This window comes from Artemia franciscana, chromosome 6, assembly GCF_032884065.1.
Source record: "Artemia franciscana chromosome 6, ASM3288406v1, whole genome shotgun sequence".
Lineage (NCBI taxonomy): Eukaryota > Metazoa > Arthropoda > Branchiopoda > Anostraca > Artemiidae > Artemia > Artemia franciscana.
In genome coordinates, this window is record NC_088868.1 from 37198843 (window position 1) to 37270931 (window position 72089).

General features: G+C 33.8%; 1 protein-coding gene across 1 annotated transcript; it reads left to right on the top strand.

Moving 5' to 3' along the window:
- Nucleotides 1-7205: 7205 nt before the first annotated feature.
- On the top strand, nucleotides 7206-55440 carry LOC136028562 (uncharacterized). Its single transcript, XM_065706408.1, has 3 exons — nucleotides 7206-7660; nucleotides 37365-37617; nucleotides 54938-55440. Exons 1-3 carry the CDS (start codon nucleotides 7211-7213, stop codon nucleotides 55438-55440), a joined length of 1206 nt encoding a protein of 401 aa, XP_065562480.1. The 5' UTR covers nucleotides 7206-7210.
- Nucleotides 55441-72089: the final 16649 nt, after the last annotated feature.

Below are 72089 nucleotides of genomic sequence, written 5' to 3' on the forward strand. Positions count from 1 at the left end.
CGAACACCCCAACCAAGTCTTTCTAAGAGATCAACACCCATAGCCCCATGGACTACAGCTGGAATACTGAAGTCAATAAAGAGGAAAAGAACCTTTGGAAAGAGTATAGGAACAGAACCAGTGATGCTAACTTGGAGCCTTTTAAACTATACCGGAAGATGCTTAAAACTCTGATTCAAAAGGCTAAAATTACATATTTTTCCCTAAGGTTTGTGGATTGCGGCAAAAATATTAAGAAAACTTGGAATGTAATTAAGGAAGTTGCGCAACCATCGGCAGGACTTAGAAAGCTCCCTAAATCACTTAACGTTCAGAATCAGCTTTTTTTGGATGAAGACCATGTGCGACATCAGATGACTAAATTTTTTGCTGAGGTAGGGAAAACAACGGCGTTAGGTGTGGTTCCTTCTTCAAGTTCTAGATCTTGGAAGCAGTTCCTCGTTCCTTCCTTTGCAAAGTTAATGGTTCTTGAGACAGTTACGGAGCAGGAGCTGATAATAATAATTTCGTCATTGTAAAATTCTTCATCTGGATTCGACCAAATTCCTGCCAAATTAATTAAACTGATTCTTCCCTCGATTATTACACCACTGTTCCACTTGGTTAACCAGTCATTCAAGCTTGGAATACTCCCTCAGCGTCTCAAGTTGGCACGAGTGATAGCACTATTTAAAGGAGGTGACCGGGAGGACCCGGGGAACTATAGGCCTATAACTCTTCTGTCTGTTTTTTCTAAAATAATTAAAAGGCTATTCTAAAGCGCTTGGTGAGTTTCCTAGACGCGAAGAAGTTTTTTCATTGGTATTAATTTGATTTTCGGGAGAAGTGCTCAGCAGAAAACGCATGTAATAGGCTTCTTCTTTTTGTACGACAGTCTTTAGACTTCAGCCTTATCCCTGCGGCAATATTCCTTGATATGAAGAAAGCTTTTGACGGCCTCACACACGAGATACTTATTGGTAAGTTGTCACATCAAGGCGTTCGTGGAGAAGCTCTTTCCTGGTTTTCTTCATTCATAACTGGCCGATCCATTGCAGTTGAAGCTTCCAATGAGCATTTTCCAGTTGAATATGGAGTGCCACAAGGCTCAGTTCTTGGGCCATCCCTATTCCTCATATATGTCAACGACCACTATCGACTATTTAACAACCCACGATCTCATTTCTTTTGTCATTTGTGCCAGAAAGGAGATGCTGTGGTTGGAGCCTTGGATACGCCTGGTCAACATGAAGAACTCTTTGCCTTCGCCGACGACACCACCCTGGAGGCTGCAGCACCTGATGAATCTTCAAGCTACAATTGATGACAGAAAACATATGTTGTTGGTTTGATGCAAATCTATTAGCTTTGAATTTGAAAAAAATCGTTTCTTCTTATATTCTCCCGCATAGGCAAAAGCTGCCCTACACTGACAGAGCTTAAAACATCTAGGGGATCCATATCCCACCCAGCTGATCAGTTTATTCGATTCCTTGGTATACTTCTGGATGAAAATCTATCTTTCAAACGGCATATTGAATCAATAAGATTAAAGGTTTTTTAAGGCCTTGGAATTATTCGGAAGGTAAAGCGAGTCTTTCCTTTCTCTATCCTTTCTCTATTATACTTTTCTCTTATTTACCCTTATTTATGCTACTGCTTGTCAGTTTGGATGTCAACATATCCATCTGTACTTACACCTTTACATAATCTCCAACTGAAAGCAGCAAAAGTCCTTCAGTCTACCAGCCATATTTCTGTTGAACTTCTGAAGATTAGAGATATTCATACATTACACCTCTCTTTTATTGCATTTCAGTATTTCCTTGGAGACTTTCCATGAAGTTTTTCCGAGCTTCTTGAAATTGTTCGAAATGTCAGTCCTTATGAAACTAGAAACAAGGATGATTTGCTAGTGCCATCCACCCCTGCAGTGCGCTCTGATTTTGGTCGAATAGTTGCTGTCGGAAGTGCCTGGAATTCCTTTTCCTGTTGGGATTCGACAGTCCTGTACCATAGGCTCCTTCAATAAACGGTTGAAGAATTTTTAATTAAAAAAATAAATTAAATTATAATATTGATCAGTTATTTATATTGTTTAGTTATCAAGATTTAATTTATTTAATTAATTATTTGGATTGAATTTAATTAGTTAGATTTAGGTGGTGTGAGTGTCGAATCCTCGATGTATATTTTATTTTATTTTTTTTTTAAAGTAGGTGGTGCAGAGACCGGTTGTACTCGGGTGAGGATTGGTGAGTAGACTCTAATTTTATTTTAAGTGTGAATGTATTTAATAGTTATTTATGTTTTGTTTTGTTGTTTTTTTTTTCCAAATAACGGGCCATTGAGCCCTTTACGATATTTTTGTTTATAAATGTATGGATATTGATAATAAGAGGAACTTGAACTTGAACTTGTATTTTGGTGGCCAATAAGATATCTCAGCAAAATTCTAAGACCGACTGAGGGTATTAAGATGAAAATCTTAGGGCACTGCTATTGTTACTTCCGCTTTTTCAATTTAATAAGATAAAAAAAGGTAATTGTATCAATCTGTTCAAAAAGCAAAAATACAATTTTTGGAAAGTGTATTAAGTTTAAGAAAAAGATAGAATCAGGCTAAAAAATCATAAGTATTATGTTAATAAAATAGAAGAGCTCTAGAGGTCTGAGGAGCAGTGTAATTTGGAAGGAGAATATTAATAATAACTTTATATTCATGTTATTTATGCCTAACATAGAGATTTTTAATTTTTCGTAATTTCATTTCTTAAGTGATTTTAAATTAATATCAGGATGAAGAAAATAACCTCCGGCCTTCAATAAGAATATATCTAACTTTTATTGACACTTTTCAAGATTATTTTCTTACGCTCCATCAAAATATTTCTTTGTGATTTTATAAATTTTCGAGTATTTTTAAATGCTTACCTCAGCTTTTACATTTAGAGAGAAATAAAATGTCATGTTTAAAAGCATTTTTGGTCCAAAAGCACAATTGTAATATATTTTTTAGTGTAAGGGGCTAATTACAATTAGTTTAAAATGTCCGTAACAACGGATACTTAGGATTTAGTTGAGAAAAATATAAAATAATGAAAAGTCTTTGGGAGAAAATTTAAAATAGTTTTGAAATTACGAAAAGAAAAATCATTTGCAGCAGGACTTTTACCCTTTGTTTGAACGGAAGTCATATATCATTAAATAATATAGGGAAAAGGAAATACTCTACCTTCTTGAGAGGACGAGGAGTCATTTACAAGAAAACTGTAATGGTAAAAACTGAAGAATTCGGGTAACTAAAATTTGTTTTTTAGCATCAAAGTATTACGATTAAATAAACAATGATAGTTAACATACCCCAGCCATTTCCGTAATTAAAAAAGCTATAGGAAGTCAGAAAATCTATGCTATTACAAAAAGGATACTGCAGAGAGTGCGCCATTCGTAAGATAATAGAAGTTGACTGTGCATATGAACATAAAAATGAATAATATATGAAAAATTATATTTTATTCTTTGAAGTTGTTGCAATTTATTATTTATGCTTAAAACTATAATACACTTAAGCATTGTTTATGCTTAAAACTATAATAAATTTTGCAGGGGTCACAATGAATAAATTAGAGGTGAGATGAATTTACGACTATTAAAAATAAGTTTTGTGCAATTTCCCCAAGTTTTGTCCCGGGTGTGAGAGTAATTGTTTCATGGAGTCAAATAAAAGCCTTAAGAAATTTGGATAGAATATTAAAAGTATGGATAAAAAAGAAAAAAAAGGGTTTTCATCCATTTTTTGTGAGGATACAATTTGGGATGCATAATTAATTTTTAAATAAAAATGATGTAGATAGTAGTGGAAATAATATTCGTGGGTTTATTGCACATATTGAAGTATTTTCTATTCAAATGGAAATTTTACTTAAAGATTATATAATATAGAGAGGGGAAGAAATTTGGAGAAAGGGGGAAACCATTGCAATAGTATGAATTGAAGACTAGAAAAAGGTTTTCTAGTTTCTCACTAATGGTGGTCTTTGTACAATCCTGCTATAAGATTAAAAAAAAACTTTATTTCTTGTTTTCAGTCTTTCATAAGTCTTTCATTTCGGGAGTTTCATAAAATTTTATTAAGATTTGTTTTTTATTCTAGAAAGCTGTACCAACATGTTGCATTCAGTTTCATAAGAGCCGGGCGATCAAAATCATTTAATCAAACTATGCTGGGATTTGAACACGTTTAGTGGAAGTTTTGTTTATTTACTTTCTCTTAAATTTCAAAAGAAATATAGCTCCATATTTTTCTTTGAGAGCAGATACTATCCTGCATGACTATTTTACTATATTCTCCAATTCCTTCTGTATCCATCTAAAATTACAATAGCAAATTCTTTGCAGATACCTAAAGATAGCCCCATAACATTAGAAGACAATCCTTTCTGATAGATTTCGTGAATTAATTTATTTTTTTTTAATTGTGAGCACTTTATTGGGGGGGGGGAGGGTTGAATTTTGTTGTGACAAGCAAATTTTTGAATGAAGAGGAAGAACAAATATTCAAAATCTTCTTTTTTATGAGTCCTCTTTAAGTTTATTTGGAAAAACTGCCTCTTTTACTTATTAAATCAATACAATTTTATAAATCCAGAAATTTGTCCATTGTCTTGATTCAAATTAATAATAATCTCCGTTTACCGATCAAGGAAGCACACTCGTGCCTCTTTAAAGAGGCGAACCACGACTAAGTTAAGCGATCTTCGGTCCCAGTGGTCGCAGAGGGATGGGGAGGAATTTCGTAGCATTTCGTAGCCGGAGTTCCAACTAAGACACCTGCCAAATTTCATCCCCCTCCGACTTTTCTTTCATGGGGAAAATCTGGCCGAAAGTTTCGACCACCCAACCCCAGCCCCCCTTTAACGTTGTCCGATCGGGCTGAACTTCACAAGTTAAGGTTCCCTAGGACCCAGGAGCTTATCCGCAAAATTTCAGCTTGATCCGATAACACCTTCCCTGTTTTCCTGAAACCACGCATAGCCACTTAATGTTCATATTCTTTTTTTTTCTTGACGCCTACAGGTCACAGCTGACATCGGATCTGGGTGTACGAAGACTCATTCGACGCGGAATTCTCCGAGTAATTGCCCTGGAAAGTTTCGTCGGAATCTTACCCCCCGATTTTCTAGCTTAGAAAAACAAATTTCCCCATTGAAGGTAAAATTGTCTCTTGTAATAACATCACTTGTTTGAAAAATTCTTACACTAACAGCGGCTTGGCGCAGCGGAAGCGTGCTGGGCCCATAACCCAGAGGTCGGTGGATCAAAACCGCTAGCTGCTAACTTTTTAAAATTTGTAAAATTAGGTAATTTTGTCAGTTTGAATTTATTGATACAGAAAGGGAGAAAAAAAACATGGAAACATGTGATCAGGATTACATACTGGAATGTGCACAAGAATTTATACTGAAGCGGGGTAAGGCTTGATGGAAGCAAGTTAAAAGAACCATTTAAATTGATTTCCTAATTGAAGCCGTTGGTGAAATATTCTATCTTAATAACTTGTTTGATAACAAGCATAACAGCAGCTTGGTGCAGCGGAAGCGCGCTTGGCCCATAAACCGGAGGCGGGTGGGTAAAAACCACTAGCTGCTAAATTTTTAATTAAGCTGCTAAACTATTAAAATTATCAAAATTAGATAATTTTGTCGGTTTGAATTTATTTATACAGAAAGCGAGAAAATAAACATGGAAAATTATTATTAAATTACATACACCATGGATTGTAGAAAAACGTACAGAATTAATATGAAAAAAACTTCGTTTTCTTAAGGAGTTAAAGAGGCTGTGTCCCAAAGTCGGACCTTTAAACGTACAGGAATTAGGAGAGGCAGTTGGGGGGCTGCCGCCTTTCGAACCCCCCCTTTTAAAGACTATTTTGTACAGGTTTTTTGTTGTGGGGAGCTGCCGCCCCCTAACCCCCCACTCTTGGCTTCAGAAAGGCCCTCTTTTAATTAACAAAAAATTGAAATGAATGAATAATGGAATAACTTCGAAAAATGCTAAACACAAGAGGACAGGAGAACTATTGCGCCGAAACTAGTAATTAGTAACAATGAAGTTGACCACTCCATTTACATTTTAACATAATTATTGAAACTGTTTCCCAGACACAGAGCACACAAGCTAAGATCTGGGGGCGAGGGTAGGGTAGCAAACTAAAACCTATTTTGTATTCTTTGTTAATTAAAAGAGGGCCTTTCCGAAGCCAATAGCGGGGAATTAGGGGGCGGCAGCCCCCCACAACAAAAAACCTGTACAAAAGAGTCTTTAAAAGCAAGGGGTTTGCCTCTCTTAATAGTATTCTTATAGTCCTAATAGTCTAATAGTCCCATGTTAATTTTTGAAATTCTTAAAAGTTACGAATATCAACATTCAAGTACATCAAAATAATCAACTCGGCACGGCGAGAATGACTGCAAGCATCCAGCTCCATTCCAGAAAGAATTATTAAATTACATCCACCATGGATTGTAGAAAAACGTACAGAAATAAAATGAAAAAAACTTCGTTTTCTTAAAGAGTTAAAGAGGCTGCGTCCCAAAGTCAAACCTTAAAACGCACAGGAATTAGGAGAGGCAGTAGGGGGGCTGCCGCCCCCCAAACCCCCCGCTTTTAAAGACTCTTTTATACAGGTTTTTTGTTGTGGGGGACTTCATTGTTACTAATTACTAGTTTCGGCGCAATGGTTCTTACAAGCGGGGGGTTTGGGGGTGCAGCCCCCCTACTGCCTCTCCTATTTCCTGTACGTTTTTAGGTTCGACTTTGGGACGCAGCCTCTTTAACTCTTTAGGAAAACGAAGTTTTTTTCACTTTATTTCAATTAAACATAACTATCACAATGGTTAAATTTGGTCGTCAGTAGAGGCTATTGTTACTTTATATTTCTTATGCGATGTAAAATTTTCAAACAGGAGAAACGTCTTCTTTTGTAAGCCACTGGAATTATTCACAATTCATTTTATTAGTTTTTGCTATTCTTCTCATATAATCCCAACTGGTTTGAAAATATAATGAATACAAGCTCAGAAAAAAGTAGACAATTTCTTACTCAATGCAAAAATATATTGGAAATATTTCACTTTTTTATCTATTGCGTTCAACTTGTTTCAGAAAAGTTGTCAGTCCAGATGCCTTATTAAGCTAAATTCAAAGGTAGCTCCTTCTAACTTCAATGCTGATGCTCAGTTTTAAGAATAATTTGTTAGTGAAGCCTAAAAACTCTAAAATTACGATGACTCTGGCTGATAATCGTAAATGGCCTAAATGTATTTTGTATTGTAACTATAAGCAAAAGCTTGTGAAAATTGGACAAGTACAGTTTTTTATTATACTTGCTTTCTGCATTTTTTCGCTTTATTTTTTAGGATTTAAGGATTCTAAAATGTGCTCATCTTTTGAACAGATGGTATTGAAAAAAGTGAAAATGGACAGTGAATGTCTAATCAAACATATAAGGTCTTCAAAAGTTCTTGCTCCATCTGCGGAGCCATATAATCTCACCAAGAGGATCAATAGCAACCTTACTAGTTCCGATTCTCCGGACTCAATTCAAAGCTTGAAAAAGGAAATAGATGCTCCCTGGGTTCAAGCTCTTATAGCAGTGGAAACATTTGTACCAAAGGTACTAGGCTTTTATAATCTACAGTTTTTTTTTGTCTATCAACGTCTTTTGAGTATTTATTAAATATGAATAATTCATAAGGAGTTTAAAATCGTCATTATTTACATCAGGAGTTTAAATCTTACCTTCAAAGAAGTATTTATTTTGCAAATATATTTTGATATATTACGCCATTTGAAATCTAGACACTGAAAAAAACGGCAAAAGTTTACTATTAGTTACTATTTTTAAACTTGCTTCTTTTTTTGTCTTCAGATATTATATTAAGGTAAATTTCTAATTTCATTTCAACTAATCTGTAATTAATCAATAATCTGTAAATAATTCAATTGATCAGTTTTGTCTTTATTGAAAAAGCTAAATGGTTTCGTTATCTTACAAAATGGTTTCATTATTTCTTTTGCCTTCTGGAAAGGTATAACAATTATATCATCGAACAAAATGTCAGTTTTTTTGTTTCAGCCTTTCATTTTAAGAGAAAACGTCATATCATACTGTATCAATAATAACTTGAAATGTTATCAATGACAGATGTAGGGTTCATTGGGGACTGAATTTACTTACATGAACTAATCAAGTGAGCATAAATATATTCTGTTAAAGGCTCAATTTACAGAAGAAAAAAAAACTGTAAACTATTTCAAAAAGCATACCAAGAGAAAGACTTTATAAATCTAAATATGCTCTAGAAAGTTTGAGCCTAAAGCTTTTTCAATTTCTTAGGTATTTCTAGATCCTAGTCATACAAAACTAAAAAACACTGAAGATTTGTCAAGAAAGGTGACAACGAAGAAATATATTTTGATCAATATGAAATAAACACTGAACAAACCGAAAAACTTCATCCTGTAGAAAATTATCTTTCTAATGCTTCTTGAAACCTTTTTTTCACCCTCTTATCACTCGTTTTGTGCTCATTATTAAAAAGTTATCTGCAGAATCTGTCACTAAATTCTTTATTTCAGAGAAGTATCAATTTTTTTCTCTCATCAGAAAAATGGTTGAGGTTTTTTCACTAAATTGACTAGATACCATTATTAAATATTTAATTGGCTAGCTTTGAGTTCTGTTCATGATGCATATTCATCAGCAGTTTTTCAAAAAGAACCAAAGGTCATTGATCTGACCATGATAAGAAGAAAAAAATCGGTTGGAGTTAATTGGAGTTAAGAAATCGGTTCGAGTTAATATGCTAAAAGGGGAAGAAAAAAAAACACTTCCAATTGTCGAAAAATGGAACCACTTTTCTTAAATTGGATTTGATGTTAATGTCCAGGACGAAGGGTTATGTCTTCAAGGTTTTCTGTACTTTTATGGATTATAGTGCTACACAATCAAATTCACTGCAGAAACGACTCTCAAAACTCCACAATTCTAGACAAAGAAAGTGGAACTGAGCCACATTTTCAAATAGTCTACTAAGTCAAATGTGGTCAGTCACCCGGGTACCATAGATAATCTGTGGTCAATTTCTTTGAAAAATGTCCAGTGAATCCCTCGCTGTCTTTTGTAGTACCCAAACTTCAAAACCATACCATACCTTGACCAGGCAGCAATTTTTATAATCTGGTATTTTTTTGTCCATACTACTTTTTGAATTTGTGGAACAAAACATAAAGTTAAGATTTGCCTTAATCATCTCTTCTCAAAATGACTAATGATTTTTATCACACAACTAAAGCCAAATATAACGTGGTCCCACTGGAGGCTATATCAGAAGAATTTACTAGTGTTTGAGGTCACGAAAATTTTGACTCTTTAAACAAGACATTTTTTTCTTTTAGTTTTTCTTCAAGGACTAAGGTGGAAGCGAAAAAACTGAAATTACTCTCTTTGCACCAAACTCTGGTGAAAATTATTAGATTAGCGTATTTATAAGACAAAAATAAGTAATTAGAAATAGAAATGACCGTATGCTATTTCTAGTAAATACGTCTTGTCGTAAATAAACAATGAGACAACTCTGGCTAATCATGACAAAATGGAAAATCCTTAGTCAGGAAAATCGAAACAAGGATAATTAAAGCCATTGAAAATATATCGGTCGAGACGTCCACTTTACCATCCTCCATGCACAATTAACCCATAAAATATAAATCAAAATGAAGAAAAATTTCAAAAGATAGTATATAAAGAAAAACATAAGAACATACCGTACGATATATTTTTAATCGTAGTATTTATTTTAAGGTTTGTCTTTTATATTGTCCTGTTGACATATATTTGTATATTTGATTTTTTGTCTACAGGAAGAACGGTTCTCTAGAGGTCTCAAGCCAAAATTTTCAGAGTATTTTATGCTGTTTTTTCATTGGTCGTTACTATCCATGTCTGTAAGAAAATACACAAACACTATAACATTATTAAAAACCGAGAGAAAAACCTGATTTACATAAGCGTAAAAAGACGCAAAGCAAAAGATATAATATTTGCTTTTGGTTATTTTACCTCTGGGTTTGAAGGTCATTCTCTATTCATTTGAAAACTAATGAGGATTGACTCCCTATCTTGACCCTTTGATTTAAACTAGTAAAAATCAACCCTTCGAGCAATGTCTGTTTTAAGTACAGGAGAGAAATAGTCTTAAAGTTGGCTAAACCATCAATGTTTCATGATTGTTGGTGTATCAGCCTTGCGTTGTTTATAGCCATGTACCAAAACTAGTACATGATTCTCATATACCAGTTTTTGTAGTGAATATCAGTCTTGTAAAGGTCAATAAGCAAATTGGCAAGGTATACCACCCATTCAATTTTTTCAGTTAATGAAGATAAAGAATAAAGATAAGGAAGATAAACCAAGAAATATGTAGAAACTACAAATTCAACATATTTCCTGGTTGTACAATCAAATATCAGACTCTTCTCACAGGGGGGGGGGATGACTGCACATTATGACGAGACTATATACGGTGTGTTTTTTATACCAGTTTTGTATTGATAAATCTGAAAGTTTTTCGGGACAGACGTTAAATGGCTCACGTCCTTTTATCTTCATGTTTGAGTCGGTATCTAGATGAAAACTTTTTCTTTATATTGGTGCATATTTTACCATTCAACCCGTCCTTTTTCTTCATGTTTGAGTTGGTATCCAAATGAAAACTTTCTCTTTATATTGGTGCAAGTAAGTCATCCCCAAAGACATAGTTTTTATGGTTTTCGACTATGTTGAACAAAATGGCTATCTCAAAATTTTGATCCGTTGACTTTGGGAAAAAAATGAGCGTGGGAGGGGGCCTAGATGCCCTCCAATTTTTTTGGTCACTTAAAAAGGGCACTAGAACTTTTCATTTCCGTTAGAATGAGCCCTCTTGCAACATTCTAGGACCACTTGGTCGATACGATGACCCCTGGGGAAAAGAAAAAAAAAAAAAACAAAAAAAAAAACAAACAAATAAACACGCACCCGTGATTTGTCTTTTGGCAAAAAATAGAAAATTCCACATTTTTGTAAATAAGAGCTTGAAACTTCTACAGTAGGGTTCTCTGATACGCTGAATCTGATGGTGTCATTTTCGTTAAGATCCTACGACTTTTAGGGGGTGTTTCCCCCTATTTTCCTAAATAAGGCAAATTTTCTCAGGCTCGTAACTTTTGATGGGTAACACTAAACTTGTTAAAACTTATATATTTGAAATCAGCATTAAAATGCGATTCTTTTGATGTAGCTATTGATATCAAAATTCAATTTTTTAGAGTTTTGGTTACTATTGAGCCGGGTCGCTCCTTACTACAGTTCGTTACCACGAACTGTTTGATAAGCTCTATATGACATTAATTAATTCTCTGCCAAAACCATGTTTGAGTACGGCCTTACTTAGCCACGGTTTTGAATTACCTAAGACGGTGCATACATGTTTCAACGGCAGGATCAATACAAGACACAAGTCACCCTGGTTTTTGGCACTTTCCGGGTAATATACTGAAGCGACTTCAATACAAGAAAAGCAACAAGGAAGAGATTTTAGTTTGCAAATAGCCCAGATTACTTTATGAGCTCGATCAAATAATTCATGTAATAATTTACAGGGGATGTCTTTCCGTATGTACAAGGCAACACCTCCACCTAGTCTATGCTAACCTCGATCAGCACGTGTGCTCAGCAAAATTTTGTAGCCTGCCATTTGACCTTATAACCTATCAAGATTCCACGTTTCTGTAACTGCAATAACTGGGATACTATTTTGACAGAAAATAACCTCAAATTCTTCCATTTTGTTACATAATGACAGGCAGTTTATAACGAGAAAATCCGGCATTCTATTTTTGGAATTAAAAGTCACTGACCTTAATAAGGGGGGAAGCTGATCACTACTAGTCGAAAAAATTGGAGCCTGATTGAAAGGAATAAGAGATGGCATATTGGCATTTGTAGAGCAGTCTATCTTGACAAGGATACGTTTATGGGGTGAGGTTTTAATGCAAAACTGGTTGATCTTATTGAAATGATAACTAGGATCATCAGCTGACCTCGTTTGCCGCCACGCTTGCTGAATCGTTTCCGCTTCTTACGGTTAGACAAGAGCTCTTGGGGCAGTGGTCTGTCATTTGGTGTTCTTCCGAGCAAATTTAATGCTACGAGTTTTGCAAAAAAAGATGTCGCCACAGTTAACTCAGGTGAATACAGTCCAAATAAGGCTTCTTTATCGTATTTGAATGGCATGGCACACACAATAAACTAGCTTAATAGTTTCAATAACTATATAATAAACATTATTCTTTCGTCATATTGCCTGAAACAGGCACATTTAAGCTAAACTTAAAATTTGTGCCAAAAAAAGATGGCGCTATAGTTAATTCAGGTGGACATAGTTCGACTAAGGCAACACTATCATATTTCAGTGGCATGGCACATAGACAAACCTCGGAGTGTCAATAACTATATAATAAACATCATCCTTCTGTTAGATTACATGAAACAGGCACAATTAAGCTGAACTTAAAATGGTCTCTGTGACTGCTGCAAAGACTGCCTGTACAAGACCTGTTGAAACAGCAAATAAATTTATTTTGAAGCAGTGACGCATATGCTCTCCAATGTCCATTTCACTACTGAATGGTCTAGCCATTTGAATGGGGGTTAATTTGTTGGCCTTTCAGGTATAAATTCTCAACAAGAAAGATACGATACGTGATCATGATCATATTATTACTCTTATTTTATCGATGGATAATCCTTGAAAGTGAGCTCCTAGTAATGTAATTTAAACATTAAACGACAATACTTTCTATTGGTTTTCATATACAATTCCAACTAAGATTTAAATTTCATACTACCAGCAATGATACGACTACACAGACATAAAGTTGGCAGTTTATCGTATAAAGTCATTAGAAAAAAGCAAATCTTAGATTTTATTGGGAAATATTTTGAAAATGGGAAACAGCAGTGGACCGAATTCATTTTTTGATTTTTTTAGGTTCTTCCCCAGATCCCTTAGTGAATTTAGTTTATTAGAAGAAAGTCATGGTTCTTATGGTTTTACCATCCTTGAGGAAAGCTTTCAGTAGGATTAACAGTGTGATTTACTAACGTATAATGGCAATAACCCATACAGTAATCACAATTCCACTTCAACGTTAAGTGAAAAAACTTTCGTCTTATAATTGATCAATCAAATCATTCTGAAAAGGAACAGGAGACTAATGATCCTGTTGCTTTGTCCAGGAGACTAATAAACTGGACTTACTGGTGAAAATTCGGATGCATATTTCCTAAATATGAGCTCCTTCTACCGTCGTTTCTGTCTGATAAGGCTATTCCATGTGGTAATTAAAATGGGTTGACAATTTTTCTATTTTGAGATTTCTTGTAATATACCGTTGTCGAGGATAGTGAATCTTAAGAATGGTTTTTGGAAATTGAAAATAAAATTCCAGTAGAACTCAATAACCCAATATAAGATTTTTTTTTTTTACTCTTGCATGGACAAAACAGGTTCTAAGGCCTATTTGATTCCATGCAATATCTTATTAATAGAGTATGGGTGTATGCACTGAACAACTTCAAAACCAAATATTATTTCCAATCTCCAAAAATAACTAAACATTATTGCAGACCTTGTCCTTTAAAATGGATGATTTCGAATGGTTTTGAAGTCGCAAATATCCATAAAGCCCACCGTTTTGATCAAAAAATGAAATAAAATGCTCGTTGGAATTCATAAGCTATTGGGAAGCAAATACAAAGACATTATAATGTCAGCCTTTGGTAAAGATTGCAATAGTCTTCAAAATTGCAGTCCTTGCGACGTTGTTACCTATTAAGCAAAAATTGTGCTCAAATAATTGACGAGCAAAATTTCACATGGTTCACCAGCATAGACTGGAATATTGCCTCTTTACATAAAAGAAAAAGAAACGATGTTTTTTTTTTCCGTCATAAAAATATGTTCTTGATATGTTTTTACTTTAATAAATTCCCATGATTAGTTTTGTTATTCTTCATTTCTGGTTAAACCTGATGAATACTACCAAAGGGGGCTTCAATCTGGCAGTTAAAAAAAATTCACGTTCCAATTTTATTACCAAGTGTGTAGGTGCCAATTCCCAGTCAAGAAAAAAGTTCCAGCTTATAATGGAGATACAGATTCATTCTACTTAAAGCTAGAACTAATTAGCTGGTTATGATAATTTAAACAACATTTTGAATGAACCTTCTTAGCTGTATTATTGATTTATTTTGACTATGTTATGGACCTAGACTATTTTTCAGCTGAGTTAAGCAAAAATAATAATGTTTGCGCATTCAGCAATTCTTAACTCTATTCAATCTAACATTCGATCGGGGATTGACTAAAATTTATTATTGGTTATGTAGTAAAGTTTTCTCCTGAAAATATTCTCAGAAATACTAAAGCTTATTTATGGGCAGAAAATATACCCTGGTAGCAAAACAGCTCAAATGAGACAGGGTGATTATGTCTCCATTTTGTATGCGACAGACTTGATTTATTTGCTTTGGAAGTGTGAAAATGAGGAGTTAATATTGCTGACTTATATATTTATTTCACCCAATGTATTACCTGATATTCATGCTGTTTCTTATCACACATTCGCTCCCAAAATTTGAGCTCTAGGTTGTGCTCTTTGCTTCATGAAAGAAAAGGTAGTAGCTTATGATTTGAATTTACCCTCACTTATCCATTCTATATACTAATCCCCATATTGAAATCACCGCCACCTTTATCAGGACCATGGAATGCAACTCTAATGATTATTTCAACCATATATCCAAGGGTTGTCCTCAGCAAAACAAATAAAAGTGAGAAACATAGAATATAAAAGAACTCACATTAGAATAGAGTCTTCAAAACTAAAAGTATTTTCTCAAAATAGTTCCAGCATCAAAACTTAAGGGAAGTTCAACCAGGACTCTGGTATCAAGATCTTCTTTGCAACAAGTAAGAGTGTAACTAAATGCTTGATATCTTCGCTTAGTTAATATAATAAGCTGTAAATATGGTTGTCTCCTTTTCCAGGTAAAAATCAAAACTTTTAGTATAAACGGGAAAAGAGACCCACAGTAAAATTCGCCAAAACTCACGCTAATATCAAGCTTTCCATTTGGATTGATGGTTGGTGGCCGTTTTGAGGCCAGGTTTTGATATAAAAAGTAAGGCAATATCGTAGTTTAGAAGTTTTTTTTTTGGTTGGTTATAATAGCGCTGATTTCATTAATGTACAGTACAATAGAAATAAGTCATTAATACGTCTAAATTTGATTCATTAAAGACCAGTGATATTGACCCAGGTTCATGTTGGTAGATGCATAATAATTTTTTGTTGTTGTAAAATTGAATAGAGTATTCTATATTATTTTCAGTGTTTAGTTTCTAAAATTTTTAAACCTACAGGCTTGCAACCTCACTTTGTTCCTCTATGAACTAAAAGTAGTGTTAATTGTATGCTTAAAATTAATTCTAAATCTAATGATCTTGATAATATTAGTGCTCATCATTAACGCTGCAATTGTACAGCACTAGCTTCTCAGCTCCAGTTACTTTTACAGTTCTTTTTAAGTTTGTCAACAGTGTTCCAGTTCAAGTTTAAGTTCCTTGTATTGAAATTGAAATAAAAAGAAATCAGTAACAACGTCCATATTTTCACCTTATTGAAATCCAGCATAATAAATAAATTGTTTATGACCCACTTCTAAAGAAAACAAGTGTTCTTATTGCACTAGAAGGGATTAAAAAGGCCGTTAAAACACATTATGACACTGAAAAACTATACAAAAATATATTATTGTTGGCCATCCTATGTAATTTCAAACATACACTTTGGAAAGAAATATTCAAGCATGGCATCCACATTGAATATGTCAATTCCATTAAAAACGCTGTTTAAATTTAAACAAAGGTAAAGCACAAATGTCAGATGTAGTTAAGCAGATAACAAAGCAATATTTATCCAAGGTCTGCTCCCTGGCGGTAAACAAGAGGGGAAGAAATAGTCTAAAAATAAAAAAGATATTAGCGCGAGTTTTGGCGAATTTTACTGTGGGTCTCTTTTCCCGTTTATACTAAAAGTTTTGATTTTTACCTGGAAAAGGAGACAACCATATTTACAGCTTATTATATTAACTAAGCGAAGATATCAAGCATTTAGTTACACTCTTACTTGTTGCAAAGAAGATCTTGATACCAGAGTCCTGGTTGAACTTCCCTTAAGTTTTGATGCTGGAACTATTTTGAGAAAATACTTTTAGTTTTGAAGACTCTATTCTAATGTGAGTTCTTTTATATTCTATGTTTCTCACTTTTATTTGTTTTGCTGAGGACAACCCTTGGATATATGGTTGAAATAATCATTAGAGTTGCATTCCATGGTCCTGATAAAGGTGGCGGTGATTTCAATATGGGGATTAGTATATAGAATGGATAAGTGAGGGTAAATTCAAATCATAAGCTACTACCTTTTCTTTCATGAAGCAAAGAGCACAACCTAGAGCTCAAATTTTGGGAGCGAATGTGTGATAAGAAACAGCATGAATATCAGGTAATACATTGGGTGAAATAAATATATAAGTCAGCAATATTAACTCCTCATTTTCACACTTCCAAAGCAAATAAATCAAGTCTGTCGCATACAAAATGGAGACATAATCACCCTGTCTCATTTGAGCTGTTTTGCTACCAGGGTATATTTTCTGCCCATAAATAAGCTTTAGTATTTCTGAGAATATTTTCAGGAGAAAACTTTACTACATAACCAATAATAAATTTTAGTCAATCCCCGATCGAATGTTAGATTGAATAGAGTTAAGAATTGCTGAATGCGCAAACATTATTATTTTTGCTTAACTCAGCTGAAAAATAGTCTAGGTCCATAACATAGTCAAAATAAATCAATAATACAGCTAAGAAGGTTCATTCAAAATGTTGTTTAAATTATCATAACCAGCTAATTAGTTCTAGCTTTAAGTAGAATGAATCTGTATCTCCATTATAAGCTGGAACTTTTTTCTTGACTGGGAATTGGCACCTACACACTTGGTAATAAAATTGGAACGTGAATTTTTTTTAACTGCCAGATTGAAGCCCCCTTTGGTAGTATTCATCAGGTTTAACCAGAAATGAAGAATAACAAAACTAATCATGGGAATTTATTAAAGTAAAAACATATCAAGAACATATTTTTATGACGGAAAAAAAACATCGTTTCTTTTTCTTTTATGTAAAGAGGCAATATTCCAGTCTATGCTGGTGAACCATGTGAAATTTTGCTCGTCAATTATTTGAGCACAATTTTTGCTTAATAGGTAACAACGTCGCAAGGACTGCAATTTTGAAGACTATTGCAATCTTTACCAAAGGCTGACATTATAATGTCTTTGTATTTGCTTCCCAATAGCTTATGAATTCCAACGAGCATTTTATTTCATTTTTTTATCAAATCGGTGGGCTTTATGGATATTTGCGACTTCAAAACCATTCGAAATCATCCATTTTAAAGGACAAGGTCTGCAATAATGTTTAGTTATTTTTGGAGATTGGAAATAATATTTGGTTTTGAAGTTGTTCAGTGCATACACCCATACTCTATTAATAAGATATTGCATGGAATCAAATAGGCCTTAGAACCTGTTTTGTCCATGCAAGAGTAAAAAAAAAAAATCTTATATTGGGTTATTGAGTTCTACTGGAATTTTATTTTCAATTTCCAAAAACCATTCTTAAGATTCACTATCCTCGACAACGGTATATTACAAGAAATCTCAAAATAGAAAAATTGTCAACCCATTTTAATTACCACATGGAATAGCCTTATCAGACAGAAACGACGGTAGAAGGAGCTCATATTTAGGAAATATGCATCCGAATTTTCACCAGTAAGTCCAGTTTATTAGTCTCCTGGACAAAGCAACAGGATCATTAGTCTCCTGTTCCTTTTCAGAATGATTTGATTGATCAATTATAAGACGAAAGTTTTTTCACTTAACGTTGAAGTGGAATTGTGATTACTGTATGGGTTATTGCCATTATACGTTAGTAAATCACACTGTTAATCCTACTGAAAGCTTTCCTCAAGGATGGTAAAACCATAAGAACCATGACTTTCTTCTAATAAACTAAATTCACTAAGGGATCTGGGGAAGAACCTAAAAAAATCAAAAAATGAATTCGGTCCACTGCTGTTTCCCATTTTCAAAATATTTCCCAATAAAATCTAAGATTTGCTTTTTTCTAATGACTTTATACGATAAACTGCCAACTTTATGTCTGTGTAGTCGTATCATTGCTGGTAGTATGAAATTTAAATCTTAGTTGGAATTGTATATGAAAACCAATAGAAAGTATTGTCGTTTAATGTTTAAATTACATTACTAGGAGCTCACTTTCAAGGATTATCCATCGATAAAATAAGATTAATAATATGATCATGATCACGTATCGTATCTTTCTTGTTGAGAATTTATACCTGAAAGGCCAACAAATTAACCCCCATTCAAATGGCTAGACCATTCAGTAGTGAAATGGACATTGGAGAGCATATGCGTCACTGCTTCAAAATAAATTTATTTGCTGTTTCAACAGGTCTTGTACAGGCAGTCTTTGCAGCAGTCACAGAGACCATTTTAAGTTCAGCTTAATTGTGCCTGTTTCATGTAATCTAACAGAAGGATGATGTTTATTATATAGTTATTGACACTCCGAGGTTTGTCTATGTGCCATGCCACTGAAATATGATAGTGTTGCCTTAGTCGAACTATGTCCACCTGAATTAACTATAGCGCCATCTTTTTTTGGCACAAATTTTAAGTTTAGCTTAAATGTGCCTGTTTCAGGCAATATGACGAAAGAATAATGTTTATTATATAGTTATTGAAACTATTAAGCTAGTTTATTGTGTGTGCCATGCCATTCAAATACGATAAAGAAGCCTTATTTGGACTGCATTCACCTGAGTTAACTGTGGCGACATCTTTTTTTGCAAAACTCGTAGCATTAAATTTGCTCGGAAGAACACCAAATGACAGACCACTGCCCCAAGAGCTCTTGTCTAACCGTAAGAAGCGGAAACGATTCAGCAAGCGTGGCGGCAAACGAGGTCAGCTGATGATCCTAGTTATCATTTCAATAAGATCAACCAGTTTTGCATTAAAACCTCACCCCATAAACGTATCCTTGTCAAGATAGACTGCTCTACAAATGCCAATATGCCATCTCTTATTCCTTTCAATCAGGCTCCAATTTTTTCGACTAGTAGTGATCAGCTTCCCCCCTTATTAAGGTCAGTGACTTTTAATTCCAAAAATAGAATGCCGGATTTTCTCGTTATAAACTGCCTGTCATTATGTAACAAAATGGAAGAATTTGAGGTTATTTTCTGTCAAAATAGTATCCCAGTTATTGCAGTTACAGAAACGTGGAATCTTGATAGGTTATAAGGTCAAATGGCAGGCTACAAAATTTTGCTGAGCACACGTGCTGATCGAGGTTAGCATAGACTAGGTGGAGGTGTTGCCTTGTACATACGGAAAGACATCCCCTGTAAATTATTACATGAATTATTTGATCGAGCTCATAAAGTAATCTGGGCTATTTGCAAACTAAAATCTCTTCCTTGTTGCTTTTCTTGTATTGAAGTCGCTTCAGTATATTACCCGGAAAGTGCCAAAAACCAGGGTGACTTGTGTCTTGTATTGATCCTGCCGTTGAAACATGTATGCACCGTCTTAGGTAATTCAAAACCGTGGCTAAGTAAGGCCGTACTCAAACATGGTTTTGGCAGAGAATTAATTAATGTCATATAGAGCTTATCAAACAGTTCGTGGTAACGAACTGTAGTAAGGAGCGACCCGGCTCAATAGTAACCAAAACTCTAAAAAATTGAATTTTGATATCAATAGCTACATCAAAAGAATCGCATTTTAATGCTGATTTCAAATATATAAGTTTTAACAAGTTTAGTGTTACCCATCAAAAGTTACGAGCCTGAGAAAATTTGCCTTATTTAGGAAAATAGGGGGAAACACCCCCTAAAAGTCGTAGGATCTTAACGAAAATGACACCATCAGATTCAGCGTATCAGAGAACCCTACTGTAGAAGTTTCAAGCTCTTATCTACAAAAATGTGGAATTTTCTATTTTTTGCCAAAAGACAAATCACGGGTGCGTGTTTATTTGTTTGTTTTTTTTTTTGTTTTTTTTTTTTTTCTTTTCCCCAGGGGTCATCGTATCGACCAAGTGGTCCTAGAATGTTGCAAGAGGGCTCATTCTAACGGAAATGAAAAGTTCTAGTGCCCTTTTTAAGTGACCAAAAAAATTGGAGGGCATCTAGGCCCCCTCCCACGCTCATTTTTTTCCCAAAGTCAACGGATCAAAATTTTGAGATAGCCATTTTGTTCAACATAGTCGAAAACCATAAAAACTATGTCTTTGGGGATGACTTACTCCCCCACAATCCCTGGGGGAGGGGCTGCAAGTTACAAACTTTGACCAGTGTTTACATATAGTAATCGTTATTGGGAAGTGTACAGACGTTTTCAGGGGGATTTTATTTTGCTTGGGGGTGGGGCTGAGGAGAGGGGGCTATGTTGGAGGATCTTTCCTTGGAGGAATCTGTCATGGGGAAAGAAAAATTCAATGAAAAGGGCGCAGGATTCTCAAGCATTACTATAAGAAAACAATGAAAAATAAACATGAAAACGTTTTTTCAAATGAAAGGAAGAAGTAGCATTGAAACTTAAAACGAACAGAGATTATTCCGCATATGAGGGGTTCTAAAAATACTTTAGCATAAAGAGTGAGGTATTTAGGAGGAGATAAATACCTTGCTCTTTATGCTAAAGTATTTTTAGTAATTTAAACTATTTATTCTACGGCCTTTCTGATTCAGGGGTCATTCTTAAAGAATTGGGACAAAACTTACGATTTAGTGTAAAGAGCGAGGTATTAACGAGGGTACAAACCCCCTCGTATACATATTAAAAATATAAGTTTATGAAAGTTTGTTACGTAAGTTAATTGTTAAGTTACGTATATTTTTTACTAATAAAAACGTTCGTTAAATATTAAAAGTTCTAGTTGCCTTTTTAAGTAACCGAAAAATTGGAGGGCAACTAGGCCTCCTTCTCCACCCCTTATTTCTCAAAATCGTCTGATCAAAACTAAGAGAAAGCCATTTAGCAAAGAAAAAAGAATTATTATACAAATTTCATTTTAATAATTTATGTGCGGAGAGCCAAAACCAAACATGCATTAATTCAAAAACGTTCAGAAATTAAATAAAAAAAAAATAATTTTTTTAGCTGAAAGTAAGGAGTGACATTAAAACTTAAAACGAACAGAAATTACTCCGTATATGAAATGAGTTGTCCCCTCCGCAATCCCTCGCTCTTTACGCTAAAGTTTGACTCTTTGCCACAATTCTACTTTTTTTAAAAAATTAAAAGCTTTAGCGTAAAGAGCGAGGGATTGCGGAGGGGACAACTCATTTCATATACGGAGTAATTTCTGTTCGTTTTAAGTTTTAATATCGCTCCTTACTTTCAGCTAAAAAAATTATTTTTTTTTTATTTAATTTTAAATTGAATTGAAGGAAAATATCAAATGCCAGAAGAAGTTAAGCAGCAGACAAAGTATCAACATTTACTTGTATATGTCCTAGCAGTAGCAAAAAACAATGAAAACGATAATGAAATAAAAAGGATTCGTTAAGTGGGTGGTAGCTTCCTTACAATTTTACTGCCTATCATTGTAGGACTTGTAAACCGTTTTATATTGATGGCCAAGCCCTACAAATTTACTCATTCACTAACAATGAGACACTCAACGAAAACGTTGAGAGACCATTGAATGTGAATATCAAAGATTAAAAGAAAGATATGACTCAAAATTTAATTTAAATAATTTCTTAAAATATTAGCACAACAAGTGACAATGAAGATAAGTTGACAGATTGGAGGGGGTACTCATGTAAAGGCCTCTTAATATCACTGTATCATCCTCACGACCTGTTAGGACGCAAAAGGACAGTGGACACTTCACTAAGTGTTTACGGTCAAAATAGTTGAAGTTTTGAACATGTTTATGAGAATATCGGTGAAGTGGGAAGCTTAAGTTCATCCACCACACTTACTCAAGTCATGTGACTTGAAAAGAAGCTGGTGGCAGAGTATTTACGGAATATATCAAATTGTATTTACAGTAGTATTTACAGAATGAACCCCACATCATATTCAAAGAGTTCGTGGTAGCCACTATCGAAATCTAAAGCCTTTTTCCTATTGCAAATATTACGAGCAGATCTTTTGACTCTAGAAGTTGGGCAAATATTCACTTAAAAAATATCAGTGTAGCATAAATAGTTACCCCTTTAAAATTCCTTAGTAGTTAGATTGATTGAAAACTGTAACAAACTGAGAAATATATTCTTTTCTTATTCAACTTTAATTTGAATATTATTTGATTTTCTTTTGATTGACTTCAATTGCATTGTCTTTTTTCAATCAAAGTTATAGAGGAATAAGTTTGGAAAGAAAGTGATGGGGCATTTACTGTTAATATTCATAGCTTTTCACTAGTCATGAATAACATTAACAGCTCTCTAAGAGTATTATTATGGTAAGACGAGAGAGGCCAAACAGTTACAATCTATCGCTAGACCATTGTATTCTTCTTTGAAAACAACTTTGATAAACTGTCTCTTTGTATTATTGGAATACTTTCTTAACATAGGGATTGACAAATTCACTTCTTGAATCCATTTAAATCTTATTATAACATTTGCTTTTCAAAAAACGTTTCTAAAGCTAAACAAACTTCTTCATTTTTCTTCGATTGCAGATGAATAACAAACCGATAGCAACTAAAGACAATAATTGAAGGTAAAATATACGTTTTTAGTCCATTGTCATGGCTTTGAATCTCGTCTGAAGTCAAAAGACAAGCTTGCATAATTTACAAGGGGAGAAATCTGTAATTTTTAGTAGTGACTACTACAAGTCCTGTGATTTTGATGAAGATAATAACATACTTCATCCTGAAGATATTGTCTTTCTAGAAACTATTGTAGTGCCTTAACTTGAGCTAGTTTCCTAGAGGAGCTTATATTTCCCACTTCACCAGTGTTTTCGTAAATATGTTTCAACATATCAACCATTTTGAACACAAACTCGTTCCGATATGCCTGCTACCCAGCTGCACACTGGTTGTGTGTAGAATATCATATGAAGACGCTTATATTTGTTCCTACCTCCCAGTGTCGTCATAAATTTTTTTATAGTGTATTCATATATCTGTTAACAAATTCCACAACTAATGTTGGAAATGCTAGTGTTTGCCAAAATTCATTTAAAACCTTCATCATCTGTTTTTAACGCAAAATTGTGTTCTGTTGCATGTTCCTTTACACCTTTTAAAATATTTCTAAAGGCAAGGATGGTTTTCGGTAATGATTAGAAAGTTTAACTAGTACAAGAGATGGTGTTGATTGTCAAAGGATGGAGGCCTTTGACAATTCATAACCAAACACTAAATCGAATTAAAAAGATTGTAAATGTTACTTAAATTACAATTTTTCCCTTTAACCAGCTATTTTAACTTGTTAGGTTTCTACGATATAGGTCAAAAGCCTGTGACTTTGCTTACGATTAGACTATGGCAATAAGTCTTACTTCTGGAAAAAACTTGGGCCCCTCGTAGGCTTTGTATATTCTTTTATTTTTTGTTGTTATTTACAGTGGTGGCAGCAATGTTTTTGATGTAAGCGTAGTGCTTATCTTGTATTTAATAATTTTTTTTGTCAATGAAAATCAAATTTGTTGGCTTCTCTCGATAATGAATTTGCCTCTCTTCCTGGCAAAGCACATTTTTAACCAAATCAGTTTTTGATCGTCGGTACTCCCATTGCTGAAATTGTAATAAAAGCGATCCTTTGAAGAAAGAGTGAGTTCTATTTGACTCTACTTTTAGGTTTCGGCCTTTTTTCTTTATTTAGACTACTAAGGAAAACTTTTTAGAGCTCCTTAAATAACTGGTAGTCAAAGTGTAAATAAGCTTCCACCGCTTGGATAAGACGCTTTATTTTATTTTTAGACTATTTTTTCTCCTCTTGTTTACTGCCAGGGAACGAACAATGGATAAATATTATTTTGTTATCTGCTGAACTGGATCTGTCATTAGTGCTTTGCCTTTGGTTAAATTTTAACAGAGTTTTGAAATGAAATTGACATATTCATTGTTGATGCCATACTTTAATATTTCTTTCCAAACTGTATGTTTTAAATTACATAGGATGGCAAACAATTATATATTTTTTTTATAATTTTTCACTGTCATAATGTCTACTAACGGTCTTTTTTCTTCAATTCTATTGCAATTAGAACACTTGTTTTCTTTAGAGGTGGGTTATAAACAAATTATTTTTTATCCCGGATTTCAATCAGGAGAAAATTTGGGCGTTGACACTGATTTCTGTTTATTTCAAGTTCAATAAAAGGAAATTAAACTTGAACTGGAACACCCATGACAAACTTAATAAGAACCTAAAAAGTAACTGGAGCTGAGCAATTAGTGCTGTAAAATTGCAGTGTTAATGATGAGCGCTAATATTATCAAGATCACTGGATTTAGACTTAAGTTTAAGCATACAATTAACAATACTTTTAGTTCACACAGGAACAACATGAGGTTGCAAGCCTGTAGGTTTTAAAATTTAGAAACTAAGTACTGAAAATAATATAAAATACCCTACTCAACTTTACAAGAAATAATTTTATTACGCTTTTACCAACACGAACCTGGGCTAATATCACTGGTCCTTAATGAATCAAATTTAGACGTATTAATGACATCTTTCTATTGTACTGCCCTTTACGCAAATCAGCACTATTATAACCAACCAAACGAATATAACGTATAAACTCCAATTTTGTCTTACTTTTATATTAAAACTTGGCCTCAAAATGGCCACCAGCCGTCAATCCAAATGAGAAGCCTGATCTTAGCATGAGTTTTGGCGGATTCTACAGTGGGTCTCCTTTCTCGATTAGACTAAAAGTTTTAATTTTAACATGGAAAAGGGGAAAACCATATTCTCAGCTTTTTTTATGAACTGAACTAAGCGAAAATATCAAGCTTTTAGTTACTCTCTTTCTTTTGGCGAAGAAGATATTAATAACAGAGTCCTGGTTGAACTTCCCTGAAGTAAAAGTGCTAGAACTATTTTGATAAAATACTTTTTGTTTTGAAGACTCCATTTTGATGTGAGTTCTTTTGTGTTCTTTTTTCTCTCTTTTATTTGTTTTGCTGAAGACGGCCCTTGGATATAGGGTTAAAATATTCATTTAAAGTTGCATTCCACTGTCTTGATAAGGCTGGCGGTACTTTCAATATGGGGACTAGTATATAGAATGGATAAGTGATCGCAAACTCAAATCATAAGCTGCTACCTTTTCTTTCATGAAGCAGAGAGTACAACTTAGATCACAAATTTTGGAAGGAGATTTGTGATAAGAAACATCAGGAATAACAGGCATTTCAGTGGGTGAAATAAATACATACGTCAGCACTATTAACTCCTCCTTTTCAAACTTCCTAAGGAAATAAATCAAGTCTTTCGCATACAAAATGGAGAAATAATCACTCTGTCTCCTTTGAGCTGTTTTGCTACCAGGGTTAATTATCTGCCCATAAATCAACTTTAGCATTTCTGAGAATATTTTCAGGAAAAACTCTACTACATAACCAATAATAATTTTTAGTCAATCTCCAATCGAATGTTAAGTTGAATAAAGTTAAAAATTGCTGAATGCGCGAACATTATTATTTTTGCTTACCTCAGCTGAAAAATAGTCTAAGTCCAAAACATAATCAAAATAAATCAATATTACAGCTAAAAGCGTTCATTCAAAATATTATTTAAATCATTAAAACCAGTTATAAAGTCCGTATATATGTGCATTGTCAATATCTTGATATTTACAAAATTAATCCGCCTAAAAATTGAACCATCTTACACTGGTCAGATGCCAAATGAACACTGTTAATCTCTAATGTTTAACTTTAATTTAGCCATTGAGTACACTTTTTGCCTGATTAGGCAGGAATACAAAACTCTAAACAATATAAAGTTATCCATTGGTCTTTTTCACAATATCAGTCTATTTAAACGAAAAAAAAAGCTTCAACTAAAAGGATAATACAAAACGAGTTTCCTGCTGGGAGGTCTGGAAGTTGAAACCCCTCCATGGAGGCACGGTGACAGCAGCAACGGCCAGACTAAGCCTTTGGACCTGCAAGAACTTAATCGAAAATTAAGCCACTTGAAGTTTTTGATTCTAAATATCAAAATTTATTAGGGGTCTGCTGTTTCACCAGCTCAAGATATATGAACTTGTCTTAACTGATATAGTCCATCAGAGATCTAATGTATTCACTATTAACTAAATCGTGCGGTAAATTATCAGTTTTATTTTTCAAAAAAGCTGATCTTCATCTAGATTAAACCTGGGTATTCTTCCTCCCTTGGCTATAAATGCCTTAACACATTGTAATAAAATGCAATTTTTTCTTATTTCCGGTGAATGGGGAGAATTAAATTAAAGAGTAAGTTATGTTTTAATTTAATCTTGATACAGAAGGTTGGAGAAACTAGACATTTGTCACAAAGGATCCATAAGAATAAGAAATTTCATATGTCTTCAATCTGTATCCAAGAAAAAAAAATACGATTTGTATCCTAGCAAAGGAATTAGCAACTGTCTTTTGCCTCTGTTGGCATGACACTTTAATATGTTTTCAATCGGATATATACCTTTATCGTTGATGAATCTTTGAACTTCATAATTATAATTTCCAACAAAATCTCTTCATCTTTGGTATATGGTAGATGATGTCTAGCAGCTTTATTCTATAAGATTTTTGACATTTCAAAAATAACAGTGGACCATAAATAGGTAACCTTTTCAAAAGTTTGAGAGTTACATTGATTCAGATCTATTACCAACAGAGAATCTCCTCATTTCTTTTGTGCCATTTTCATTCGAATATAATTTTAGAAAAATTTCATTTTTATCGTCTTTATTCTGATTGACCTAAAGCGGAATGAGTTTGGAATGAGATTGATGGGTAAATTGATTGTAAATATTTGTATTTTTATCCAATTCATAAATAAAAGCATCAGTGTTCCAATGACGTATAATAAATAATCGTTTTTTCTTTTAACTGGAGTGAATCTGTATCTCCATTATAAGCTGGAAATTTTTTTCTTGACTGAGAATTGGCACCTACACACATTGTAATAAAATTATAACATGAAAATTTTTGAAATTGCCAGATTAGAGTTCCCTTTGGTAGTATTCACTAGGTTTAACCAGAACTGAAGAATAACAAAACGAATAATGGCAATTTATTAAGGTAAAAACACACCAAGAACATATTTTAATGACTGAAACAAAAAAATAAATATCGTTTCCTTTTCTTTTATGTAAAAGGCAATATGCCAGTCTATGCTGGTGAATTACTTGAAATTTGGATCGTCAATTATTCAAGCACAATTTTTGCTTAATAGGTAACAACGTCGCAAGGACTATAAGCGTTAAAACTCTTGCAAACTTTGCCAGAGGCAGACATTAAAATGTCTTCGTATTTGCTTTCCAATAGCTTATGAGTTCCAATAAGAGATTTTTATTCAATTTTTTGATCAGATCGGTGGGGTTTTTGGATGTTTGCTGCTTCAAAACCATTCGAAACCATCCATTTTAAAAGGACATGCTCTGCAACAATATTTTGTTATTTTTGGAGACCGTAAATAATATTTTGTTTTGGAGTTGTTCAGTGCATACACCCATACTCTACTAATAAAATATTGCATGGAATCAAATAGTCCTTAGAACCTGTTTTGCCCATGCAAGAGAAAACAAAATCTTATATTGAGTCATTTACTTCTACTGGAATTTCACTTTCAATTTCTAAAAATTATTCTTGAGACCAACTATCCTCGACAACGGTATATTACGAGAATTCTCAAAATAGAAAAATTGCAATCCCATTTTAAATACCACATGGAATTGCACAATCAGACATGGAAGAAAGTAGAGGGAGTTCCTATTTAGGAAATCCGCATACGAATTTTCGCCAGTAAGTCCAGTTTATTAGTCTACTGGATAAAACCCAAGGATCATTAGTCTCCTGATCCTTTTCAGAATGATTTGATTGATCAATTATCGAAGGAAAGTTTTTTCACTTAACGTTGAGGGGGAATTGTGATTATTGTATGGGTTAATGCCATTAAACATTAGTAAATCACACATTTAATAATTCTTGAAAGGTTAGCTAAAGGAAGGTGAAACCATAAGAACCATTACTTTCTTCTAATTGACTAAACTCACTAAGGGATATGGGGAAGAACATAAAATAATCAAAAAATGTATTCAGTCAACTGCAGTTTCCCATTTTCAGAATATTTCCCAATAAATCTAAGAAAAATAGTTTTTCCAATGATTTAGAAATGATTTTATACGATAAACTGCCCAATTCATGCCCGTGTAGTCGTATCATTGCTGGTAGTATGAGATTTAAATTATAGTTAGAATTGTCTTTGAAAACCAATAGAAAATATTGTCGTTTAATATTTAAATTACATCACTAGAAGCTCACCTCCGACGGTTATCCAACGATGAATTAGGATGAATAGTATGATCATGATCACGTATCGTATCTTTCTTGCTGAGAATTTCTATCTGAAAGCTCAACAATCTAACCCCGATTCTAATGACTAGACCATCCATTAGTGAAATGGAAATTGGAGAGCATATGCGTCACTACTTCAAAATTAATTTATTTGCTGTTGAACAGGTCTGGTTCAGGCTGCACACATGCATTCCTTACAGCCAAATTTCTCAACAGCCTCAGCCATTTCATCTGTATTATACTAGTGTCTTTGGCCCCTGCAAAAGACCCTGCAACGGCTTCCTGTTGTTTAACAAGTTTTCAAATGAATAGATAACACATGTCTATGAGTTTAGCTTTGCAATCAAAGGCTACCTAGTCACTTTGATAAAGTGTATTCTGAATATTTTGATCGGTGGGGGTATCTCTATCCCTGGAAACTGTTTCCACATAATCACTATGACGCTAACAATGCCACCAATGATGTTTTAATTTCAATTCATTATGAAACCTTGATCGACAAGTTTGATAATAATAACATTTTCCCCTAAATGTTTTCCCCTCACATTAGACTCGACCTATATCGGTAATAGAAAAGAATGGTGAATTGAATCTCTTTTTTTTGGCAGAGTTTTGAAGAATCTATACAAAATTATTAGCTGTTTTCAGTGACAGACACCTCACTGAATATTTTTTTGTTTATCTTTCCGTATCCCTCGGTTCAAATTCACTGTCATTCTACGGCTTCCTCAAGTTAGCTCCAATTTCGGCTTGTGGGAACGAGTTTGATCTTACGAGGAACTATGTTTTTTGGGAGGGAGGAGGTTAAAAAGACATCAGATTTTAGTCTGGGATGCTGAAAGATGCATCAAAAGAAAACGTGTTTTTTAGTGTCAAAGACATAAAAATTCTACATTGTCTCAGAAGTCACTTTAGAATTTAAGTCGAAAATTTCAGGTACTGTTGGCGAAAAAAGGGTTTTGGTTGCTAGTGTATATAAAATTTAGTACTGGTGGAGAGAGAAGAGGCTAAGCCCTTTTTGTTTCTGAACCACTAGAAGAATCTGTTGCTTTATAATTTCAGTTGAGCATTATGCACTATCTAATTCAGAAGATACGTTTTGTACCCAAATTATAAACAAAGTGTGTTTGCAATATCATACGAAAGGTTCTTAGTATCTAATTGAATATTTCAAGGAATTTTTGTGGAAATATCATTGAGATATAATTGGGGGATATCAAAATCACAAACATTTTGTGGATCCTGCTAATAAATTTCACAAGATGAATCCACAACATCTCGTAAACAGCTCACGTATTAGATTTGTGTTTTTCAGGTAGTTTGGGAAAATAAGAAAGAGTGGCAGCATTTGAATATTTAACTTAATAAAGTCTTCTTTAAATTTCAAAAAAACTCATCTAAACTCAGCTATTCTGCGTATCTGCCAAAAATCTATGCGGCGGTATGTTTGCAAAATATTTTATCGTTACTATTGCTGGAATGGCTTAGGATATCGATCAGAAGCACTTGCGATTGTAAAAGGATATGAGTGATCCTAGAGGCTTGAACTTATTATGTTACCATGTTTTAAAAACAAACAACATTCTAAAAACAAGTTCTTAAAACAAAATTCTAGGCTACCGAAAATCCAAATTAAAATCTCGAATATAATCTCCAATATGGCAGACCACAAAAAAGAACAGGCTCTATCAGCTCCAAAAGTAAACTCGATGTAAATCTTCATTAACTCTCTGTAATATAATATGACCTCAAAATCTGAATATAGACCAAATATTCCATGCACATATTCATTGTCTCAATTTTACGTCTCCACTGATTTTGTAATCTCGCTATTTACTACACTTTTTTAAAAATAAAAAAATTGCTTGAAAGTGTAGACATTTTATTCTTTTACTGCTAAATAAAGAACGCCAGATATTAAAAAAAATGTCAGATTAAAACCTTCCTGGTAGTAAATTCTGTTTTGAAAAGTATTATTGTAAATTTTCAACATGCATTTGGAAACACGCCATTTCTTTGATATTTCATCCTTCAAACCCTTTATCTAATAAATATTTATGTAGGATATGACCAAAAAATTCACCTTAGAATAGTAGTCTCTTCAGATTAGTCATGTATGCTTTTAGATGAATTACTATTATGGCCCAATTATGGCTTAGTATTTGAAAATCCTAGGGACCATCTGCTAAAATCAATATTATTGTGAAATCGATGCTGGTATATCATAGCCCACTCTATTACAATAAACCGGGATAGTTAGAGTTGCCCGTTAAAGGCTAACCGCTTTAGCCAACAAATGTATGGATGCTTTTAGAATTAGTTTACCACCCAATTACAACTTCTGAGCTTCCATGGCATTCAATACCACTTTGAGCTACTTCAACAAAGGGTATTTGTAGTTTTGGTATACGTAAATTATCACAAATTGGAAAGTTATACCGAGAAATGATACAACAATCCTTTAAGCCAGTTTTACAAGGTTATCACAATCAGAATATCACATGATGTTTTCTTCTATTCTTCTGAAGAATCCTTGGCCACTCCTGCCTAGAGCAATGAAGTTTGGATGGAGAGGGTGAATATAAAACTGGGGAACAATCAAGTGGAAAATTATAGTAAGAAATAAAACCTCTTTAATCTGGATAAGTTTGATCATTGACATTCTCTATATCAATAAATAGCACAAAGAAACCTGAGAAACACGAACCGATATTACTCCATGGAAATTCTAAGCACTTCAGCATCCCAATCAAAGGTTCGATAAAACATGAACTTGCAAAGTATAGAAATTTTTGAAGTGTATTCACTCAAATTGTCACTAAAAATAACTCCCATTAAAGACTAACTTGAACTAAACTAATTTTAAGGCAATCTTGACAAATAGAAAGGAGGAACATAAGAAAAGTATGAAAAAAGAGAAATGCTAAATAGGAGGAAGCATATGAATTAAGTTTTTTGTATTTCAATTTGTGCCTTATTTGAGCACACCCGAGGTGTGCTAAAAAAAAAACTCCTAAATTTCTTAGGAATTGTCTTCATCCTAATTAGTTTCTATTACGTAATCAGAAAATGCTTGACGAAAAAAAAAAGATTTAAAAAGAGGAAGGAGAAAATTTATAAGCAAAAAAATGAATGTCCACCTAAGTCTATAATCTAACTTTAACCTAACTAAAGCCAGGTAAAAAGTATAGAAAATTGTATGTGCTTCAGACTTTTTAGTTCTTAATTGGAATCCCAAAAATGTTCAATTAGGCAAGTCACTTATAAAAGTTACTAAATATTCAAACTTTCTTTAAAATGTGCCCTCTTACGACATTCTAAGACCACTGAATCTATACAATTACCCCTTGGAAAACATATAAATAAATAACCACGCATCCATGATCTTTCTTCTGGCAAAAAATACAAAATTCCATAATTTTACAGGGAAAAGCTTGAAACTTCTAAAGTAATGTTCTTTAATGAGTGGAATCACATGGTGTGATTTTCATGAAGATTCTATGATTTTTAAGGGGTCTCTCTCCCTTTTTTCAAAAATGAGGCAAATTTTATCAGGCTCGTAACTTTTGGTGAGTGACACTAATTTTGGTGAAACTTATATGTTTACAATCAGTGTAAAAATGTAATTCATTTCCTGTATATATTGATATCAAAATATCTTTTTTTAGAGTTTCGGTTACTATTGAGCCGGCTTGCTCCTTCCTATAGTTCGTCACCACGAACTGTTTGATTCTGTATATCAAATTGGCTGTTCCCTCGTCAACACCCCGCTTTCTACGCTAAAGCTTTTTTTATTGTTCTAAAAATTATAGTTGTGAGAAAGAGTCAAACTTTAGCGTAAAGAGGGGGGCGTTGAGGCAGGAGCAGCCTGTTCAATATATGGAATCGTTTCAGTTCGTTTTCATGTCGCTACTTACTTTAAGTGAAAAAAACTTGCTTTTTTATGTAATTTCAGAATGATTTTATATTAATACATGTTTCTCTTTTGGCTCACCAAAAACACATGAAAAATTAAAACAAAATTTGCGTATATTTTTTTTTTGCTAAATGGTTTTTTCATAGATTTAATCGGACGATTCTGATAAAAGAGGATGGAGGAGGAGGCTTAGCTGCCTTCCAGTTTTTGGTTACTTAAAAATGCAACAAGAATTATTTTTACGAACATTTTTATTAATAATAAATATACGTAACTTACAAATTAACTTACGTAACGAACTTATATATTTCTATATTTTATAACGAATATGAGGGGGTTTGTACCCTTCCCAAAGCCTTACTTCTTACACTAAGGTTTGAATTTTGTCCCAATTCCTTAAGAATGACCCTTGAATCACATAGGCCATAGATAAAATGGTTGTAACTACTATAAACACTTTAGCGTAAAGAGCGAGGTATTGAGGAGGAGACAAACCCACTTATATACATAATACTTACTGTTCGTTTGAAGTTTTATGCTGCTCCTTACTTCAAGTTGAAAAAACTTGTATTTTTTATTTTTTCATTGTTTATTTTTTAAATAAGGCTATAAAATCCTGTGGCCCCTTCATGGAAATTCTCTTTCCTCTTGATCAATTCCTTCATGGAGAGATCCTCCCACTTGACTACTTCCCCAAGGTTTACCCGTCCCCCCCAAGTGAAGAAGTTCCCCTGAAAATATCGGTACACTTCAAAATAACTATTACTATATGTGAACAATGGTGAAAGTTTGTAACCTGCAGCTCCTCTCTTGGCGATTGTGGGGATAAAGCCGTCTCAAAAGACATAGCTAGGCAATATCTAAATTTCGATCCGGTGGCTTCGAGGAAAATGAGCGTTGGAGGGGCAATAGGTGCCATTCAAATTTTTGGTCTCTTAAAAGGGCACTAGAACTTTTAATTTCCGTAAGGATGAGTCCTCTCATGCCATTCTAGGACTACTGGGCTGATACGTTCATCCCTGGGGGAAAACAAACGAACAAACAAATAAACACGCATTCGTCATCTGTCTTCTGGCAAAAAACACCAAATTCCGGGTTTTTGTAGACAGGAGCTGGAAACTTCTACAGTAGGGTTCTTTGTTTCGCAGGATCTGATGGTGCGATTTTGTTAGACTCTTATGACTTTTCGAGGGTGTGTCCCCCTATTTTCGAAAATAAGACAAATTTCCTCAGGCTCATAACTTTTGATGGGTAAGACTACATTTAATTAAACTGATATATTTAAAATCAGCATAAAAATATAATTTATTTGATGCAATTATTGATATCAAAATCTAATTTTTAGAGTTTCGGTTTACTATTGATCTGGGACGCTCCTTCTTACAGTTTGTTACCACGAACTGTTTGAATAATAATAAGAATTCCTTTGACGCATCATTAAAATTGAAATTTAAACTTATAGTCTCCTATTTAAAAGACAAAAGTAATTGCTTAGCAAATATATCCTTCCTGTGTCTTTTTTTACTTCCCGACCCCTTGTAAACCCTCAAATTGTTCAAAAAAAAATTTGAGATGGTAATTTTCCTTCAAAATAGTCAGAACGTCACATAAATATGCTTTTGTCAATTGCATGACCTCAATAGAACTCTGAAGGACGGCCATATGTATGTATATTTGTATTTCCAAAAAAGCGGTCGGGCCATAGGGGAAAGTAGAAAATAAACATACAAAAACCAACAAATAAAACAAATAAATTAAAATGTAAAAGGTGCTTTTATAAGAATCTTCACAATATTATTTATAAAAAGCTATATATCTTTCACGATGCATAAGCCCTTCATCAACATACTCAGTCAGATTCCTTAATGCCAATTTAACTCGTGATCCTACTATCCCTTCCACCCTCCTTCTATCTATCAACACAAACGAAAAACGCTCATTTCTCATATATGCCAGTTCCTTACAATTTCCCCACAAAAAATTAAAGATATCATCTTCACCATCCCCACATATCAGATAAGGGACTGGGTTAACACTATGACTTCCTTTCTCTTTCCCCAAATTTAATCGACCCTCCTCTTAGAATCAAAATAATTTTTTTGCCCCCTTTCAACCCCTACTTAAAATAAACTTCTTCCCTCCACACTTCTTTTACCTTGCAAAACAGATTCAAAGAACCCGAGGCCTCCTCCCGAGCATACTACTGCTGTATTCCATTCTTGTGTCAATTTTTTTTTACCTTATCAACCACTGTATCTGAATTTGTTCCCTTACCCTCATTCCAAAAACACGAATATCCTACTTCATCGAAAATTTTTATTAAATTTCTGTGGCCATCCTACCCCTATCTTATCCCCCAACAAGCTAAAATACACATCTTTCGCTAGCCTATTTTTCCTTCTTAAAATTTTTATCCAAAACTTTTCAATTCTTATTAATCTCTCTTTTCTTGACCTACTTAGTCCAAAAGCCTCTCCATAACAACACTGTGAGTAAATTTATAGGCCGGACAAAATCTCTTAGATTAATTCCTTCACATTCTCTCAAACTCCTGACTTTTACGAAACTTTTACGAAAAATCGAAGGGGTTTGAAAAAACCAGCAATAGCAAAGTAAATATACCACACTAAATCTTTACTTTGACAGTGTTTCCTTCTACCTAAGTGTTGCACACCAACTTCTCTAGCGCCAGGTACCTACGAATGGTAAGGACGATATTAATTGCTATTATAACCAGCTTGGGATGTGTATAAAAAAAGGTAAAGGAATCTGCCACACCTAGGCAACATATTCGTAAAAAGACCCAAAATCTAATTGGTCAATGAACTCTTGTTTAAAGCTGATTAGAAACAAAGTTAAACTATGTCTGCATATATAGAATGAATTTGGTCGGCCAAGTTTTGAGCGTGTGGCTTATCTCAAACGTAAAACTAAAACTGAATATAAACCATTCTCTGTGGTCAGCACTTTCCATGGCAGGGATTTTTCCGTGAGTAGGAAATATTTGCGAAAAGTGATCGATTCTGACAAATTTAGTCATGATATTGACAAGTAACTGTCTTCCAGTTTCAGCTTGGTATTAACATTATTTTTCGATTTTCTTACAAGTATAGACAAGGATGGTATCTCTAAAACGCATATACCAATTGAATGCACTCCCCTTATATCCCAGCTTCAGATTCTTTTCCAAATGTGTATATTTGCTTCAAGCGTACCCGAGTCTTTTGTTTGGCACTGTTTCGTCAATTTTGAAAATGGGAAAGTCACAAACTGACTGTTCCAGTTATCGACATATTACTGTTTCTTGTAACATTATTAAGGTTTCCAAGTATATCCTTCTACCTTTTCTGACTAAAAATAATAATGAGGGTGAGAACCAATTTGGTTATCGGCATGAAATTGGTTGTCTGCATGCGCTAAATATTCTGTCTTGTTTACTGGTTAGTAATTCTTCCAAGAGAAATGGTTCTTATATTTTTATTTTGGATTTTCTGACAGTGTTTGATAGTGTAGTCAATAGTCAGCTCCTTTTTTCTCATTTTAATTCTTAGGTCAATATTTCTGTTATAATAATAATTAGGTTTTGCTACTCAAATTCTTTCTTTCAATTTATATCTGCAGCAGACACTATTATAAGAGTACGAAAACAAGTTAGGCAGGGCTGTGTTTTGCCCCCTACAATTTTTGCAATTTGTATTTCTAGGGTGCTAGCTATGATTTCGGGTACATATCTTTCTGGTCTTAAGGATGTTTCTTATCTGCATATGCTGACAGCATGCTCCTGATTAGCCGTTCAAAACCCGGTCTTTCCCAAAGTTTTTGATACTTTTTCTGATTTTAGCCTTTCATTTAGTCTAGATAAATGTCAGTTTCTTCCCTAAAACTGTACTACTGCTACTCCCCTTTACTGTAATAACTTTACAATCCCTATCGTCGATTGTATTACTAACAACCTTTATCTCCATTACTAACAACCTTTGGAGCTTGCTTCAGCGTACTGTTTTTTATATAAATAAAAACATCCAGATTGGCTATGCAGATATTGTTGCAAACAGAAGGAAGTATAATAGACGTTCCCTGGCCAAACTTTATTCTACTTTCTGTGATCATTTTTTCCTTTTTTATTCAGTTTTTTCCCTTCTTAAGGAAGGCAATTTAAAAAGGTCCCAGATAAAATGTTTCAAATTTTGCTCATTTCTTCTGTATCTTCCACCTTTGACAAAAAACTAGATTCTTGTTAGCAAATTTTCTGTTCTTGTTATAACTTTAAAATTGGAGATTCTAAACAGAAAACTCTCCTCTACAGCTTGTTTTTTCCTATGCCTTCACCACAGTTATATCCATTATTTTTGTTGATTCTGTGTGTATAATTTTTTTCCCTTGTATTTTTTAATTATTCTTACTCCACCATATTTACTTTATATATCGTGTGAGTGATACTTAAATTATTAATAATAGTAAATGCTTTACTTTTTGTGATAGAATAATTAACATTTTTGTATTGTTTTTAAGAGATATCACTTAGAAATAACAAGTATACTGGATATAGTCAAATTCGTTTTACTGACAGCTATTGCTGTCAGTCAAAGGACACAAACCTGTTAAACGTTTAACAAAAAAAAAATATTTTAAACCTTTTAATTTTATAGAGAGGTCAGAGGACATTCTTAGAATGTGGAGCATTAGATGGGGAAATATTCTCTGCAACACTTCACCTGGAAAGGTTTCTTAACTGGACTGGTGTGCTTATTGAAGCAGATGATAAATTTTATGCTGACATGAAACTTGTACATCGGAAAGCTTATATAGTTCATGCATGCATAAGCATTGAGGAACACCCAACAATTGAATCTTTCATTTCCACCCCGGTTCAATTTAAAATCAATGGGTATAATAGAACAAGTGAGTTCAATTTTTAATGATATTAAATCAATGATTTAATGTAAGGCCCATAGTTTATTGTTTAAATATAAATGTATTCGCGTTCGTCCAGATAATAAAATATAAGCAAGTAACAGATTTAAAAGAAATTAAAAAAGGTTAATTTGTATGATCCTGTACCCCAAAGCAAAACTTAATTGTTTAGTTTTATGGTTTAAGCTAAATCTGAAACATTTGGGTAGGTAAAATTTTGCTACCAAAATTCTGTTGATAGCACTTTATTTTGTAAAAAAAGTTTAAATGGTGACTTTATATTTTTATTCTTCAAAAAATTTTGACTTTATCCAATTATAATTATCCAGAACAAGAGGGATCATATCAATCACGATAATTATAATGCTCAAAGTCAAATGAACTAATATTGGTTCTAATATTACAGAGTAATTTGATTACAAGTAATTTGTAAGAGCTGTTGATTATTTAACAAGTGATAATTTTGTGTTACCCGTCAGGAGTTAAAAAGAGAAACGTCTCAACATAAGGACGATGATTATTGCTAACAATGTGTCACTTTCACCTGACTGAAAGTTGTCATTTTCAATTTACTAAAAGCAATATTTATTTCAAACAGTTTGTTCTTTATTTGTCGTAAAATCAAAACAATATAACGAAGAACTGGGTCACACATATACACAGTGCTCAAAATATACATGCAATTTCCTCCTCTCTCTTAAACCCTTTGGATTACTATTCTCACCGGTACGTTTTGAAAACCATGTTTATTTTAGACAGTACCGTTTGATGGCCAAGGTATACAAAAAAGAGAAATTTCCGTTATGTTCTTGATTAAAAGAAAGCACTACTGAAGGCAAACTGATTTTTGGTTAGACCCTAGAAGCTTCATATGCCTTGAGTATTCAAAGCTATAATTACACAAGAAAAAAAATTTGCAATAAATTTTGTTTTCCGTCAATTATGAATGAGAGTGTGGCCTTAAGAGAATTAGTGGCCGTAGCCGTAATCTTATTTGATATTCAACTTCCGTTTGTTTTAAGTTCAAGGATACTGTTTTGTTTTAAGAGAATTCCCTCTTCTTTGAATTTATTTTTATATCTTTAGGAGTATATATCACCATTAAGTGTTGTGTGATTACTCTTTTAACATGTTTATTTTTAATTTCCTTTATCTATTTGTAATATTGTCAATTCGTTTAAAGTGTGAATCATTGCAAGACTTTATTTTTGCCTTTTATAAATCTTGGTATGGCTCTTTACTTTTCTTTGTCTATTTTGCTGTATTGTAACCGTTCAATTTTTTTCGTCTTATTTGATGAATTAACGAAAATATTCTACACTAAAAATTTATTAAAGAAAAGTTAAGGACTGTATTAAAGAACAGACGAGCAGAAATAAATCCACAAATACATAAACTGTTAGGAGAGAATATTTCATCTTTTTAAATAAATGAAAAATGTATTAAAATAAAGCGTAATTAAAAATGATGACGAACAGAAAATATTACAAATAGCAGTACGATGACCCTTCTTTCTCTAAGCCCTTTAAAAACTATAAGTTTAATAAAGTTTTATTAAAATCCATTTTTTATTTCGATCAGTCTGTTCTTGTTCGTCAAAATACATGCGACAGAAAAATATAACAACCAAAATACTCAAGGCTATTGAAAAAAATTAATGTGCTCCGATGGACAGTTTAAATTATATTGGTATTAATTAATAAAAATATCGGCAATTTTTTATTTACTAAGATCACGAAACGATGAAAATACTAAAACCATTATTTTTAATGTATTTAATTTGCCTTTGGCTGCTTTAGGGGGTGTTCATTCTACTCTTGTTTGTAGTATTTTCCATCTATTTTAAGTTTAACTTGACTTTTCAATGGAGCTCCTGCCACTTTTATTTCCCATTTACCCATTGATAACTTAAGCCTATTATGATATTGACTAATTATATGGATTTTATTTCTGCTCGTCTTTGGTTTAGTGTAGCTCTTTTACTATTATCAGAAGACTTTACATAGTGAAGCTTTCACAATGAGTTTGTACATGACATTGTGTATTTGGCTGGCTCTTAAGAAAACCCTTAGAGTTGAATAATTAAGATTTTGGCCAACTATTCTCATCTTAGATAAAAATTTTGAGATACCTTTTAATCATGTTTCACGTTAGAGCTTTGAATGAATGAGACCAGGGAATCATATAAAAATAAACAGATTGACAATCTGCTTATTTTCTTGTCTTATATTGGAGTCAAACGTTTTCGAACTACAACTTATCCTGTTAAAGCCCTTTATATAATCAAATATGAATTGGTAGTTTTATCATACAAAATATCCCGTGCATAGTCCTGTATCAACTGCTTGTTAATTTAAACAAATATATATTTTGCTGAATTATGGAAAAGAGTTTCCATTTGTTGCTAAAGATAAAAAAATATGAGTTCAGAGACCAATTTAGCCAGATCAACTATCCGGTTAACGTTCTCCTGGCAAGAAAACTTTACTTGAGGTTACTCCACTAGCCTTAGATATATCACTGTACCTAATATCCTGTTTTTATCAATTGACATAAGTGAGGATTTTCCAGAAACTCTAGAGGCTGTAGCAATTGTCAAAAACTTAATGACCGTGAATTGGGATTTGATATGATAACGGCAAAAATGTTAAAGAAGTCTTTTCGAGAATGCTAAATGAATGGACTGTTCGTCTAGTGGGAGTTTGGAGCATGGAAAAGGTCTCAAGTGATTGGAATAAAGGTATTCTAGTCAAACTGCTTAAGAAGGGAGATGATATCACCTGTGACAACTCTAAATCAACCTAACATCAGTGCCAAGTAAAGTTTTGGCCATGAGAGATCTAAGAGAAGAACAACGCAGGATTCGTCCGGTTAGATCACGTTCTTACCCTATTTTTAGCCTCACACTTATGGTGGAAGAGTCAAGAGAAGGGAATAAAAAGATATATTTGCACTTCGTTGATTTCGGAAAAGCTATGACTCTATCAATTTCAATATTTCATGGTAGTTTTCAAAATTTTATTAAGTACCTAATAAGATAATCGGAATAATAAAGGCCCTCTATAAAGAGAGGAAAGGTTTTGTCCAAACCTAAAATGGGGAGACCCAATTCTTCAATATTCTCTTCGGGGTGAAACAAGGATGGATGTTATCCCCGTTCCAATTAATCCTAGTAATGGATTATATCCCACAGCAAGATTCTGACTTTAGTGTAAAAGTCAGTGCCCAGCAGCTCATAGATGTAGGCTTCGCAGACAAAGAAGTACTTCTAGAAGATGTGAAGCAACATTCGCAGTTACTAATGGATACCAATGTGAATGGTGGAACAGTCAATGAGATAAAAAGACGAATTGGACAAGCAAGTTCAGAATTCAACAAACTAAGGCTAGTATGGCAAGGCAAGAAATATTCTTTCAGTCTAAAGCGCTGTCTTTTGAATAGCAACGCCTTTTCTGTTCTTTCTTTTGCAATTAATGTTGGAAGCTGAATGTTTAGCTGGAAATACATATCTTAGCATTTAAAAATATCTACCTTAGAAGAATTTTTAACATTTTGTGGCACGGTAGAGTCATGAATACAGTGGTCTGCAGTCGAAAAGGTCAACCGCAAGTAACTGATCTAGTGAAGCAGTAAAGATGGACAAATCTTGGTCATGTTCTTTGAATGCCAGTAGACTGTATTCTGAATGCTGTCTACAAGTTTGTATCCAAGGGTGGGCAAAAAAGGTAGGACTAAGATGTGTTGAGCTGTCATCAAAACCACAGATGGAGGACGTCTCGGCAACTACTCCACTCTGAAAAATCTGATGAGGCTTTGTTCATGTCCTATGTGTCAAACCTGGCCCTGGACAAATTTAGGTCTTAGGTAAAGTCTTCGTTGCCTTAAAAATTACAGATTGACACATGTAAAAAGGTGTCTTTAGTCTAATCTTGGGTAGCATTATTTTTTCATTATTGTATTTGCTTGCAGTATGGCGTATAAATATTCCAAAGAATTGTATATAGCTATTAGATGCTCTATTGTATATAGCTTTGTTAATTATTAGATAAACTTAATAAGGACCTAAGAAAACTTGTAAATAGTTGAGACAGTAACAGTTTAAATCCTGATCATCTAATTGCCCAAAAATTTAAGTGTCTAAAGAATTGTACTTCCTCTGTTATTACGGAAAAAATTCAAAAACAGCGTTAATTTGTGCTTTAATCTTCATTAAAATCCTTATCTTATCATAAATTGGATTTTTCCATGATATTATTTGAGGAGTCAAATCAGCCTGTACTAAAATGAACTGAGAAAGCGATTCTATGTTAAACACTTCTACTAACAACTCACCACAGTACCAAACCACCTGAGGTCAACACAGCTAAAAACACCCCCCTCCATTCCAGTCTATTCAGAGCCTCCCTCTTTACACTCTTCAAGGAAGTTCCCATTTCCTTTAAATCTTTCTGTATGACATCTTCCAAACCCAGACAAGGACAACCTGCTTTTCATTCAGCCCTAGACAGTTGGCGGAAAAGGACAATCTTTGGCAGTGTGTCATCCTTCATCTGCAGAACGTGCCATAAGCATCTCAATTTTTCTTTCTTTATAGCCCTAGAAAGCAGAATTGAACCACAACTTTCGTACAGTCTACTGCTCAAACTACGATTACTCTGCCGGTTACCCAGAACAGTCCATCAGCAATTTCTCTGGAAGAAAACTAGTAATTCTTCATCCGCTTTTTGAAGCGCCCATACTTCATAGCCATATTTGACCAATGTCATTACTATTTCTTCCAATATTCTAATCATGGTTTGCAGACTTAAAATCATATTCTTACAAACCTTTTTTAAGTGTGAAAAAACCATCCTACACCTTGGCTCTTCTACTTTTAACATTCTCACAGCTCCCCCTTTTTACTAATAATACAACCAAGATAAATGAAATTGCCCACCTGATCAATCTTTTCGTTACCCAACGTCACCTTTTCATCTTCACTTATTCCTAGCCTTAGTGACTTAGTCTTCTTTACATTAACTTTCAAACCTATTTTAGCACCCTGAATTCGCCAAACCTCTAAAATTTCGTTCATTTCCCCCACACTTTCATCTAGGATGCTAAAATCATCAGCGTAATCTTGTTTCAGGAGAGTTTTTCCTCCACATTTGATTCCGTGGTCTCCCATTGCCTTTCCTGCGCTCTTTAAGACAAAGTCCATCCAAATGATCCTTAAAAAGGGAAGAAAACACAACTCTGCATAACTCCTGATGTAATACTAAACCAGCTACTAACCTCATTTACTACCTTAACCGCAGCAGTGTTCTTCTTGTATATAGCACTTATCACTTTAAGGTAGGTGTCTGATAGACCAAGTACGGATAATACCTTTGCTAAAGCTTATTTATCAACAGAATTCAACGCTTGCTCATATTCTATAAAACTGAGGACCAAAGGCGTTTTCCAACTAAGTTACTTCTCAATTACAAACATAATAGTAAAAATTTGGTTCACACCAAATCTTAAAGTAATAATAGTATTACTATTGTTCACTAAAATTCAAAACATAAAAAATTAATCAGCAGTGAAAAATTTTGAGGTTAAGCTATACACCAGAGTAAACAAGAAAGATAAAAAGTATACAAAACCTTACATTTCATGACCAGGAGCAGCAGAATAATTTTTCAGAGGATTTAATAGTCATCCAGGGATGGGTCTTTCTTAGTAATACAACCCTAAGACGTAGATCATAATACAAAAGCGATTATTCCATAGAATTATAATATTTAGCTGACCAAACATAAGACTTGTAAGACAGTTTAGTCAAAAAGAATTATCAACATAACGTGTCGATAAAGAAAAACGCAAATGTATGATGCATTATTTTATGTCGGGCTTATATATTACGAATTAGTATTGATTCGTAGTTCAAGGTGAAAACATCTGTCTTGAATTGGATGTCATAAATTTAAACCAGTAAGCTTTTTCAGTGAATTTTAATCCCTGCAAAGCTACTTAGATTTCGCAATACCTGGCAAAGGATTAAATTGGGTGACCTTGAGTAAAATTATTACTCAGCATTTCAGTAAGTGAGAGATAATCCTATGGTCATAACTATCAAATCATATAGATTCATTAGTCATTTTTGGAAATTTTTACTAATAAGCGAGCAGAAGAGGGAGGTGTTCTGTGGCAAGCGTCGTCGTACCTGCCGGGAGTGTGTCTCCCTTAAATTGCTGGGAATAGATAGCAAGAGCCTACGCTTCCCTCGCTTATTGGCATTTCGAGCTTCTGAAATTTAGCCAACTACCATTCAGCTTTTGTGCGGTTAAGACGTGTTTTGCCCATGGTTATGTTTTTGACTCGGAATTGGATTAACAGACATTTCGCATAAAAATTGACTCTGATTCGGATACGGACTGCTTTTTTTATGCCACGGTTCTGAACTTGCTGCAGCATAATAATGAAAAAGGTGTCGAAGCTACAGTGATCTTAAAATTTGCTGTCGAATTCTTCGAGTCAAGTGATATTGCCAAATCGAAGAAAATCCTGTGGGATACGCTGCCGAAATCGACCGAGCTCTATCCAAGGCGCACAGACTCAAACGCATCTCTGAATCATTTGAAAGACATGTTAGAACTTCTTCAGAATCAGATTGCTTCTGAGGAAATGCCTGTCTTTGTTATCCGTTTCACAGCCGAAGTTCTCTGTATTCCAGCAGTTGCTTTCTCCAAGATAGCTTCTAAGCATAACAAAATTCGACATCGACAGACTCTTTCGCAAGTTAATGAGAAAATGTCAAATTACGATCTGAATTTCCCCAGCCTCCCTAGCAGTGCTACTGGTAGTGATATAAGCAAAGCCACTGTTATTATCACGAATGTACCACGTGATCTCGATAATGCATCTAAAGGGAAGGAAAGAATTGACTGTTTTTCTGGTCACGATTGCATTGATACTGTGCGCGCATCTGGTGATAAACTTATTGTGAAGATCGATAGCGTGGCCGCTGCTGACTTTTGCAAATCTGCATGCTCGGTTTTTCGTGATTGTGAAGCAAAAATGGTGGAGAAAAAGTTTTTTGGTATAATGAAAGGCGTTGGACAAAATCTTGATCTTGAGCCTCTTACAGCTTGCAGGGGTGTTCGAGACACAATGAGAATTGGGAGCTGAAATTGTGTGAAAATTACGTTCAAAGACGAAATTTCTTTTTTCCTCGGCCCTTAAATCAGTCCTGAAGATAGGCTGTGAACTATTCCGAGTGTATGAATATCGGCAAATTCCTAGGTCCCGCAGGAAATGTCAATCACCTGACCACCTTGCTGCAAAATGTCCCATAAAAACTACAAATGCTCACGGTGCTCTGGTCTCCATATGAAATCCTGTGAATCACCTTGTAGTAATATCCCAAAGAGTGCAAATTGTAGTGGAGATCATGTTGCTTATAGTTTTCGTTGCTCCAAACTAAAGGCTCTTGTTAATTCCAAAGACCTTCTCGCTTGCAATCATGAATGAGTATAAATTCTCATTGTGCTCTTTCAACATCAGTGGGACAAAGGATAAAGTAGTAAGATTTGATGAAAACTAACTAATCATGATGTTCTTCTCTTGCAAGAACACCTGCTCCCAAGTTGCAGTGTAAACTTTATAAGGCGAAGTTCTCAACATACTGTTTTCACCAGGAATGCCCGCCATACCCGAGGCTGGCCTGCTGGTGGTCTTGCCTGTATATTAAGCGATCTTTGCCTAGCTGTTTGTGTCCTAGCTGCAACCAATTCTCTAAACACTATCTTCCAATCCGGTTTGCAGACGTGATCCTAATCAACGCCCATTTGCCCCATGGTAGAAGATCTGTTTCTTCTTTCTCCACCAATGCGAATGTTTGCAACAAATTAAAGAATCTTATATCTGGTATTGAGTGTCTGGGATTCAAGTGGGTGCTTATAGGCGACATAAACTGTAACATCAACGTTTCCTCGACAAGAAAGGAAGTGCTTTTTCAGTGTCTACCCTCAGCATTTAAGGTCCTAACGAAAGACCTCAGTTTTATATATATACACTGTAGTAGTTCTGTCTCAAATTTGGGCCACTGTGTCTGCTATCATTCATTTCAAACTTCAGCAGTACATGTTGATGAAGATGAGAGAAATTATGATCTTTTACCTCTGTATTTTGATATTACGGTTACTTATGCTCAAACCAACCCGCTCAACGACGTACACTCAAACCAACTCGCACTGTCGCATAAGTTGTTTGAAAAGCGTGATTGGTCTAGTGCGAACATGCCTCTTTACCTCGCTACACTTGGAGCTCTACTGTCCACCGTACGTGTCCCTTTCCATCTTCTTTGCACAAATGCGTTCCCCATTATTGACGATGCTCGTGCTGATTTGAATCACTATTATCGTGACATTATCTTATGTATAAAGCAAGCTGAAGATGTAGCCGTCCCGATGAACCGAGTCAGGTGGAATACCCAAAAACCAATTTGGAAGTGTGATCCTTTGCTGAAAAAAGTCAAGAATAAGGCCAAATTCTGGTTCAGAATCTGGTCTGCCTATGGTCGACCTTCTCGGGGTAGTGTGTTTGATCTAAAATAAAAGACGAAACTCGAATATAAACGCCATCTTCGTGCCATTCTTTACTCCGGTGAAATTTTTCCGAAAAGTAATAATGAGTGGCGAAAAGTGAAAAATTTTGCCAAGTTTCCGGATACAAGTTCTAGTGATATTATACCTCGTCCATCTTGGATCGAACATTATTCAAAAATATTTTCGAAAGTTAATTATGCAGTGCATAAGCGTTTTTCACGTTTGCTCGAAAAAAATTCGCCGTCAAGTTTATGTCAGAGACATGTAATTCCAGTTGAAAAGTGGGCTATTGTTAATGGTATTAAGGGTTTAAAATCAAAATCTTTTGATATTGATGGGATTAGTGTTTTGATTCCAGTTGAAAAGTGGGCTATTGTTAATGGTATTAAGGGTTTAAAATCAAAATCTTTTGATATTGATGGGATTAGTGTTTTGAATCTTGTTCCGAATTCTTTTGAACTGGTATCTCATCTCCAACTGTTTTTTCATATGTGTTTTAGTAGTTCGTGTGTGCTCGACTCGTTCTTATGCGGTAGTATTACGTCACTTCTAAAAAAAGGAAAAGATCCGGTTTCTCGTAGTTCTTATAGGCCCATAACGGTAGCTTGTACTCTTAGCAAGCCTTTTTAACACCATCTACTACTACTTTATATAACTAAGCTTGCTCTATATGATGATTATCAATTTGGTTTTAGATCGGGGCTAGGTTGTCATCATGCTCACCGTGCTTTGACTTCTTTATTAAAAAATGCCCATCGCACTCGTCGTGTACTTCATTTCGCAACCCTAAACTTGTCTAAAGCATTTGAAACTGTTTCTCATGCTCAAGCATGGGCAGCATTATGCCAGAGAGAAGTAAATCCTTCGGTAATTCACGTGCTTTGTTTTTGGTACTCCCATTCTTACCTTCGCCTTAAGTCATTAGATAATTTTTATTTTGGTCATATCCCTGTTCGTTGCGGTGTAAGACAAGGGGGAGTTCTTTCGCCGTATATTTTTAATGCTTGTATTGAAAATGTACTATCAAAAATATTGACTACGTTCCTACTAGGACCATCTGATATCTCATGTCTGGCATATACGGATGACCTTCTTCTGATTAGTCAAACCGAGTCTGGGGTTGCCCGTTCAGTGAAGTCAGTTACTTTTGCTCTCCGCGATATCTGCCTGTACCTAAATATTGACAAGTGCGAGTTTCTTCTTATCAACGGTAATAATTGTTCAGAATCACTCCAATGCGGTTGTTTTAGTGTTCCTCTTGTTAAATCGTTTCGTTGGCCTGGTATAACAGTTTGCGATTCTAAGAGTGCTCTCCGGTCTCGTGCTGTCAAAGATATTAGTGATAAGCTGAGGCTGAGCTACTCTTAGATTGTAGCAAATCGTGGACACTATAGGAAAAGAGCGCAAAATCGGCTTTACTCAACTTTTTGTTATCATTCTGTAGTCTTCTGTTTTGGTATTAGGCCACTTTTGTTGATTCCTGATCTAAAACATATTCGCAAAAATTGTTACTGGTACTGCAAATTTCTTTTATATCTACTTCGTTCTTAACCGGAATACCAAACTGGTTAAAAAGTATCGTGCGAAAGATATTACTGGTGCTTTTGAAAAATTATCTGCCAAGCTAGCTATTGAAGCGATTTATGGGCTAGGATGTTTCCATCACCTTATCCGTCTTTTTCTATATGTGATTAAATTCGTTTCTTGTATTACTTTTGCTGTTTTTTTTTGTATTTTACTCAAGTTAACCCCTGTTTTGTAAAGTGGGTGATAAATAAGTTATTATTATTATTATTATTATTATCTATTTAATTATGTTAATAAGAAATTCCTTGATTTTATTTAATTATCAAGTTTAAATTTAAGTGACTATTTTGAATCTATTTAGAAATTTTATAGGCTCTTGAGATCTTTTTCTTGGAAACATATAAACGCTTATATTCTGCGCTTGGAATTAATGAAACTAAATTTTATCTATTATTTTTGACCTTTTGAAGCTCCCCTTGGTCTTCAAAGTCAAACATTTAGTTCTATAGATCCTTCCCACAGGGTCCCTTCAAATTCAAAGCTGTGTCCTGTAAGCCGTTAAGACAAGACTTAGACTTGCCTGAGATATTACAGGTATGCCATTTTGACAAAGAGGATACAAATAGTATATAATTCAGTACCCCAACAAGATCTATCTTTATTTCCTTAGCCACTCCTGGGTTATTGCCATAAATATTTTTGACAACCAAACTTCAAATAGTGTGTTGTCATTTTGTTCAACATGAACTCCTAGCTCTACCCTTAGCAGTCTCGGTGTAAGTACAGCTCCACCGTCCTTACAACATAGATACACATAGTGTCTTTTGATTTATATTGACATTACCAACTTAAATTCACCCAATTACTTTCAATTTAGTTGAATTTACTCTCAGTATGCTCTAAAAGATCCAACTTAATACACTTAACCATTCTTGATTAAGTATAAATTTACTTTCTTGACAGCTTTTATGTGGATAATATACTTTGATTTAGTTCAGAATCTCCCTCAATAAACACTGGAAGTTTCAAGTTTATATATCAAACACATATTGCATTTTGATGTAGTGAATTATCTCCCTTAAAATGCCAAAAAATTCTACTTTATGCCTTTGACTGTGGCTAAGACCTTGTATATACACTTTTCGCGCACCCTCCATGCAACCCATTCCTTATGAACATAATGAATTTTTATTCAATCCGATATGGTTCCAATCTCGGTTTAAAAGAACCTGGAAGAATGTATCTGTTTTAGTAGAATATCCTCTCAACACACCCTGAATTTTTATATCTAATACCCCTACCTTTCCTGAGATAATATAAATAGGATATGTTGGCAGATTTGATACACGTACAATATCTCAGTTTTTTAACCCCCTGAAAAGGTCTGGAAAGTTTCATTGTAACACGTTTAGCATATCATACCTTTTGATTTAGTTCAAGACCTCTTCCAACATACAGATTAAGCGTAAATCAAATATCTTTAGTGTTTCAAGATATCCTTTAGCCAGCCTTAGACATATAGTGTATTTTGGATAAGTTCAATATTTTTCTCATCATGTCCCCTAAAATTTTAAATTAATACCCTCAACTATTCTATAGATAGTTAAGACAAAGTTTTTTTTCAATATGTCCATCAACAGTTCTTGAGAACTACTTGAAACAACCTTAGTCTTTTGGCATACACTGAGGATGAAAAATCCCCCTTTTCGAAATAACAAATCTTATATGTTAAAATAGGCGGTTCTCATAATTTACAGCTCTTTCCCCAAACACTCTTTTTGGTCTTGTCATTTCTTGGGCAATAGATATTATCAATAAAATATTAGGGGGGGGGGGGAATATATAAAAGAATATTGGAAGGGTGATTTATACCCTGTAATCACTACTATTTCTGAAACAGGGCGTTAGAAATTTTAATATCCACTTTAATCATCCCTAACCATAGTTTTTACGATAATTTCCTCCATAGAAAGTGACCTGGTATAACAAAATTGAACTTTTTTAAATTATAGATGCAGTCCTATTAAGCTACCTATGATAATGGTAAGTTCGTTGCTGAAGGACTAATTCTGGATTATAATATAAACTTTTGGACAAAATTTGTACGTTCAGTTAAAATACTTGATTAGTAGTATATTAGTAGAGTATATTTTTAAAGCATTCTTAGATTACAGTTCGTTGTTGAGGAGCATGAGGATATTTATTTAAACGATTATAAAGTATCTAGAGTTTTCCCGCCTTCTTTAAAGCAGAATTCACCTTGTCCTTCTCACTCGCATACATAAACGAAGTAGTAATTGTAGTAGTAGTAGCCGCATAAGCATTTGTAGTTTAAGTAATAAAAGTTGTAGTTATAGCAAATTCTACCTTACGGTTGGTTCAACTTTCCCCTCATATTTCATTGAAAATTTCACCTTAACAATCTTAACCTTAGTAGTAGTAATTCTAACAGTAGTAGCAGGAGCGTAGAAGGAAGAGCGTCCATAAAAATATTAGTGTTAGTAGTTGTAAGAGTAGTAGAAGTAGCTGTGGTTATATAGTCTTTTTGTTGGTTTAATATCCCGCTCTAAATGCCCCGGAAGTTTAAAATCAATGCGCTAACCATTCCTTGCATATTTGCCCTTTTGATACCTGCATGCAGTTTGTTTTATTAGTTCAGTATCCTCCACCTGGCTCCCTGAAAGCTTCACCTTAGTATCCCTAGCTTTTTTGATATGCAGGATCAAACCTAGTTCTGTTTTCCAATATCAAATTCTTTATCTTATAAGGGGAAAACTGTATAACTTACAGAAGTTTTGGCAAGCACAATTGGGTGTTGTTGGTTCCAAGAAGCATAGTTTTTGGGCCTTTCGATTATAAAGAAGAAAACGGCTGTCACAAAATTTTGATCATATGTCTTAAGAGAGAGAGAGTGACATAAAAGAGCATGGAAGGAATGTTGATTGATTTCCAATCACTTTGGACTCTTAAAACAGACATTTGCATTTTCACTTTCTGATCAAAAGAGTACCCTCTAAAGTTTCTACGACAAATTTGTCCGTTCGAAAAGGCTTACTTTGAAAGAATATTTTTAAACAAGGGACAATAAAATTAACTTCGGATTTCTATCCCAGAAATTTGTGGGTAACGTTTAGCCCAAAGGAATTAACCTATTAGAAAATTAGATCTTCTTGAACTTAATGATTATCAAAAAAATTTTATTCGATACATTAGTGCTTATTTAGCCTTGTTAGGTCCCAAATTATGTGGGAGGAGACGGGGTTAAGGTCAATATTTTGCTACTTTATACTGCTTCATTTGGGCTCCTCATCGTTAGACCTTAAAGATATACGTTTTTATTCACAAGGAAAGTTTTTTTCTTATATTTTTCGAACCCATTTCCTTAGGGGACCATGCTATAAAGTATTTTTTGCTTGTATAACAGGCTGCTCTTGGCCCAGAAATAACGGCTGTAAGTTTCGAGCTATTTCGAGAAAAGAAAGTTGTGTGTCTTTATATTAAACTAATGAGCCCTTTCCTTCACCTCACTCACTTCACAAAATGTATTTTTATTTTACCAAGAGAACCATATCAGAATCTCTTAAGCAACCAGAAATCCATTATCCAGCAAGCCCCCGTTTTTCTCAAATAATCCTATTTTCTAGCAAGTGGTTCTTCCCACTCTACAGTCAGTCTTGTTCGATATGTACATTTCCTCCCTTTTGTTTTTTGGGTAAGTTTTCTCCCCAGGTGCTATTTGATAAAGTATTCCCCAGCCTTGAGTCTTATTTCTTTTCTAAAATAGAACCAATTCAGTAGCTATTTCTCGCTATTAATAAGCTTTCTCAGTGAATTTAAGATTTCCCTTTCAAATCATGCCTTAAAGACATTTTTTTAATGTTTAATAATATTCAATAATATTATCAACCACAAATGAATAAATACCAGTCCTCTTGCACTCAAAATCAGTAAATGTATTTATCATATTTTATTTTAATCTATTAAAGAGAAACGATTTTAAATATATTTGTTGTAAAAGTAAAGGTTCTCTTTAATCTTCTCTCTCGAATTATCATTTTATTTCAAATTTAATGATAAATAGTTATAAAATATCATCCTGGTAGAAGTCACTGACAAAATTACGCAGATCCCCTATATACAACTCTCTGAAGGACATATAAAATTTAATTTTGGATTCCGACTCTAATTTTAAATATTAATTATGCTTCAACTCTACTTCAGAGCCGTAGCATATAACAATACTCAATGATTCTTTAAAAAACACCAATTAATTTCATATTTGCTTATTAATCCTGCTTGATCTCCCTCAATACATAATATACCTAATTAGACAGCTGCGCTGTCTTAGCTATGATAATTGCAGTTGTGTCATCAGCAAAAAGCAAAGCTGTTTCACTAATTAGGTTAACCGTTATTCATTTATTCTGTAACAACAATTATTTAGAGAATTTGGTAAATAATTTATAAATATCAAGAATAATATAGGATTAAGAACTGTTACTGGCGGAACGCCTATTTCAACCAGTTTTTCTCCCAAAGAAGAATCATTTAGATGAGTACACTAATAACGATTACTTAAGAAACCTCTAACAAAATTCGACGCTTTTCCCTTCAGACCATACACCTCACACTTTTTAAGAGGCAGTTCATGGTTCACAATGTCGAAAGCTTTTATCAGATCTAAAAATACTGCAACTACTTTAAAACCTTTATGTAATGCCACATTGATAATAGTTGTCAAATAAATCATTGCTTGTTCCGTTGTTCTTTTTCTACGTAACCCAAATTGTGTCTCTGCCAGTAACTTATGTTCCTCCAAACAACTCATCAATCTAGTACTAAAACGCGGGAAAGTGTGGGTATAATACTAATCGGTCTTTATTTTCCTTGGTTAGTTTTAATACCTCCCTTATGAACTGGGGTTACACGGACAACTTTAAAACAATCTAGAAATTTTCCTTGACGAAAACTCCTGTTTATCAATTCACATAAAACATGAGTTATAATAGGGAATATATACTTAGGAGTATTTAATGTGATTTGATCACTGCCAGATAAGTTACTGCGAAACCCATAAATAATTTGTTCAATCTCATCAATCTGTTACAAGTCTAAGATGAAGAGGTAAATCAATTAGGTCCTTCAGTAAAGATTCATACGTCAGATCACTAATATCAGGCACAATTGGCATAGTTAGATTTGGAACAATATTTGAAAAATTCATTGCATATATCATCTTCCAAATTTAAAGTCCCTCCTTGACAAATGTTTGTTTCCAATTGTAATTATATATAAGAAAACATATTTTTTAACTGAAAGCAAGGAGCGACATTAAAACATAAGACAAACAGAAATTATTCCGTATATGAAAGAAGTTGTCCCTCCCTCATGACCTCACTCCTTACGCTAATGTTTCTTAGTGTTTTAAAAAGTTGAGTTGAGAGAGAGAGTCAAAATTTAGCGTAAAGAGCGGTATTTTGAGGAAGGAACAGCCCCATTTATATACGGAGTAATTTCTGTTCTTTTAACTTTTGATTTCGCTCCTTACTTTTAGTTAAAAAACTTGTTTTCTTATTTAAATTCTGGACGTTTTGAATTAAAATATGTTTTGATTTTGGCTCTCCGAATATAAATAATTAAAATTAAATTTACATATTATTTATTTTGGCCTAATGACCTTGTCATAGTTTTGATCGGAAGATTTTGAGAAAAAAGGAGCGCGAGAGGGAGCCTAGTTAACCTCCAATTTGTTGGATACTTAAAAAGGCAACTAGAACTATTAATTTCTTACGAACTTGTTCATTAGTAAAAACATATGTTATTTACGAATTAACTTACGTAACGAAGTTCTATATTTGTATGTTTTATTGGGTATATGAGGGGGTTTGCCCCCTCGTCAATACCTCGCGCTTTTCACTAAAGCTTAAATTTTGTCCCAATGAATCACATCACAAAGACCGCATCACAAATGAATCACAAAGACCGTAGAATAAATAGTTGAAATTACGAAAAAATAATTTAGCGTAAAGCGCGAGGTATTAAGAGGAGTTGAACCCCCCACGTGTTTCTTTTTGTTTTAAGCTTTAATGCTGCTCCTTACTCTCAGTTGGAAAACTTTTTTATATTTATTTTTTCATTTTTTTTTAAATGCTAGAAAATCCTGCGCTCCCTAAATGGAAATCCTCTTCCCTCATGACAAATTCCTCCTAGGAAAATCCTCCCCCTCCCCTCAACCCCTACTTCCAACCGAAAAATCTCCCTGAAAATGTTTAGACGCTTCCCAATAACTATTGCTATATGTAAAAAACGGGTCCAAGTTTGTAACTTGCAGCCCCTCCCACGGAGACTGTGGGGGAATAAGTCATCCCCAAAGACACAACTATTAGGTTTTTGTCTTTGCTAAATAAAATGGCAATCTCAGAATTTTGATCTGGTGACTTTGGGAAATAATGAACGTGGGAGGGGGGCTAGGTGCTTTCCAATTTTTTGGTAAATTAAAAAGGGCACTAGAAATAAAAAAAAATTATTAGAATGAGCCCTCTCGTGGCATTTTAGGACAAATGGGTTGATACGATCACCCCTTGGAAAAAAATCTGTCTTCTGGGAAAAAATACAAAATTCTACATTTTTATAGATAGGAGCTGAAACTTCTACTGTAGGGTTTTCTGATTAGTTGAATTTGATGGTATGATTTTCGTTAAGATTTCACAACTTTTAGGGGGTGTCTCTCCCTATTTTCTAAAATAAGGAACTATTATTATCTATTATTCAATTATAAATAATAGAAACTATTCTCTAAGATTATTCAAACCGCACTAGAATTTACTAAGCAAAAGATGAAATATTACGATTTTAGTCACCAAAATGAAAAATGTAAAAATGAAACTTTTTAGTTCGCAAATAATGATAATTTATTTTAGGTTTGTTTGATAATTATTTGCTTTTGCCTGTCGTTAAATTAGTTTATTTTGTTTAGTTTATTATTAATTTGTTTATTTCGAGCGCTGTATGTTTTTTGTCAATTCGGTGAAACTTTAGGTCCAATACGTGAAATTGGATATTAGATATCGCTTCAGGCTGAATTTTCATGGAAAAACAAATCTCTTTACGATTAGGGAACTAGAAAAAGGAAACTGGTTTTTAACAAAGAGACTAGAAAGTAAAACTATAGTTATTTCTTAGTGAATACTGTAGTTAAATTTATTTTTCAGTTGTCAATGATGCACCTGGCTATGTTGCTAAACATAACTTGAGAGGGATGGCTCTAAAGCTGCAGAATTTAATCACTGGAGACCGTATTCAAGCCCAGTGCTTACCTCTGTATTCAATACTACTTTCAGTTAATATTTCTGTAATTGACTTAATGGTATTAGACTCCAAAAACGTAGAGCTTGAAGTTTTGAAGACAATTCCCTTCCAAAAAATTGACATAGCTGTTCTTTTGATAGAGACTTTTAATGAGCCAAAGTATCAAAAACAAATAACGCATGCTTATTTAAAATCTCAAGGATTTATTTATTATGACACGGTTCGTAATATTTTGCATCATGACGATTATATCTTCCTTAATAAAAAATATTTTAAAAAAGATGCTAGTTTACCAAATTTTAGTTTATCAAGTTATTTCAAAATTTTAACAGGAATAGAAAAAAAAAATGCCCCAGAAAGTGAATTTGAATCTTTTGTAAATTATTTCTTACCTATCTTAGTATAGAAATTACAAAGTTTTTATTCGTAAATTTTACGAAAGGGGGGAGGGTAGGGATTCAGAGTGGATACTGGCTAACCTACCTTTCTCAAAGATTTTATTTTGCTTTAAATTAACAATAAGGTATCATAAACTCATCAATACAGTCACCTGTTTTAATTATATAAATAAATCTGTACACAATTATTATCTCTTCAAAAAATTTATCGTTATCCTATGTTTTTATAATAAACTTACTAATAATCTTGCTGTTAGGTAATAATTTTTAATAACCTAACTTGGGTTTTCTAGGATTTTACAAAATGTACATCCAAATGATTTGTTTTACTCTATAGGTATAATGATGTGGGGATTCTATAAAAGCCTTCCAATTTTTTCTTGGAATGGAAAAATCTGTCTTGTTTATTTTCCTCGGCCAACTACATTTTACCATTGCTCTTGACAGTATAACTTATTTTCGCATGTTATTAAGTTTGGCTCTTATTACATCAGCCTCAAATTTTAATAGATGTAAAGAAGGTAATCAACAATTTTTTTGGCCAGATAACAAGCAAATAAATTTAATTATGAAATTAAAAATCATTTGAAAACAAAAAATTACTTGAAAATAGCACAAAATCATCAACAAAAGTGAGTAAAGTGAGTAAAAGTGAGTGTTTTTATAAAAATAAAATATTAAACTTAGTTTTTATTCAAAGTATAACTTTTTTACGTTTGTAGTAGCGTTTAAGTATTAATACAATATTCATGATTGATGATTGAAACCGAAACAAATATATATTCCTTTCAGAAAAATTTTACTTTCAGTAGCTTATTTTATTCAAGCAGTAAAATATTTCATAGGATAAGAAAAAGGTGCTAAAAGAGTTGATGAAGAAGGACAGGAGTCCTCATTTGATATATTGTCGCATAATGATAGTGAAATATCCTAACGACACTCTGTGCTGTTTGAGATCCAACTTTACCCTTCAGGGACATGTTTAAAAAGGACATAGATTATTATCTTTTTTAAGGTTCAAAGACATTATATACATTTGATACGTATGTCCTTTTTTGCCTACGACCATGGAAAGAAGTTTACTTACGATTACTTTTCTGTCAAGCTATGGTATTTAGAACAGATATAGGGATGTTTTCTTTCTTACTAATTCGAAAATTTGAATTTATGTGAAATAATCATATTTCTTCTTTTACAATGTTTTATTTGAAAATAACCGAAAATGAAGGATAAAAATCAATTTGTAGATTACAAGAGTTTGAGAAATCTTACGAATATGCAATCAGAATCAATTAAAACAAAAACAGAACTCATAGATTGTGAAACTAAAGTGGAAATGAGTAAGGGTTGATGTGTTCATACTTTGCTTCTTCTGTCTGTGAAAAAAGGAAAAAATCGTAAGAATTAAAATGTTTGACAGGCTTAACCTAATACTTTCCTGGTGAAACTAATTGGGATGAAATTGCCACAAAAAATTCCAAATTGCTTAGAAAAAATTCCACATTGCTTAGAAGAGAAAATGAAAGACTTTCAGAAATTCTAAATTTACAACAAGAAATCATTGTTCTAAAATCCAAGCCGTCTCCTTTTTCTTTTTCTTCTGCTCCCTGTCATTCCACTCCCACCAATGCCAGCCAAGTGAAAGGCCCACCAAAACATACTGTGATCCACGAACCTATCGAATTCCCCCAAAGTTAAAGTACTGTTAATAAGAAGATCACCCAGAACGAGTTAAAGGAAATAGCCCAAGATTTGGGCAAAAAGACAATTGATGACGTTGAAAAAATTATCTCTAGAAAATGCTACTTCTGTAGGAATGTAAAAATGCTACTTTCTGTAAAAATGCTACATTCTGTAAAAATGCTACTTCCACCCCTACTTCTGTAGGGGTGGAATGAGAACTGAGGGAAGTGTGGTGAAATACGAATTGAAGCCACTTGCTAAGGATTTTTTATTCACAACAGATCTATCAGCTTTCCTATAAAGAGATGGGCAAGATTGTTTGAGTTTCTTACGGGAGAGAGCTTCATTAATTACAGTCCAAACCTTGCGCAAATTCCCTTTACACTCATTAATTCGACGTGAAAAATACAGCTTTTTTGCTAAGCGAACTGAAGAAGTGAGCACATTTTTGTAATGTTTATACTTCAGAAGATCTTCCTGTGTCTTACTTTTACATGCAGCCTTGAACAAAGACGCCTTCATATGGGTTGCATTGATCAGACCTCTAGACTTCCATGGGCATTTAGGTGTAAAATTCCTTGGCCTCTTTCTAAGAGGAAAATGCTTATCCAACAGAGTGCCCATACGACACAAAAATAATCTAGTTGCACAATCAGCATCATTAGCTTCAAGAACACTAGACCAATCATTACTCTGAAGACTATGTATTAAATTAGAAATTTCTCTATCTGTAAAAGTTCTAAAAGAAGACTTGCCTTTCTCATCCACAGTAATCTCTGTTTTAGGCACAGATAGTGATAGATAAATAGGGAAGTGATCAGAAAGATCAGTGAAAACAAGACCAGATGAGAACTTCAAATTAGGAGAAAGAGAAGTGAAAATATTATCTATCCCCACACCAGAAAGCTGATCAAGCAAATAACAGAACAGATGTGTTGGAAAAGGAGGGGGCTTATAAAACAAACAAACAGTATCACCTGCAACCTGGCTTTTCAGATCAATAACAAGAGAATAAACTGTCCTACTATTAGACACCACCGATGTAAACAAGGATTCAAGATCAGATCTTCTACAAAATTCAATACAAGATTTTATGAACAAAGAAATACCCCCAGAACACTTTGTTATCATTCTAGGGACATGAATAGCAATATAACCATGCATGTCATAAGCTGTAAAATCATCACTGTCAGATAACCATGTTTCCGTCAAGCCTATGACATCAAAAGGGCAAGAATTATCAGACCACAGATACGATTTAAGAGTGTCCCACTTATCTCTTATCCCTCGCACATTCAAACAAAAAACATTAAAGCAACTGTTTGAAGAGAGTGAGGGCATAATATTATCACAATAATCAATGGTGGTGTGATAATTACAGCTAGAACTAACCATAGATTCAAGGAGAGGGTCAGAAGTGTGTGCCTCTTGTTTACCAGCACTACTTGGTTGATCAAATATAACTGAATTAAGAATAGAAGAATTCATAAGGAAAGAGAAATCACCCATATTTATCTCAGACATATAAAACCTTCACAAATGACACACTATCCATAGTACACTTGAAGGTAATGGAATCATAAACAAAGAAAAAGAAATATCAGTGGGATGGCAAATATTAACCAAAGAAAGGGATCAAATAATGTGGCACCAATCAGGAGAAGATGAGCTGCGAGTGTTAAGGCATGACAAACAATGACAGAAATCAGGCTACATAAAGGCAATAGGATCTCAAACAAATATAAAGAGACATTAGTAGAATGGCTCATAATATTTGAAGAATAGGCTAAATTTACAATATGGGACCAGTAAAATTTATGTGAGCTGTATGTGTGCTGACATGACAAAAGTGTGATAGAAAATAGCATACATGAAGGTGATAGGAACACAAACAAATACAAATAAATATCAATGGTAAGACACACAATATTCAAAGTATAAGACCAAAATAGATTTGAGCAATCAAAATTATGTGATCTGCATGTGAACACACAGAACAAAGATATGGTAGAATTAAGGCAAAATAAATTTGTCAAAGTACTGGCCAAAAGTATAATGTGGAGCCAGTCAAGATTATAAGAGCTGCAATTATGCTGACATGACAAAAATATGTATAAATTGGCCTACATGAAGGTGAGAAAGTCAAAAACAAAAATAAAAAAAAAAAAAATTCAGTAGGATGGCATATATTAATCATAATATTGGCCCAAAATATAATATGGGAACAGTCAAAACTTGATGAGCTGCAAGTGTGTAGACACAACAAGAACGTTCTAGAAGCCATGCAACATGATGGTGATAGGATCACAAACAAACATAATGAAAAATCAGTGGAAAGGCACATATTAATTAAAGGAGTGGCACAAAATATAATGTGTAACCAGTTAAAATTATGTGAGCTATAAGTATGCTGACATGACAAGAGTAAAACAGAAAGCAAACTACATGAAGGTGGTAGAATCACAAACAAACATAGAGCAATATTAGTGGGAAGGGACATATCATCCAAGGTATTGCCCCAAAGCATAATATAGCACAAGTCAGAATTATGTGAAAACAGTGAAGAGTGAAAAAGGAAAAATGTAAGAACATAAAATAAATTCATACAAAAACAATTCAACATATTATAACAAAGTGAACTAAAATCCATCACTTTAATTCTCTGCATTTGCAGCACACAAATCAATTTCATCCTGATCACTGAACTTAACTACTCTTCCAGACTGAGTTTTATACAGGATATCACCTTTACTGGACCAAACATTACGTAAACCAAGCTTTGACTTGGCATATGAAAGAAGCTGTAAGCGTGGTTTTGTGAGCATCTCAGAAAATAGTGTCCCAGATCCTTTCAAATCCTTCTTTTGTCTGAGAAGCAGTTGGCGAAGTCGTAAATTACAAAATTCTACAACTATGGGTCTGGGTTTGGCAGATGGTTTGCCAATTCTTTTGGCTGATACAACATCAGACTGGGTAATTGGTATGCCAGGAAATTTCACAGCACATAGTGACATGAGCTGACTTTCAGTGTTTTCAATGGGGGCATCTTCTTTCACCCCAAAGACAATAATTTGGTTCCTCAAAGCCTGCTGTTCAAAACGATCATTTAATCTTGCCAGGTTAGACTGGATAGGCTTGAAAGAGCTCTCAAGGTCTTTCATTGATGACCCTAGAGTAGTCAAAGAAGATTCAATTGAAGATATGCGTTTATTATAGCTTTCAAGGGTCTTATCAACTAGACTACTAAGATCTAGACTGAGGCCAGCATACACATCCTGCTTGATTGCATCCAGCTTATCTGAAGAAATAGTGGCATCATGTTGAATGAATGCCTGTTCCTCTTTCATTTTGGTCACAGCCTCATCTACCTGGGTAGAGAAATCATTGTTCTAAAATCCAAGCCGTCTCCTTTTTCTTTTTCTTCTGCTCCCTGTCATTCCACTCCCTCCAATGCCAGCCAAGTGAAAGGCCCACCAAAACATACTGTGATCCACGAACCTATCGAATTCCCCCAAAGTTATAGTACAGTTAATAAGAAGATCGCCCAGAACGAGTTAAAGGAAATAACCCAAGATTTGGGCAAAAAGACAATTGATGACGTTGAAAAAATTATCTCTAGAAAATGCTACTTCTGTAAGAAATTTAAAAATAATATTAGAACTACCATCTCAAGAAGATTCACAAAACGTAGTCACAGTTATTAGGGAAGAATCAGATTTGACAAAATATATCCCTAAACACTCAACCAAATGAAATCCTAGAATGATTTTTAAAAACATCCCTTGGACAAATGAAAAAGAACACCTACGAGAATCCCTTTTGAATCACAATTTAGATGTGCCAAAACTAATAGTTAAAGGATAAGTATTCAAAATAGTGACAATAATTCACAAAGGAGAAAATAAATTCCATGCTGTTGTTGAAGTCTCCCCAAAGATGCCTAGATATATTGAACACACACAATGGTCTGAAAGTAATGTTCATGTTGCACGAATGTGAAGATTTTATTTACATATTAAGGTGCAAAAGATGCTGTTTGTATGGACACAAAACCAGTGATTGTAAAGGAGTTACCCTTGGTCCGTATTGCAGTGGAGAACATGAATATATGTTTTGCACACCTTCTCGACCCTCCTGCCAACCATGTCAGTCAAAAGGACTGACAGGAACTAGACATACCTCGTACGACATAAATAAATGTCCTATCGCAAGAAAAATAAAGGATTTAATGAAGTCATATTCAATATTTTTATGAATTATTTTGATTCAAAGAGTGGTGTAAAGTTCCTTGACTGTAGCATTTATTAGTTTCACTTATTCAATTTTTGTGTCTTTTTTATAAAGTTAGTTTGTAGACACAGCAGTGAAATACCTGTAAATGTTTAATTGACTTAATAAAATCATCATCATCATCATCATGGTCCAATTGAGGCTAATAAGATTATGTATAAGAATTGACTGCCATATTATCACCCCACACGTCCTTTTCTTTCAATAGTTCAACGTGGAAATAATTTGCTTTTTCATCAAGTCAAAATATACTTTAATTTACCAAGAATTACGTTTCTATTTTAAAGCCGTTGAAGAAAGTCTTAATCGAAGTTTTTTTTATAGTTGGTTAAACAAAATCAATAAAAAGGATCAAATTATTTTAGATTTCAACGGTTAATTGTAAACACTTCCAATTGAGGGAATGTTTTGAAATCAAAGTTATTAGGCGAATATCGATGACAGATACATTTCATGGAAAAAAATCGCTAATATTAACCGATGCAGGTATAATTGATTGTATTTTTTTTACGATTTTATGCAGTAAATTGAAATAAGCTTCTTTTTGAATATTAGCACAATTTTTAATAATGTGTAAGCCTCTTCCCTAAGGTTAAGGAGCAGAGTATCCCGCCTTAGAAGCCTCTTAAAGTTTACACAACTCTTAAAGCAAAGAGGTTACGCATCATATGCTAGTTTTAGCCCCATAGTCTCAAATTATTTCGATTTTTGTACCTACGTGTGCATATTACCTAGGGAACCATCGTAGTAAATCGAAGTTGGAGAGAGGAGTTTGAATTCAGGTTGGAGAGAGAAGGTTTCTAACCCTGCAAGAAACTTTCTGTTTCTGTATCAGACTCAAGTACGTCCCACTGTGAGCTCGGTTGTACTGCCTAATTATCTCAAATTTACTTTTCTACATCTCGGAACATTATAATAAAAGTCTGTTTCAGCTTTGTTTTAACTCCTTAACCAATCTATAATGAAAATGTAAGACATAATATGGAAAAAAGATATACTGCAAATAAAAAAGAAGAAACAGTCTTATATGAGCCGTCAGTAGTGATATTTGGTATAAATTGAAACATTGGAGCTCTTCCAGAATAACAGGGAAACTTTTGTGTGCTTTATTGCTTTTGTATGAGTATTCTCTGTCATTTCTAAAGAATTATGAAGAATTCTTTTTGCGGGACTCCGCCTTTTTAAATCTTTTATTTTGCACTTCGTGAACACTTTCTAGTGTAGTTTGGCTCCTTTTCCAAGAGCTTCGTTGTGTTTTCGAAATTTCTTTGGATGGTAGGAATGCCCTTTCTTCTATTGGTTTTTATAATTATATTAATTATACACTTCATTTATTTTTTACTCTGACGTGAGCACTTATCACGATCGGGTCCCTTGGTAGCCACTGCGCAAAGAACCTAACCACATCTTCAGGACGGTGATAGGCCTCTTAAAATTTGGCACTTTTAAACTTTTCCAACTTGGAAAGCAGTATTTTGAAGTTATAGTTTTGGATGAAAAGCTTATCTGTAGACATATTTCATTTTACATACAACACTTCAGCTCCGAAAAATTGCATATTTTTCTAACTTCTTTCTAAACAGGACTCAGTTCTGTACCGCTTTTATTATATGGTATAATCACACGATTATAAAATCCCAATTGGTTCATTTGGTGTAAAGTAATAGCTTAGAAAATTTTATCATCGTCGAACATATTATAATTCAGTTTCCAGTGGTAACAGTCGATTTCTTCATGCTCCATATTCAATAGAAAAAACGCCCTTTCATTCATAACTCCAGGAGATCATTTTTCATTCCAATAATTTCAGTTTCATATAGTCTAATCACCTAGGGAGCTATCGGTGTAGTATTTAAGTTGAGAAAAGTTTCATCAGACATCCCAAAATATAGATTGAAATATTTCAGTTTTCCAAACGACTAACACTTCAAAATCAGAATTTAACAAGTATTGTGTATCCCTTGAATTTGACTCAAATAACTCATCCCCATTCACTCAACCATCCCAAATCAATGGAAATGATTAAAACCTCCCTTGGGGTCTTAGGGATCCACATCTTTGCTTTTTATGGTTGTCCTAATTTTCAAACCTATGATTTGGAAGGTATTTCACTTCTTAGTCACTTCAAAATTTAACAGTAAAACAATTGTAATTTTTTGGAAAATCTAAAAACGACCAGCCATTACCTTCTTATTAATCTCTATATTATAATAACATTTTTATTAAAAAACAAATTTTCAAACACTATTAAAGCCCTTTGTCTCTAGGGCAATGGAATCAGTATTATGTAGGTAGGAAAGGGTTTTTTCCACTATGAGGGCATTCAATCTAGAATTGTCTGCAAAAATGGGGAGAAATTAGTTTTAAGTATACCCACGATATCGAAAAATAAGATATCATAGTGTATTAAAACCATAGTTTTGGTCAATTAATCTTTTACTCGTTTTAGATTTTGAATAATATATTTGCCAATCCGCTCAAATAAATTTTTTATAGGGGGGTGTAGAATGCCTATGGTAGAGCGAGAAAAAATACAATTATTTCAAACCTGACATATATCCCATTCTACAACACTTTTAGCAAATCCTTCTAGCAAGGCAGTCTTCAAAAAATGATGAATCATAGGAGCTTGGATAATTCATTTTTTCTCCGAAGAAAAGCCTTTAATTCTTATTAAGTCTTGTGTTTCAAAAGGCCAAAAGTAGTGCTTGGGCGAATAAATATGTTCAAGGCTTAAATTTTCTTGTAAAGGGTAAGTATTTGCTTAATATATATTATATTAGTAAAATGAGAAAAATATGAAATATGAATAGTAAAACATGAAATATAAAATACTAATAAATAAAAATATGATTCAAATATGAAAGGAAAAGTTAAATACAGTAAAATGGTTTATAAAACCCTGACTAGGAAATGTTTACCGTCAAAAATGCCATCGAGTAGGGGTAGTTGGACAGTTAAAAACACATTTGGAAACCATTAACCACCGAAGCCTAACAACTTGTAATCTTAACGCTTCATATAGTAGACTAAATCCATCATGGTTACAGTGTTTCTCTTGTCATGCTTTGTGTAAGTGACTGCATCTAGAATAAACTTTAAGAACACATCTTGTTTCCTCGTAAATCAGTCCAGAAATACGTTTTACACCACCATGGTAATTCAGTCTTCTGATAGCTAAAATTTTAATTTCGGGGATATTGTCCTGAAGAAGTAAGCAATGACACTTTGCACCTCAAGTTATGTATGTAAAAAGAAAAGCCATGTAATTTAGTTTTAGTTAATACTTTCATTTTAGTTCAATTTTTAAATGTTTCTTTAAACTGTATTTTACGGATGAAGGAGCAATAAAACAAATCTTTGAGACTGACAGCCTAACATAGCGAGACTGATAGTGAGGATTGAATGAAATCGCAGACCACATTCATCTGCCCCTTCACACACGATACGGTTCTATTTTAGGAAAAAAATAAAGACAAAAAATACATTCAAAAATAAAAAAAGTAAACCTTTTTGAGTAATATGGCCTTTTTGAATTATGTAATTACGCACCTGAAGTGGTTTATTAACTATAACTCCCCCTTCTTTTTCCTTTCCTATCCACCCTGAAATTTCTGTTAATGCTGTGAAATTACTTGGTGTAACCATCTCAAGCGACTTGCCACGTTAATGATTTCTTAAAACGTACAAATACTGCATTTTCTCTCCTCAAATTCCCTAATAAATTTAACTGTCCTAAATTGTATTTTTTGAGGATTTTTCTCTCTTTTGTACGTCCTACCCTCGAATAAACTTGTTTTGTTCGGCATCCTGGTATCTCCAATGAATATTTGGAAGAAATAGAGGCAGTTCAAAAAAGATGCCTAAAAATTATCTTCAATGAGGGTAAAGTGCCTTACATTTCCCTTTTTCAGAGAGCAAATCTAGTCACCCTGAAGGAAAGAAGAGCACAAATTTCCTTGCGTTTTGCCCACAATGTCATGGATAACCCTGGTACAACTTTTCTTTTCCCTAGTGACCATTTACCACCAACAAAGCCCCCTCCCCCGAACTCGCCCCCAATGTTTTTTTTTCAAGGAAAACACTCGATTTTGCCTCAATAAGGTTTTCACTGAGAGCTAAAAAAGGACGTTCATCCCTCTTATAGTTGAAATTTTAACTCAATAACCCCTCCAATCCCCTTGTCAATCCACTTTTATCTTGGAGTTTAGTTTTTAATTTGCAAACTTTGTAATGCCTGTTAGCTAGACTTTTGTTAAAATTTATTTTCCCTGTTTTAACTTTACAAGTTTTTATCGTTTAACATTTTTGTTGATTGCAATTATAATTTTGTACAGACACTAAAGTGCAAATTTGGCCGTTTTGGGCTTGTAATAGCTTCTTTGTTGAAAAAATATTATCTTATCTTAATACCTTATTGTAAGTGCAAATATAAAAAGCTAATCGTTGAAGCTGCTGACAAAACATAGCGAGATTGATGTGTTACGTGAATGGGACAAACGGGCCATATTTTCTATCCCTCCGTCCGCAACGAGTGTCACTTGCCTCAGTTAGATACGGAAAACCCGGTTTTTTGGAGTGAAATAATAATAAATAAATAAGTGATATAAACATCAGTCAAAAAACAAAAAATTAACCCGCTTTGAGCAGTAAGCTTTTATTGATACAAACTTTTCAGCTATTCTGTAGAGAAGTTGTGGTCAAAGAGATTTGAAAAACTAATCACCCAAACGGAAATTGTAAGTTCAAGTCCCTTTTTAAGGCACAAACAGAACTCAGGGGCAGTCAGCCACCTCCCATGCTCTTTATTTGCTCGGAAGAAAGTCCTCCCAACACCTCATAACTTAACTTTTTGGAATAATGGTTGTACAAATGGACAAGAATTTTTTTTAACATTAAAACGTATCTGTGTATACTTTAGCTGACTTTGTGATGCAATGATTTGCTACTAGTAGTAGTACTTTAAAGTTTTATTACAAGTCATTCATACTATACCTTAAACAAATTTAGAAATTTTCTTGGTAAAACGTACCCGTTTCAACCACAGGTAGCCTGATGGCGCAATAATTTTTTAGCGAATTCTTATAAATTTTCAGGTATTTCCTTATTAATACATAGCTTTGTTGACTGTAGACCGTATTTGACTTTGTGCTGCAATGAAATGTTAGTTGTTGTTGAATTTTCATGTGTTTTACAAGCCATTCATTGTGAACATTGGACATTTTTAGATACTTTCACGATAAAATGGAACTGTGTTTGCCTCAAGAGACTTGGCGCTGCGATGACTTGTCAATTGAACTGCCATAATTTTTTTGCAAACTACTCACACTATATAATAAACATTTTCAGTTATTCTTTATTGATAAAACATAGCTGTATCGATCTCAGTTAACTTGATGGTGGTGCAGTGAGTTGTTAGCAGTAGTACTATTTTTTGTTTTTACAAGTCATTCATTGTATACCTTAAACAAATTCCGATATTTTCTTAATGAAGCGTAGCTGTGTTGGTGTTAGGTGGCTGTCTACTGTGGCGAGTTTTAACTAGTAATAGTATTTTACGTTTTTTAAAACTAGTCATATCATACCTTGAATATTTAGTAGTAGCACTTTTTTCAATCCACTACCCTGTTCCTTATACCTTTACCTATCAATCCTATTCCAAGTGACTTTTTTTGTGTTTTTTAAGTCATTCATTTCTCTGTTCCTGATACTTTTACCGATGAATCCTGTTCATATCCCTTTTCCTTATCATTGTTCTTCGTCCTTTTTTCGAATGAACCTATTCATTTCCCACCTCCTTTATAAAACGAAGCATCCTTCTACATTTATTTGGTAAGCCATTCATGCTAAACCTTTAACACTTTAAGGTATTACCTCGATAATACGTAACTGTATTGGTCTCAAGCGGCTTGGTGATCCAGTGAGCTGCTAGCAGTAGCGGTATTTTCATGTTTTTGTGCAAGCCATTTAAACTATACCTTAAACATCTTTGTGCCCACACTTGACTTGGTGCTGTGGTGAGTTGTTGAAAATATGTAAACGTTTTCTTCAAAATTTCTTGTTGAAAATAAATAAAGATATTCAAATCTATGCTTCAAACTAGGATTCTGCTCGAAACAAGATGAAAATACAAAAGACTGATTTCAAAATTTGGTTATTTTGGATTAAGCTTGTGCACCAACTTAGCCCAAACTAACCTAACTTTTAAAGCACATGTGTAAAAAATGAATGACTTGCGAAAAACAGGAAAATACTACTATTATTAGCAACTCACTGCACCACCAAACCACCTGAGGCCAACACGGGTACGTTTTATCAAGAAAATGTCTAAAAGAGTTTAAGGTATAGTGTGAATTTCCATAAGAAAAACATGAAGATGTAACTACTACTAGAACTGCAGCACCAATTCACCTGAAGTCAAAACTATTATGTTTTCAGAGATTTTAATAGTTAGGATCTGAAAATACGAAGAACGATTAAAATGGAATTATAATTAAATAGGATCGATAGGTAAAAGTACCGAGAACAGAAAAATTATTGACTTAAAAAAATAAATTCAAAAACAGTACTACTACTAACTTCGCACTGCAGCATCAAGTCACTTAGAGTTGGATTGAGTGCCAAAAGTACCAAGAACAGAGAAATGAATGGGATGCAAAAATAGTAATACTACTAAGAGCTCACTGCAGCACCAAGCCACCTGGAGGCATCACAGCTATATTTTATCAAAAAAAATTCTGAAAACGCTTAAGGTATAGTTTGAATGGTTGGTAAGAAAGCATGAAAATACTACTTCTAGTAACAACTCAAAAAAATATCTGAATATGTTTAAGGTACACTACCATTGGCTTGCAAAACCATGAAAATAGTATTACTACTAACAATGCACTGCATCGCTACCAAGTCATCGGACATTGGCACAGTTACGTTTTATCAAAACAATAATTGAAAATGTTGAAGTTATAGCATGAGTGATTTGCAAAAAAAAAGGAAAATAGTACTATTATAAATAATAACTGCACTACAAGACACCCGAGGCCAACAGAACTAAATTTTATCACTAGAATATATAAAACTGTTTAATTTTGGTACGAAGGGTTTGCAAAACACATGAAAATTCCACTACTACTAACACCTTACTGCTACATAAAACCACTGATGCCAAAACTGCTACGTCTCAATAAGAAAATATCTTAAAATGTTTAAGATATAGTATAAATATCTTACAAAAAGCATGAAAATACTACACTAGTACTAACAACTCACTGAACTATCAAGCCACTTAAGATTGACACAAGTACGCTTTATCAAGAAAATATCTAAAATTGTTTAACATAGAGCATGAATGAATTGCAAAAAAGCCAAAAAAAAAAAATAAATAAATAGAAAACTGCTACTTCCAATCAACAGAAGAACTAACCCAATAGAGGCCAAAACAGCTGAGTTTTTTCAAGATTGTTGGATTTTAATAGGTTCGAATGAAAAAAGTACCAATAACAATGAAAATGAAATGGCATTAGATTAGGATTGACTGGTGAAAGTAAAAGGAAAAGAAAAAAGAACGGGCTGGTAGATCAACACACAGTAGTACTACTACCAGCAACTCACCACAGCACAAAGTCACCTGGAATAGAATTAATCCTTAAAAGTATCAAGCACGGAGAAATAAATGGATTGAAAAAAAATAGTAATATTAATAATAACTCACTGCAATACCGAGTCATCTGATGGTAAAATAGCCAAGGTTTAATATCGTAAAAAAGTTCTTGACACTGCTTTTGGGACCCATGTCCCCAGAGTAAATTTCTTATGCATGAGGATTTCTTTGGTCTAATAACATATAAGCTGAGGTTTTAAGGTGTTTGTTGAATTTGCTCACCGATTAAAATAAATCTTGGGAGGGAGCTTAATGCCCATGGCTCACTTTTGTATCATAAAAAGTCAACTGGAACTTAAAATTTCCTGTCAAATGGGCAGTTTTGGTTCGGGATGAATGGGGTGGAAATGTGGTCCAATCAGACTCATTCAAGTAATACACCAGTCTCAGTCTCGGTATTTTGGGTTATTTGTCTCAACGATTAGAAATTTTTTTTTGGCCCCTATATTAAGGTTGTAGTTCATAAGCCATATCAGGATTTGGAATTGTTTATTCCATGTCTAGCATACTACTAAAAATGGGTTCCTTTTATTGTTTTTAACTGCATTTCTGTCTTTATTTGGTCTAGAAAAAACCATGTTTTTCATGTGTAACTGACGTTAGTGACACTTGTCGTGGTTGAAGGGGTAAAAAATTTGGTCCTCCAATCTCCTTCACGTAAAACACTAGTTTCGCTAAATTAGGTCGTCAGTCTCTATTATTAGTTTCTTCTGTTGGTCCTTTGTCTATAAAAAGCAGTCAAGCGATCTTAACCTTTACTAATTAAACTAAAATTCACTCAATAGACTTAAAAAGAAATTCCCTTAGCATTTATTCTGACAAAAATAACAGGAGGCTTAAATTGTCATTGCATAGTTCATCGTGACAATATCCAGTTAATTAAAAACCCAGCTATCAGAAGACTGGCTCACCACAGTGATTTAAAACTTATTTTTGGCCTAATTAAGGAGGGAACAAGAGATATTCCTTAAGTTTTTCTAGAATTTGTTTTTTGCGATTCTGTCACCATGAAGATGTTAAACCATTTAAGATGTTAAGAATAAGTTCCACAGACAAGTGAAGCACTCTGCTTGTCTGAAACAATTTAAAATATTGAACATTTAACAATATGTCTTTATAGAACACACCACATGTAGATTAAAGCTACAAACGCTACCAAATTCGAATAACTGAATTGTAGTAAAGCGTCATTGATATTAATTGGCAAAGAAAAGTAGTCAGAAGAAGCGTTTCAACAGATGAAAAGATAACATCAAAATACTATTCAAACCTTCTGTAGTATTAGCTTTTGGTGGTTTTCCCTAATATTGGAAAAAAACTTATGATGTCATTGTGTCCAATCCGAAAAAAAAACCGTAGGTGTAGATGGTCTTCCTAAGAAATTATACGATCAGTCCCCCACAATCTCTACCAAAAAGCTAGTCGATTTATTTGAAGAGGTATGGAAGACCAACAGTTTCCAAAAGTGTCGGTAGATAGGAATGGAAGGTTCTTTTTCCATTATATAAGAAAGCTTATAAGACTATGGGCAAAAATTGCCTAGTAATTAATCTTATTGACATGACCTTAAAAATGTTTTGGATTATTTTCCTTAACGGATTTAAGGGAATAAGGGAGAAAGTCATCCATGAAACCCAAGCAAGCATCCTCCGGGGTAGAAAACGCACTGGCAGTTACCACCTTCAACTTTATCACTCACAAGAAACTTTGAAATATTCTTGAAAATGATTGAAGGCCACTGAATTTTTTTTTAACTACTTAAAAGATCCTGTGAGGAATTAGTGGGCTGAGTTCAAGTATACAGAGAAGAGATCAAAATATTCTGGGTTACGTTCGGAGTAAAACAGATATAAGACTTATTTCTGAGTGTTTTAACACGTTGGTGATTAGATTCTTTAGTGTGTTGCGTCTTCTCAACCAGAATTTCAGATTGAACAGAGTATCTCACTTGAAAACCTTGACTAAACATTGACTACGGTAATACTGTTTATTTACTCTTAGACCCAGAAACATCCCAAAACTTCGCTGAAAGATGTGGCAACATAGTCAGTTTTCATTGGTTTAAAAGTCATCAAAAGGAACATAGAATTTTTTGCAATAAACTTCATCGATCATTTTTTACTAATTGCAAACTAAGTTGAATTAGACCAGATCAACTGCTTCAGATACCTTTACCTTAGCTTTATATTAGTTGATTGTATTTATTGAGTGAGGTTATCAGTGTTGCACATTCATTTTGCGGTAAGTACACATGTCGTTTCTCTACTAGTTATTCGGAATCAGCAAAGGCAGAACACGTAGAATCCATAAAGCGTTAGGATTGCCTGGGGCACTATTGTGCCGGAGAACTTACATTAGTGTTGTCAGGACCAAACTCTGGTAGCCCATTAGATTTTTAAATTTTGAAAGCAGTATAGTCCACTAGATACCTTGAATCTCTCGAATACGATACCGCACTGTAGAAGAACCGAGTAGTGGTGTACTGAAACATACACTGCAACTGCTAGATATTACTCTGGTAACCCTAAGGGTCTTATAATTCTAACATATTAAATTTTAAAAAGAGTATGGAATGAAAAAGGTGGCTTGAAGAACACTAGGTGATAATAATATTTCCCAAGTTTTGTCAAATAGCACAAACTACCTTAGTGGCACTGCATAGAAGAGGCGTGTGGTAGTTTCATAAAATAAAAAGGTGATGTTTTAGTTATTTTAGTAATCTCTGGAACACTTAAGACAAGATTTTAGAAATGTGCCTCAATTCACAATTTTTTTTTTGAATTTCAATATTTATTAAAGAATCTGGGCCACCAATGAAAAAAAATCTTATTGATAATAGACGATGTCAAAGAGCCAACCAAGTTAAACCGTGAATTTTCTAAAACAGTAATGAAACGTATATCGAAAACGTATCGTAGGAACTAAAATTTTCTCTTACAAAATACGTACGGAAGAGAGTGAAGAAATGGCAAAATTTGGCATACTTTTTCGTCAACTCAAGTAAAGAAACATCTAATACATTAAGGG

Bases quoted from the DNA above. Each gene is read 5' to 3' on its own strand.
- LOC136028562 (XM_065706408.1), top strand. From the start codon at position 7,211: ATGCTGATGCTCAGTTTTAAGAATAATTTGTTAGTGAAGCCTAAAAAC. The intron at 7,661-37,364 runs GTACTAGGCTTT...TTAATTTTATAG, and splicing joins TGGAAACATTTGTACCAAAG to AGAGGTCAGAGGACATTCTT. The intron at 37,618-54,937 runs GTGAGTTCAATT...TTTATTTTTCAG, and splicing joins CAATGGGTATAATAGAACAA to TTGTCAATGATGCACCTGGC.